The sequence below is a fragment of the Enhydra lutris genome, unplaced genomic scaffold (assembly GCF_002288905.1).
Source record: "Enhydra lutris kenyoni isolate GAN:26980312 unplaced genomic scaffold, ASM228890v2 scaffoldscaffold24, whole genome shotgun sequence".
NCBI classification, from domain to species: Eukaryota; Metazoa; Chordata; class Mammalia; order Carnivora; family Mustelidae; genus Enhydra; species Enhydra lutris.
In genome coordinates, this window is record NW_019154108.1 from 14,834,188 (window position 1) to 14,905,091 (window position 70,904).

The 70,904-nt window shown below is 47.4% G+C and overlaps 2 protein-coding genes across 4 annotated transcripts in view; one reads left to right on the forward strand and one right to left on the reverse strand.

The window, feature by feature from the left end:
- Window positions 1–9,700: 9,700 nt before the first annotated feature.
- LOC111150912 (SET and MYND domain containing 2) lies at window positions 9,701–57,063 on the forward strand. Its single transcript, XM_022508600.1, has 12 exons — window positions 9,701–9,974; window positions 28,098–28,161; window positions 36,734–36,844; window positions 39,324–39,384; window positions 40,118–40,242; window positions 45,494–45,561; window positions 48,153–48,255; window positions 50,573–50,683; window positions 51,100–51,220; window positions 52,209–52,383; window positions 54,389–54,497; window positions 56,619–57,063. Exons 1-12 carry the CDS (start codon window positions 9,802–9,804, stop codon window positions 56,697–56,699), a joined length of 1,302 nt encoding a protein of 433 aa, XP_022364308.1. The 5' UTR covers window positions 9,701–9,801; the 3' UTR covers window positions 56,700–57,063.
- Window positions 57,064–68,497: 11,434 nt separating this feature from the next.
- Window positions 68,498–70,904, reverse strand: part of LOC111150673 (protein tyrosine phosphatase, non-receptor type 14) — a 169,257-nt gene continuing 166,850 nt past the window's right edge. For all 3 annotated transcript variants that reach the window (XM_022508202.1, XM_022508203.1, XM_022508201.1), the window contains exon 19: window positions 68,498–68,639. In XM_022508202.1, coding sequence (XP_022363910.1) covers window positions 68,511–68,639 — 129 coding nt within the window. In that variant the 3' untranslated portion in view covers window positions 68,498–68,510. The remainder of the gene's footprint in view (window positions 68,640–70,904) is intronic.

Here is a 70,904-nt window from a genome sequence, read left to right on the forward strand (position 1 = left end):
CATTCATCCAACAGACAGACATGTATTGAGTATCTACCTTGTCCCAGGCACTGCCCGAGGCTACAGCAATGAGTAAAACAGACAAAACACCTTGCCCTTAGGAGGCTTCTATTCTAGTAAATTTTTGTGGCTTTTTAAATATAGGTCATGTTTCTTCTTCAAGATTCTAAACTTCTGGAGTTTAAGAAGTGGGTCTAATCTAACTTTGGCCCCTCCATACACCCAAGAGGGTGTTCTGCAGTGTAAATCAGTGACTGTACAATGAAAGCATGTACAAGCCCTTCAGTCTGATTGTCCTTTGATCCCAAGAGCAAAATCTAATAAATTCGCTTTATTTCACTTCATCTATCCTCCCCACCCCTAGTTTTCGGTTATTCGATTTCAAACTACAAAATCCTAAAGGTGGGAAAAGACAAAGATGTAGCCTGTGATGAAGGAAAACCAGGAAGCAATGCAAGCAAAAACTGAAAATTTCATCAGCTGCTTTCAAAGTGCTAGATTTCAAAAATATAAGTCACTCAAAGAAATGCCAGAATATTTAACATTTCTTTAAAAAGTAGATATTAGAGTATATACAGATAAAATATTTGTTTGCCCTGTGTGTACTTTCCAAAATAGTTCAGTGTATCATTGGGCTCTTTAAATTAGTTGTATTTAAAGATACTGTTGTGGGGGCGCCTGGGTGGTTCAGTGGGTTAAAGCCTCTGCCTTCGGCTCAGGTCATGATCCCAGGGTCCTGGGATCGAGCCCCACATTGGGCTCTCTGCTCAGCGGAGAGCCTGCTTCCCCCGAACCCCGCCTGCCTCTCTGCCTACTTGCGATCTCTCTGTCAAATAAATTATTAAAAAAAAAAAAAGATACTGTTGTGTAAATTCATTTGGTATCAAGCAAAGTAACAAACCTTCTTTTTCCAGCTTAAAAAAATATATTATGTTTACCTTAAATTTTCATGACCTCCCCAATAACAGATATTTAATGCTACATATGTTTAATCCTTATTAGAAAAGAAAATAAAGCCAAAGATTTCTTTTTAGGTGTTGGAATCATTTGAAGTTAGGATGATGACATTTGACCATTTTCAGCTTTTGCATGGCTTCTGCTTCAAATCACACTATTGACTTTTTTCCTTCTGTATTTTTCTCCCTCTTGCAAGAGAAATAAACTGTACTAATATATTCAAATTCTGCATAAAAATTAAACTTATAAAACAGGTAGACTAAGGCTTTAAGACTTTAAATAATCACATTGCATCTCTTCCTTTTGTGAAACTTCTCTGCCCTCATAAAATCTGTGGGTGAGTTGCTCAAGATCACCAGCCATTGGTAACAAAGTCAAATTCTGTACTCAGCACCGCCCCCCCGCCGCTAGATGACACTGCCTCCCCCAAAATAAGAAAGTTGTTAACAGTCTCAATAAAAATAGAATTGGATTTCTAAACTTCCTTACACTTAGTTCTTCTTCTTTCTTTTTTTTTTTAATGGGGGGAAAAAAGTGGTGAGACTTTCCAGAGGTAAAGAAAAAAGCTTATGAGTCTAGATGAGAACCAAATATGTCAGTCATGGGGACTTTCCTTGGACATTTGTTGTCTTTTTGTTTAATTTTTAGTATCTAGTTAGAACTATTGTATTTCCTGAATCACAAGGACAAAGCTTAAGCTCTTTTCCTTCCTTCCTGCGTTCCTGCCTTCCTGTCTTCCTTCAAGAACAAGAGAAGACAGATGGTAGTTTAAGAATTGGTGAGTCTTGGGGCATCTGGGTGGCTCAGTCGGTTAAGCCTCTGCCTCCAGCTCAGGTCATGATCTTGGGGTCCTGGGATCAAGCCCTGCATGGGGCTCCCTGCTCAGCAGGATGCCTGCTTCTCCCTCTCCTCCTCTCTTGTCCTCTCTTGTGCTCTCTGTCGCTATCTCTGTCTCTCTCTCTCACAAATAAATAAACACAATCTTAAAAAAAAAAAAAAATTGGTTACTCTTATTCTGAAATAGTTATTTATGTGCTTTTCTCTGACTTGGTTACTCCTCCCATTGACAGAAATAGTTTCTTATTCCAGAATAAACTCCGACTGGAGTAAAGATGCTGCAGCATAGCTGGGATGTTGGTGTTAGGACTGTAAGTTACGCTTCGGGAATGCTCTTACTGCCCTTCAGCCTGGAAGCAGGGGGTTATTTTTGAGTCCACCCCTTAGCTTGCCAGCAAGATGACAGAGCCCTGTCGCCCAACCATTGTTACAGCACGAATGCCTCTGGCCATCTGGATTCTTACTCATTCCATGCCAACCCTATGAGTCCATGATCGGGAAAATAACAACAGTATAACCTCCTCTAAACAACACCACCACCAAACTCTCAGCCCTTTTTAAATTGTTTGTAACAATTGAAAATTGAAATTTTGAAAATTGAAATCTTGAAAATTGTTTCAAGATTCCAATCTTGAAACTCTTCATAGATTCACTACCTAGAATTGTTTATTCATTCTTGGGATATGTTTGTAACAGAGCCTAGGAGTTAGGTCCAAAACACTACCAGCATAACATCCTCTAAAAATCAAAGTATCCCCACCCATCACAACTTTATCAGCCTTCTCTTCAGTCACTGGGAAAAGAGTTGAGAATCTAACACATAACAAATTCGGAGGCCTCCACAGAGAAAACCCCCAAATAAATATAATATAAAGTGTCTCCCTTTAAAGACTTTAATTTACACGGGGATATATATAATGTTGCTGATTGCCTGCCAAGAAAGCACAGATACATGAGATGGACCTTAGGGAACAGAAATAGTTATGGGCAAAAACGCTGGGAGAAGCCTTCTCAGAATAGATAGAACTCAAGGTGAGCAAGACAGGTAGAGAGGTTGGTTTTTTTTTTAAAGCCGGGAAGAAGAGCTTGACCTTGAGGAGATGTACAATAAAGAACAACTGGGAGCTCTTTGACAGAAAGTCTCATTATGAAAGCAGTTATTTGAAGACAACGTATTGGACGGCAGTAACTACGGCACACAGAACAGGGAGAGACCCCATTCTGTTTCCTGGGGCTTCCTCCTGTGTTTGGGTGGCATCATGGTGCTCAGCATTGAGCTCGGCAGGGGACCCATGATCCTTGATGATCCGCGGTCATCAGTCCCTTGCTCTCACCCACAGTGGTTCCTTTGGATACCTCACTCATCTACTTGAGGGAGCCTCTTAGGGATGTGGGAACCCACTCTCTGAGAGACCTCAGAGAGTCCTTCTCTCACACACCCATTTCTAATACAAAAGGAATTCTGGGGTCTACACGAGACTAGCACACAAGTTATTTCTGGTCTGAGTCCCCTGAGATACATTACCCCATTCCTCCAGTGTTTAGTCTGGAAGGAAACTAAGGTGATGCCCTTTTCTCAAATAAACACCCTGACTTCCCTCTTGCTTTCCTCTCAGTTCTCCCTCCTACCCTGGTCCTGGACATTCTTCTCTGGCCAGAGGGAGTCTTTGCTCTCCGTCGGCATGAATTTACCAAGATTGGAGCCTGAGTCTCCTGAGACCTTTGGCTCCTGTAGACCAAGAGCCCTTTTGCTCCTACTCGGCAATATCATCTCTTCTCTGAGTCAGGGGCACTGGCTGGATGGGAGGAATGGTAGGGTACAGAAGGAAATGCAGAGCTGGCTGTATGATCTTTGGCGATCTCAAAATATTACTGCTATTGCGGTAAACCAGGCGTGAAGGCATAAGGACAGAGTGGCCTAAAAATAGAAACAAAGGGACATTGACCAAGAAATATAGAGAAGGGAGAAATGAAAAAATCTTGTTTGTGAAATATGCACAGGACAGAAGGTGGGAAGAAACACAACTGAGGCATGATGGAAGGGATGTCAGGCATTGGCGGACATATTTTCCCATGGCTCATATACCCCCTTCTCCTTTGCCTTCACACACTCGAGTCACCAGGTCCTGGTAATTAAATTAAAAGATCTTCAAATCCATATCCTTCCTCTTTGTCACCACTGTCACCGTCCTTGTTCATGCCAGCAATCTCTCTCCTCTGGACTATTTACCGCATCAGCTCCTTACTTCTCTCTCTCTGACCTCAGGTCCCTGTAACCCATCCTGCATTTGGTCACGAGGATGACCTTTCCAAAGCAACAATCAGACCATGCCAGCCAAATTTCTCCTCTGGCTCTGCAGTGCCCATACAGTGCACAGAACTCCTATGCACACAGCCTTACAGAATCCTACAACATGGGGCTCACCTAGCTGGCCCAGCTTTACCCAAGACCCCCTACCTGGGGCTGTAGCTCAGACCAAAGAGTTAGGTAGTATTCTGAACTGGTCAAGGCCATGGACTCATCACCACATGAGCCCACTGTTCACTTGGACAAGTTATATAACTATAGTGATTTGGTGTTCTCATCTATAAAATGGCATTAGGATTGAGAATAGATTTTAAAAGTGGACCTGGTACACAGTAAGAGCTATCGAAGTGTTTGTTAAATAAAAGAAAAATTCCTGGGGCACCTGGCTGGCTCAGTCGGTGGAGCCTGCGACTCTTGATCTCCAGGTTGTGAGTTCGAACACTGCATTGGATGTAGAGATTACTTTTAAAAAATTAAAAAATAATATATATATATTTAATTTTTTTGGAGTGTGGCAGGATTGTAACCCTGTATGAGGAGCCTTCCAGGCTTGGCAGGGACCAGGAGCTTCTGGACCTGCCAGCTGGCCCAGGTCCGTGTAGCCCTGAAGAGGCTTCTGGCTGCTATGACATATGCCAGCTGCCTAAAAATAAATATTAAAAAAAAAAAAGGAAAAAAAGAAAAGAATAGAAAAGAAAGAGGAAAATACTTGCCTGCATCGTCAAGTCTCCTATCCCAGTGAATTTACACCTTCAGGTTCTTAAACCCATTTTGCGGGCCTTCCTTCTTCTGGTCAATCTTTAGTCTTCCTTCTAAAAGGAACTAAAATGTCAGGTCTTCTGTAAAGCCTTTCTACCATACTTTGTTCCTCTCTCTATTATTACTTTCATTGTATTATAAGTTTTTTTCTTAAGATTTATTTATTTATTTGAGAGACAGAGCATGCAGGGGTGGGGGAAAGAGGCAGAGGGAGAGAATCTCAAGTAGACTCCCCACTGAGCACAGGACCTCACATGGGGCTTGATCCCATGACCAATGAGATTACGACCTGAGCAGAAATCACAAGCCGGACACTTTTTAACTGACTGAGCCACCCAGGTGCCCCTGTATTATAACTTGTATTAATTTCGTAAGGCTGCTGTGACATATTACCACAAACTAAACTTAAAACAACATAAATTTATTTTTTCATGGTTCCTGAGGCTAGAATCCTGAAATCAGTATATCACTGGGCTACAGTCAAGGTGTTGGCAGGACCATGTTCCCTCTTGAGACTCAAAGGGAAAAGCTGTCCTTTGCTTCTTCTAGCTTCTGGTGGCTGTGTGCATCCCTGGGGTTGTGGCCCCATCACTGCCATCTCGGCCTCTATGATGACATAGCCGCGTCCTCTTGTCTGTGTCAACTCTCCTCTGTCTCTCTCTTGTCAGGTCTCCCATGATCGCATTGAAGTTCCCCCTGGATAATCCAGCATGATCATCTCAAGATCCTCGATTTAAATGTTCCCTCACGCAGGTGAAAAGGGTCTGGCAGACATGTCGAATTGACACATCTTTGGATGCCATCATTCAGCTACTACAGTAACTACGCCAGCGTCTTTGTTCTCACCTTCGTATGACCAGGGCCTCTCAGAGTGCAAGCACATATGATGGACTCAGTAAGTGAAATATGTGTATAATAAGTACAGCGGTTTAAGGTAAATGTCTGTTGTCCATGTTCCTCAGTATTTCTTCTCTGCTCATGCTTTATCTCCCCCCAGGCCAGAGCTATTTCCTTCATGTGCTAATCTGTGTCTGGAGCGATATTTCACTCCCAAATTGGATCAACTTCTAGGTTAGAGAAATTAAGCGAGGGGGCCTCTGAGACACAGGGAGGCAAAGTAATCAGAGAACTCCTTTCGAACCCCGTTCCCTCCCAGCCAAGGGGCCGAGGGGAGGCTAAAAGGTCAAGGGGCCCCAGAGGCTGGCAGGCGCCTTTCACGGAATTTGAGAATGCAGAGTGGCAGCCTGACAAGTATGAGCTGCATTAAGAGCGCTGGCATCAGTCCGCCTGCCTGGGTTGTTACCATTGCCGGGGTCTTTATTTTAAACACAGTTTTCTTTGTAATTTAAGCTCCTAAATTCAGGGCTATTGCCTAACTGACCATTTCCCCATCTCGAGTCACCAGAGTTCAGCAGAGGCATTTTTCTGAAATGAGGCTATTTCTTTTCTAGGGTTCTTCAATCACAGTCGCCTCCACCTGCAAGAATAAGGCTGTTCCTGCCACCCCTTACCTCGAGGGACAGCTTGTTAACCAGGTTATTGGCTTCTCTCAGCCCTTGGAAATCGTTCCCAGTGAGAGGGGAAAGAAACCCCGTACAAGAAAAAGAAGTAAACAAGTAGGTCACTTCACACAATTGATCCTTAAAACAGGGAATTATTTACTGTATTAGAATTGCTTATTTACTTTAATGCCAATCTTTTCACCTTTGTGCTGGTTAGAACCCCACAGTATCAGAATGTTAAAAACAACAACAACAACAAAAACTGTTGAGCCTAAAAGGTCTAAGATTTTGCCTAAGTAGGCATGTATTTAGCAACTTCTAGGGTTTGAAAAAAAATTTTTTTTCATTTACATATAACACACACCTGTAATACAACATAATTGTCAGAATTGATTTAAGTCGTACGACTGGCATAAAGCTCATTTAACATAGTAGCCTGGAAACTGCCAGGGTTTTTATTGATAAGAGTAGAGTCGGGGAACTTGGCCAATAAGACCAATTTACCTCCTAAAATCATCTCAAACAACACTCCCTCTCGCTCTGTTGCAGTCACTCTGACTTTCCTATAGGTCACATTTCTTCCTACCAATGGAAATGCTGTTCCCTCTGCTTCTAATGCCTGTCCCTCCTCCTCTCCTCTTGATGAAGTTCCATTCATCCTCTGGATTGTAGCTCAAGCAGTACTCTCTCTGAAAAGCTTTTCTGGATTATGTCAAATCCCCCAAGCACTGGCTTAGCACTTAAGACCACTGACTATATTTGTTTATCTGATTAATGTCTTCACTTTCTACCAGACTGTACAAAGCTCTGTGAGGGCGCACATTAAGTTAGTTTTTGTTATCATTAAGTTACAGTCCCTTCTCACTGTTGCTGGAACACAGTAAGCATGTAACAAATATTTAAAGGGCGCACATTAAGTTAGTTTTTGTTATCATTAAGTTACAGTCCCTTCTCACTGTTGCTGGAACACAGTAAGCATGTAACAAATATTTAAATGTTGAAAGAGTGTGTTACAGAATCTCACGCTAGCTCTGCCACTAGGTTTTTAGGCAAGCTATTTAACTTCACAGAGCCTTATCTTCTTCATTAGTAAGAAGATGCCTCTTTCATGTCCCCTGATTCTAGGCTATTTATGGTTCCTATCTTGAGCCTACAAGATTGATCAGGCTGGCGCTGGAAAGCCAACACACTGTTACCTGCCTGCCGTATGCCATATACCAAGCAAGAAACTGCAAGTACCCTTGGGACCTTTGCCCCTTTCCTTAATGCTACTGCCTTGCTTCCCACTCTCATTGCCATTCATTAAAAATACTGTAGACCCTCCTGAAGTGGTGGACCTGGGTTTAGTCCTCTCCTCTCATAGTTTACCTGCAAAGCTGCAAGTAGAACTTGGTCTAAATGCTGGACTGATCACGGCCCCCTCTGCTTACAGATTTTTCAGGGGTTCCCCTACCACATCTGCAACAAGTTCACTGCTTGAGAAGATATCCTTTCCCTGTTCCTGTCTCACCTCCTGCCTTCTCCTGGAGAACACGTGCTCCACTCAGAACGTCTACAGGGCCCCAACACACACTCAGTTCTTTCAAGTCCCTCTCTCTTTCTGTCCAGTTCGCTCTGCCCAGGAAACTGTTCTCTGCTCTTTTACTAGTCAAGTTTCACCCATCTTTTCAGGCTCAAGTGTTCCTTGAATGTGGCCCAGGCTCTGACCAAAACCCCACTCCTCGGGCTGAGTTTGTCACCCATTGCCTGTATTCTCAGACTATTTTGCACTTCTCAGTGTGCTGTGTTTACATGCAGAGGGACATTTGGGTTAAGAACATGGGTCTCCCAGACTGACTTGAGTTTGAAACCAAGTTCTGTAACTTACTATGTGGCCTTAGAAGTGATTCTGAGTCTTAGATTCCTAATTTTGGAAAAGGGGGAATTAGCGCCTAACTCATTGGGCTGTTGTAATTACAGAATAAATGAGACAATGTGTTCAATGTGCTTTGCACAGCTGTCCCGTTATACTAATAGTAATTATCACTGGCTTGTGAATGGGTCAAATGCAGACTCAGGCCTACATTTTATCCATCTTTCTATCCCAGTGGCGCACTCTGTGAATGCTTCTTCAAATGCATAAATGAAATAGCATCCATGATGTATATATTTTTCTTCACAGGAATAAGCTACAGGCTTATTCATTTTAGCAATTTTATTGAGGTGTCAAAAATTTTAACGATTTTAAGACATACTCCAAATCATACTCATCTTTCCCTTTGCTAAACGAGTCCTGAACTTACACGTGTAACATAATTGAAGATCAAACTTGAGTTTTTACTATTAGTGTTTTCTGCTAAATTCTCCCTTCACACTTTTAAGAGTTTTTACTGCACGCACATCAATTTCAGTCCTTACTCGGTCCTTCTTGGAACACAGACTACACCCTCCTTTCTCATATGTGTCCTGCCAACAGCTGCTTGCGTATAGGACTTACGTGCTAAGTACTGTTCTAGGAGCCATACAGATCTCAAGTCCTCTGTGTGATTCATAACCAAATGGACTTTCCTAAGATCACGGTGACCACTGTCCAAGTGATTAAAACGACTGCAAATTCCAGCCTAGCGTTCTGGCCGCAGCATGGCCTTTGGACCCCTGGAAGAGTGGAAGTTCCTTGAAGGCAAGCTCATCTCCTGCCTGCTGGGCGAAGAGAAGTCTCTTGGAAGCAGAGCTGACGGGACTTTTCATCTGCGGCCCGCGTAATTAACTTCCACGGGCAAACGTTCCCACCCAACACTCCGGAGACTCCCTGGAAGGTCTAAAGCCTCACGAGGTTTAAAAACCTTTAACCTCGTGAAAGAGCCCTTTAACCCTAGGCCCCGACCGCACACTCTTCTACTGCGGTTCCTCCGCGGGGTTCCGGTGACCCCTTCCAGGGGCTCTGACGAGGACAGGATACAGAAGGTTGGGGAACATCTTGGTCCCTTTGGATGTGCCGAGGATGGGTCACCGTGGGGGCCAGGCGGCCTGTGCGGGGAGGCCTTGGGTCCCGGCTACGCGCGGCGACTCCACCCGCCCACGGGAGTGGGGCCACCGTCCGCTCTCCCTGCGGAAACGCCGCCGAGGCGCAGCCGCTTCGCGCCCGGCCGCCAGGAGCCTCCGCCACACCGGAAGCGCCCCGAGCGCGTGCCGGGCGGGCCGCCGGGGGTCCCGTGGGCGGGGCGGGGCCGCGGGCCGCTCCCCCTCCCTCTCCCCTCCCCCCAGGGGCGCGCGAGGGCCGGGCGGGGCCGGCCTCCCTTCCGGGGAGCGGTGGCCGCCGCCGCGTCTCCGGCGGCTTCCCTGCCCGCCCTCCCCCCGCGCCGTGGCTCTGGGTGACGCTTCTCCAATTACAGCTCGCAGGGAGCCGCCGCTCCGGGCGCCCCTCCGCGCCGGGACCGCCAGCCCCGCCCCGCTGCCGGCATGAGGGCCGCGGGCGACGGCGGCCTGGAGCGCTTCTGCAGCCCGGGCAAGGGCCGGGGGCTGCGGGCCCTGCAGCCCTTCCACGTGGGGGACTTGCTCTTCTCCTGCCCGGCCTACGCCTACGTGCTCACGGTCAACGAGCGGGGCAACCACTGCGAGTACTGCTTCGCCAGGTAGGGCGGCGGCGCGGGCGGGCGGGGGCGCCGCGGCGGCGGCTCGGACCGCGGCGGGAGGAAGTGCGCGGCGCGCGCAGGGTCCTAGCGCCGGCGGTTGGGGCGGCGGCCGCGCGGGCGGGAGGGCGGCGCGCTCTCACCGCGCGCGGGCCGTGCCACGTGCGCTGGGACAGAGCCGCCGAGGGCCGGCCGCACGCCCTGCACGGCCCATTTGCCGAGTTGCTCACGCTGGATGGGCTCCCCCGGGAGTGCAGGGTCCTCGGCCCCGACAGGGGCGCGGAGCCAGGCTTGTTCCAACCCCAGGCACGCGCTGCTCACTTGGTGCATTGCAGGCTCGGCCCCAGGTTCGGGCAGCCACAGCCGCTCACCTTTAACCCGTGCTTCCTGCGGCATGTTCTGTGCTCCCCTCGCCACCCGCCCGCCCCGCCGTCGCAGACCTGCCGTTCCCTCCAGGGAACTTAATGACACTTAACATTTCGTGTGAAGTACGCGGCTCCTCCTCTTCCTTCTCACTGGGCACTTGTGTTTGGAGAGAAGCCAGAGGAGTACTGACTGCACAACCCCGGACTCTGACGGGCTGCGCTGATGGGACGCACCGAGCCTTGGCTTGGGATTTTGAAAACGGGGTCTCGGAGGGAATTAGGCAAAATGTGTGGTAGGAAATAGTATTTAATTGCCGCACGTCACGTGTACACATATACACACGTACATCTACGTTCGTTTCTATGCGTATATATTCATCCACGTCCACACATGTTTACACCCTTAAGCTTTATGACAGTTTCAGACCTGAGGGGCATTAGAAATCACCAGCCCAATACACGTTCTCCATTTTACAAGCGAGAAAACTAATGCTCAGATAGGAAGGGTGGTTGTGTATCTATAGTCACCCCAATAGGTGAGGGAATGAAATCTGACCTCTTCAGTTCTGCCCATTTCCTACTAGGTAGGTGCTCAGTAAAATTCCAGAGACGGGAAGCATGGCGTTGAATTACGTGTGTACCCCACCTTCCACCACTCTGAAGAATGGACCCTCCTTTATTTTGAATCTCAGTTTCTTCATCTTTGAAATGGAGCTTCTTGGATCAGACTGCACTGACCTGAGGTCCCGCAGGTACCTTTGGAGTACAGGGCTCAAGTCCAACATACACCAGAGTATCCAGTTTCCCAGACTTGTGTGCCTTATTCTATGATAAGACATAGCAAAAGAAGGGACAAAGGCTAAATATTATAGTAATCTTGCCCAGACTCCCTGCCAGAACTGTCTTCCGCTTGGGGGGACCCGGAAAGGCACTAGACGCAGAATCATGCCGTGGGCAGCTTAAGGGCTGTATGTGATGTGGCTCTTTGAATTGGTGAGTCAAGAGCTAAAGGGTCATGGCACCACTTTGCAACGTTTGAGTGAAGTGAGCATTGGGTTTTCCCAAAGTTAAAAAGGCTGCTGTGACTGGTCCCTTGATCTTCTGAGCCTCGCTGTGGCTCGGAGTCTGAAGCAGTGTGGGTGTCTGGAGTGGCAGGAGCAAAGCGGGGTCACCCAGCACGGAAGGTGCTTCCCTCCATCAGGGAATCCTGGTGATTCCTGAAGTCCGTCCTAGGAGAGAAGACCACAGTGCCGGGCACATAGTAGGTACTCAGATGGTATTACCAGTGCACACCTCCAACGAATTAGAGATCAAATCCCTCGGGTTCAGAGGGGGAGAAGTGGAGCTGAGAGATGTTTCTTTTTAGCTGTGAGTGTCCTGACTGTACCTACTGTATACGCCCCCAACCTTAGAACAGTAATGTAGGGCCAGATGTAGCTCCACAAAGCACCCGGCCCTATGTGACAGAGCCTGCTTTGTTTCTCCTTTTTTCTGAATAACATTTGGTAGGGCCGTTAACCCGTGTCTTAGACCTCTCCCCAGGGCTGCTGCTTGCACTGGGGCCCTACCACTGCCTCTGTCCCCACCCCCACCACGTCCCTCTGTTTGACTCAGGTGCATGGGCTGGTAACGCCCACAGTTCATTTCTTCTCTCTAACGAGTCATTTGAAATCAACTAGAATAACAAGACAGGATATCTATATCTAGTGATACCACAATATCTATGAAATTGGAAATATCCTTGTACACCATTCGATTAGTTTAAAATTAGTGGTTAGGTCATTCTCCTAGATTTTGCACCATTTTCTCTGTCAACTATTTGATCATGTCCAAGAACAAACGAGTCTGTCCAGCTGTACTAGAACACATATATGTCTCCTGGAGTTTCAAGTAGAGTAGGAATAGAATTGACAAATGTTGAAGTATACAAGCTAAAATCTGCTACTTCCCCACCCCACCCCCCCCCCCCCCCCCCCCCAAGAAAAAAAAAAAAAAACCAAACTACTTCTTATCCTTTCATGTGCTAGGAAAAAAAAAAACAAACAAACTACTACTTATCTTTTCATGTCTTTCATGTTTAGCATAAACGATACTGTTTAAGATAAGTGAGCCACTGGGAGTTCTCCTTGTCCTATTAATGATATTTGGGCTTAACTTATTTTGAAGGCAAATAGGTGATTTCTGCAGTAATAAGTTCTATAAATCGAAAAATGGAAGTTTCGCAGGTCCCAGTGGAATGGGATTCTTGTTGGCACAATTCAGACAGAGGTTTGTTTCTGGGAATTTTAAATTTGTCCACATTTACTCAGTTGGGTGGGTGATACTTGGGAGGGTGTTTATCTCACCTCAACTGCTAGAGGGCAACTCCTAAAAATATAAATGTTTTCCAGTTGGGAGCTATCCCTATCACACCTGCTAGATACATCTTGTACACACACACACACACACACACACACACACACGCACACACCTTTTTTCAGCCATTGGTCACCTTTCTATGGCAGATAATTTTATGTTCTATTTTAATATAACAGATAACAATATATAATTTTATGTTATATTTCATACTTAGTATTCAACATATTTTAACACTTTGTTATTTGTCTCAAAAGGAAAAATCTGCTGTAAACCAGTGTTCTATCTCAATATTCATTCTGTGTGCAATTCCTCAGGTGGGAAGATGTCTCTCTCTTAATCTTTTCTTTTCTTGGCTCATGGATCACTTAAAGGCAAGAACATTACCTTTTTTGTTAGCTCATTCTGAGTATGGGGTAAAAATAGGAAGGCCCACTTAGCCTCCTTGCAATAGAGCTGTTAGAACACAATTTCAGGAAATTTGTGTCATGCCTGGCTCACTCAAAGTGGTTTTAAAAATTAAAATGCTCGCATGAGCAAAACAGTATGATTGAGATGTCCTGTTTCAGAAGTAGTAAAGATGTGGCGTCTCACAGATTTATTCTGTAGGACTATTCATCCTATCTAACGCATTGTGTTACAAGACTGTCAAAGTAATACTTAGTCGATTTTAACTGGTGTTAAGAGGCATGAACTCTTGCTGCGGTTTTCTTAAGAAACCTTAAGGTTCTCTGATGAACCCTGGGGCTGACCAACTGAAGTCTCACCCCAGACGGGGGGAGGCATCCCCAGGGCTGCTATTTCCAGAACATTCTCTGAGAATTGTACAGTCTCTAAGGGGACAACTGACTTTGAATATTCTCAAATTATCTTGCTTTTTGAGTGAAAAATTAGACACATGCTCTAATAGAGAAGTCCCTCCTTTTCACAAGTATTTTTTTAAATGGGTAGTAAGATTGAAATATACAGAGAACAGATTTCTTCTTAAAATTTACATCGATAAAACAGAATTCAGCTATCTGTACATCAGGTAATGAGACATTATGTTGTCAACTTTCCATATTAGAGTATTTCAAGTTTTTCATTTATTTAGAGACAGAAAGGCAGAAACTTGGGTGCCAGATTGACTTGGTTTCAGTTCTGGCTTCCTCCCTTCCTGATGTTATGTCTTTGAACAACTAGGTTCCTTTATGTTTACTGTGCTCCCGTGAACGCCTGCCTCCAAAGCTACATGAGAATTACAGGACACAGAAGTCAAAGGCTTAGTATAGTCCTAGCACAGAGTAAGCTGTCACAGTCCGCCTGATGGTCTCACTTGTGCTAATTGTTACGGAGGATGATAAAATATTTTAAGGTCAGGGATGTTTTTATCATGGTGGGGTTGGTGGGCGGGGGCTACCAGGAAGGAAATACTGGAAATTGTTGGTCGGTAGAGTCATTCTTCAGATGGCGCATTCATCCCGGGCTAAGAGCAGCAGTTCTAAGCCTCCAAGTCCCCCAGAATATAATGGATTATCCTTTTTCCCCCCCAAAACCTAATGGAAATGATATGATGAACCTACTTAGGTAAACCTCTTTTTTTTTCTTTGAGAGCCTTTTGTAGCTCCAAAGTGCTGAGATGCTCTAATAGTCTTTGCCATGAGATTAAGCAAATATTTGAGAAGAGAAATGGAGACAAACAGAATTTTTTGCATAGCAAGCCTGTCATGGGTCCTCTCTGCTCTTTAATTTTTGTGTGATTCAGGTGTGGCCCAGAGCAGTCCTTTAAGACTTTAGTTGTGGCAAGCACCATGACACACGTATTTTTCATATGCAGGGATTATAATTCCTGTTAGGGGTTACAGGGGCTCTGGGACCAAGCTGTACGGTTGGAAATGATTTGACATGAAAGAGACAGAACAGCAGCAGGATATGCTGAAGTGAAGTTCAAACCCTGGTGAGTTAAAACCACCAGCTAATACCTTTCCTTCCCGAAAGCAATCGCACAAAATCTCTCAGTCAAAAATATCTGAAGATCCCATAAAATGACATTCCTTAAAATCATGTTGTTCTTTGCAGCTCATAAAGCATTTCCAGATACATTCTTCTTTTGATCCTCCCAAGGATGGCTTGTGTAGGGGACCCATCGCACAATGGAAAAAGCTGTGTGTCAGAGAGTTGAAGTGGTTCCTTTGAATTTCACATATTTTTGGTCAGATGTTTATTGAGTATCTTCTGAAGGGCCAGGCTTTGTGTCCTTCACGGACTGAGCCACGCCTTCCTATTCCGAGTATGGTTTTCCTTCCCCTACCCCTTTTGGCCTGAATCCACTATGTGCTTCAACCCTGGACACTGGGACGTATTCACTCTGATTTCTCCTGGAGTGAGTGCTGTTTTTATTACCTCTTTTCTTTTGCTTCCCCTTCCCTCAATAGGTAGTTCAACAAACTAACATTTCTAAACCTTGAACAAATAAATTGATCGAGTATCCTTCAATACATAGCTTAGGCTGCTGTGGGTTCAGAAATGTCTTTATTACAGTGTCTTGGAATTTGCATAAAGAGCTGTATGTGTTTTTTGTAGGTATCAGTTATTACATAAGAAAATGTAAAAAGAACACAAGGCTTTGGTCCTTTTGTGGGCTTAGAATATTTAAAAATATTCAGCTAGAACTAAGATGAGTTTGTTGCCCAAGTCTTTATACGTCCGTATAAAGCGTTTGTTTCTCTGGCTGGTAGGACAGTATCAGAGTAGATTTCTTTTTCTTCAACATATTCTTTCCCCAGAACTTGGTGCCAAGTTCATTTGTTTAGGTTTGGAAATAAAATACATGGTGCAGCTATGCTAGGAGGCCCCGGGTGGTATTCCTGTGGGACAAGCAGATTACCCACCATCAGTCAGCAGGTTCTTTAAGAAACACGAAGACCTGTTTTAAATTTCTTTCGAAGGATCCAGTACCCAGAGGTGTAGTTTGGTAGGTGCTGATGTTCAGGAGAACTCTGAATCAGTGAGAACGCAGGCTGCAAAGTTGCCTATTTTAGAACTTAAATGGCAAAGAAGGTTTCTACTTTATTTTGGTGGGTGCGTGTTTTTAAGATTTTATTGTTAATCTCTACACCCAGCGTGGGGCTCGAACCCACAACCCTGAGATCAAGAGTCACATGCTCGACCAACCCGGCCAGCCGTTGCACCTCATCTACTTTATTTGGGTGCTTTTGACTTACCTCTTTTGCCTTAGGTTAATATCCCTTTTTCTTTTTCTTGTCTATATAAGGAATTATGAACTAATTACAGTTTTATGCCACTTTGCTTCCTAAGGAGGCAATCAGTAATTATAAATATCCTTTATGTTCTTAGAGTCATTAATATCTAAAGTCATCTCCCATCCCCACACCTGTACCTCTTTTTTTTTTTTTTTTTTGGACCTCAGATGTAGAGTGAGGTCATCCTTTCTCAGTTCCAGGCAAGCTTCATCTGCTTGGTGTAAGGCCAGTTGGGTTTAGAGGAATTTCCCCTCTGTTACTGATTCCCCGTTCTCATGTCCTGCCCCTCTCACAGAGCCCCTCTCTGGGTTTACCATGGAATATGTACGTCTTGATCATCACCAGGGAACTAGACGTACAACCGGGCGTCCTGGTTGTACTTGACCACACTCAGACTTTGAGCCCTCTTCTGGTGAGCCTGGCAGCTCCGTGGTTTTCTGTAGCAGTTCCCTGGGTGAGGCCAGCCTGTGCTGGCCCCTTTCCCACCCACATCCCCAACTTCACATCTTTGGATTTCTAGCAAATCTGTGGTACTTTAGGGGTGCAGAGCTCTAGCAGAGAATTGATTGAAGTCACTGCCTTTTCAGGGATTGAACCTGTGACCTTGGCCTCATTAGCACGGGTGCTCTAACCAGTCACAAAGCCACACACCTCACTTTGTGCAACTTCTGCTGACTCTGTTCCTACCACCCTCAGAGGCCTCCTTTTCAATTGCAAAGGCGTTCACACCAACACAATAGAACAGAAGGAAATCTGATCTCTTCAAGACTACTCTGAAGGACAGAAATATGCAATTTCGCAGGAAAATAATACCAAAAAGTCTTGAGGGCTCAGGAAACAACTTATCTTTCTAGTCCGTACATTCGCTGAGAATCCAGCTGTGCCCCAGCTGCTTCTTCAATCAAAAGTTTAAAAATAGTACGGAGCTCCTTGTGCCAATATATTAACATAAAATCTGGTGACTCTTGCACACTAAGTGGAGGGTTTCAGATGACTAAGTGGAAATATTGCATACATATTATTAAAATAGATTCAAGTCACTTTTATAGGAAGAGGGGGTCTGAGACTTTGTAATTGCTGCTCTTTGGCAAGTTTCTAGTCCCTGGAATCCGAAATGAGCGCTTGGTAGGGTGAGAGCTAAGACAGTGGCATGTATCGGCAAGTGCATTCTGGTAATACGAGGTGTGTTGGTGCCCAGGGGATCCCGACTCACCATGCAGAAGAGGAGAAATAAAGGCAACTCACCAGAGAAGTGAATTTTACGCCAGGCCTTGAAGACAGAGGCATATCCTGGGGGAGAGAAGTGGTGAGAAAATCTGGCTGACCAACAGGATACAGGTTTTCATCAGAGCCAAATAAAAAAATCTTTTCTATCCTGGCACTTGAAGAGAGTTCTATCACAATTTGTGGCAAAATGAAAAGACCTTGGACAGGAGGCACCTTTTCTCTCCAGGCTTGGAGTACCAGGAAAGACCCTTCAGGGATGTGGGTTCTGGGCTCACACTTTGTCGGTTTCCCTCACCATGATGATGCTTGTATAGGAAACACTCGTCCCTGTGCCCCGAGAAAGCTCTTTCCCGTCAGTTGCACAAATCTGTTTGTAGTGATAGCCTCCCGTGGCCTTCAGACCTCAGCAGTAAGAGACATTTAATTAGGAGCAGATGGTAAACTCCTTGAGATTAGGGATTCGATTTTTAATGTATTCAACAAATATTTATATCTGTGGAACAGTCACTGGGTTCTCGGTCCCTAGAAACAATGTGAAGAAAAGGAATAAAAATCCCTACCACCACGGAGCTTCTCTTCTAGCAGGTTTTTCTCATCTTTACGTTAGCCACAGTGCCTTGAAGATTGTGAGGTTTCAGCATTGTTGTTGTTGTTGAAGACAGGTGTGGGGGTTGAGTATTTTCTTCTTCTCACTTCTCTCTGGTTGAAAACTGATAATCCATGTATGTCATAAAGGCCATTCAGGGAATCAAAATGTTTAACCGCACACCCTAGGTCATGACTTCAGCAAACTCAGGGTGAGGCTTGATCACATACCGAGGTCTAATGAAACGGTAACTTCCCCACATTGTGTCAAAACAGCTGCTGCTTTGGGTAGACTTTTTTTGGGGGGGGGGGAGTTAATGAAATTTAGTGTACTCATCATACACCTGAGTAAATATTTCTAACGATCACTTGAAGGAAAACTTTATATAAGATTTTTTTCACCTTAGAAACTTGCAGGTTTACAAATTTGGAATTTAGAAGCAATCTATTTATTCCATTCAGTATTTAACTCATTTCCACACATGTTCAGGCCTTCCAAAATACCCAGTTACTAAGTATTTTCTAGATTTAGAGCAGGGCAAGAAGCTCACCTCCATCTTCTCTATCTGTGTATCTTCAGAGAATGGCCCTGGTAGGACTGGGGGCGGGGGCTAGGAAGGAGGGGTGGGGGAGCCCCCCAGGGCGAGGCTTCAGGAGTGAGGCTTGCGTCCCACTTGCTCTGCAGGATTTGGTTCACTCCTGCAGTCACACACACACACACACACACACACACACACACAGGCGTACGCAAACGCACAGCATCATGCCGATTCTCTCCTGCTTGTCCCTCTTTGCCTGGCTAGTTCTCAGGTCAGAAGTCTGTCCTGATTTTGGCAGGCTGGAGTAGCTCCCTTTGTCTTCGCGCCCAGGACACCTTGTCAAATACTTCCTTGGGCACACTTGCTCCTGAGTGGGAACCAGATCTCATTCATCTGTGCCACCCCAGGCCTGTCTCTCTGTTACCTTAGTCAACAATAATGAAACGAACAGTCTCATATCTGTAGCTTATTTTCCTAGTGGCTCCTTGGACGAGGCCTCTTCACTGATCTAGATATATAACTGCTCATCCTCATCCTTAGGACTTACAGACACTCGCAGAACCCTTCCCGGATCCCTGTTTTCTTCGGGATAGAATCTTGACTGTCCTGCTCCTCTGTATTAAGTGCCCTTCCTACACTCACCGGCGTTATCCCTCCCCGCCCTCCAACTCACACCCTAAACACAATCTGGGTGGTCTTTCCAGTACCCCGCGACGCAGCGGTGCCCTGTCATTCTGCATTCTTCCTTTCGCCCATCTGTAACCACGAGTGCTTTTCTCCGCACGATTCCCTTCTCTAGCGTCGCCTCCCGAGTCTCCTCATTCTCAAGGGAGATCTAGCGGAAACTGCAGTTTTTATGAGGCTCCTCTTAAATACTTCAGCCCACAAATCCCTTCGTTTTATTTTTTTACTATTTTATATTTACGGTAGTTGACTATTTACATTTTTTGAGCACTCTTGCTATTCTAGGCATCGTGTTCTAACCCCGGGGCTTCAGAAATCAGTAAGACAGCTTTCTCCGTAGTACTCCAACTTCTGTGTCCTTACAGAGTTCAGTCCTAGGAGTGGCTTCCCGCTCTCAATTCTGTGTCGTTTAGGCCATTTGGATGCTGAGTCATTTTGCCTGAAATTTATACTTACCACCATTTGCATGAAGGTAGGGCCTCTGTCCTCTGTCCCCAAATTGCTCAACTATTATAAAAATATCATTCCTCAGAGTCTGGTACAATATTTTACACAGAGAAAATGATACTTTCTGAACAGAACTTACTTGGCTAAGTTGGATTAACCTATTTCCTGCTTCATGTACGAAGTTTTATAGTACATAAAAGGTTTTTACTTCAGAAATACAAACGGAATCAACAGAGATTGAAGGAAAAATGTCTGTTAAATCTGTTCAAACAGTAGCTGATAACCTTGAGTTCTCAAGGTATAGTCCACAGTGGAGTCGTTCACCCCAACAGACTGGCATTTCAGTTTTTTATTGTCTATAGGAAAATAGAGCCAAAGGGATGAGTGCGGGTCACCTATTAAAATTCTCCTGCAAGCAGTTTTAAAAGGTGTGTTTTCTTGTAGGTAGGATTGAGAGCAGGTCACCTGTTTGTTGGGTGCGGAGTTCATGCTCATGTTTGGCTGCAGAAGGCCTGACCTCTGTTCTGGAATTCACATTTAGCAATAGGTTATGAAGGTATTTTTACATTTCTTTTTTCCCTTACTTTGTGGCCAGAATGTTGACGTGAGCAGTATTGTTAGGAACAGCTTGAGTTTTTAAATAGTTAAATTGATATGCCTTTGGCTTTGTCCTTTTCCTTGATATTGACTCACCTTGGCGTTTTGGACAGGTCTCTTCACCTCCTCACAGAAGCGAGGGCAACCGCGGTCGCAGGGGAATCCAATATTCCTGGTATTGATTACAAAGAACCGAGGATAACATCTGTCACTTACTGAAGCCCCGTAGGAAATGGTGGATGTTATTTATTATCCGTTCCTTTATGAGAGAGGGAGTGAAAAAGAAAGGCATCCATTGTTTTCCTTCCTTTCGATGTCCCAGTCAGTGGGCGTCAGAAGTAAAAGATAGAACAGCAAAGAAGTGTCATTCAGAGCTGGCACAGAAGTTAAGGTAGAACATGTTTCTAAATGAAAATGCTAGGTTTTGAAAGTCCGTACTTTCGGCCTTCCTTGGGCAGGCTCAACTGCTGGGGGTCCGGCAGGGCCCGCACGCTGAGGTCGGCGTGCTGGCCTCACCCAGCGGCTGCCCAGAGTGACTTCGTGTTCCCCGTTCTTAGCCTGAGTATCTCCCGCCTCTGTCCATAAGCTTCGTGAATCTCTTTTTCTTTCTAAGACAAAGACAGATTTCATCTCCACCAGAGACCGCATTACAACAAATCCTAAATCAGTGTCATCCTTTTTTCTCTTTTCATTGCTGAGCTGACTTTTACGGAATCTGTGATGTGTGGAGTCATCTTACAAGATTCTGTTGGATTTTATTGAGGGATAATGGGCAAATATAATTGTATATATTTAAAGTATACAACATGATAACTCGATACACATTGTGGAGTGCCTACTAAGGTCGGGGTAATTAACGTATCACCTCGCACACCTACTTTTAGGTGTGTGTGGTGGGAATGCTTACGATCTCCTCTTAGCAACGTTCAGGTATACAGCGCTGTATTATTAACTGTACCCACTGGAGAGCCCCAGAACTTAGAGCTGAAAATGTCTGCCCTTCGAACCTCCATTATTCCACCTTGCCCTGTGACATGTTCTAGAAAGGCCAACCGTTTTTTGCCCTCCCGGTGTCCTCCTTGTAAATCATGGCTCCTGTGCCAATAGTTGGGAAAAGCTATTAGTTGCTACTTTCCTGCCCTAAATATCTCCTGCTCCCCCAAGAGGCCCCGGGCTCTAACTTTTAACAAGCCTCAGAACAAAGCCCAGTGCGAAGGGGAAGGTTCAGCACAGCTCTGGGAAGAAGCTCCCCGCTGCACGTGGGTCCGTTTCACTGTTACATTGTGGATTAAAGTGGTATGCGAAGCATCTTTCACTATTACACAAAAACCTATAGCCTTAGTATTATCCTTATCCCCTGACCAGGGTTATAATAGGGTTCCACCACAATTCCTCCAATTTTTATTTCTCTCAAATAAAAATTTGCTAGTGTAACCACTCTCTCTGGGTGGGAGGCTAACTTTGTTTCTGATTGTCTTATTTCAACCCATGGTGAAGTTATATTGCGCCGCTGGGCTTTTTTCCTTTTCTCTTTTTCATTTGGCTGGGGCTGCCTCTGTTCAACAGAGCATACTTGTCACTTCTTCTGTCACCGTTAGTTAAAAGTAATTGTTATTGCAAACCCCCTCCATGCCAGTCTCCTTTTCTTTCATGGTGAAACCCACTAAGCATTCGTTTCAGTAGCAGAAAGTGGGGAGCTTACAGGATCAAATCCTTTTTATCTAGACCAACAGCACCTGCGGCAAAGCATTAACTAGCCGGAGTTGTTAATTACATCTCTAAGTTGTTGATCTTCATGGCTTCCAAATTGAAAAGCAAGAAAATTAATCACTGCGTGTGTCTCCTCCAGCAGAAAATGACAGGAGCGTGTCTTTTGCGTTCTGTTCCAGTCGCTGATAATCAGATAGTTGCACTTTGCTGTAACATTTCTCTCCTCCCTTTGTGGATGGAATTGTTTCTTAAGTTCAAAGAGTTCTTCCGTTCACAGCAGGGTAGATAATTCGCCTGTAAAACAGAGACTTTAGAAACATAAATCTGCAAATAGGAGTCTGAATGAGTTTGGACTGAAGACAGTTCAGTAGTTGAGAACCACTTAAAACCAGAGTGGAGGCTAATGTAGAACGTGAAGGTAACACGCGTCTCTTGTATTTTCTCATGTGATTTTCATAACAAACCTATGGGGTTGGAACTGCGTCTTTATGGAGGAAAAGGTCCAGAGAGGATAAGTGCTTTGCCCAAGATCACATGGCACCTCAAACACAGGGAGGAGGATTTGAGCTCAAGAGATGGGGAAGTGACTCCTCACATTCACCCTAAATTGTGAACCAGGAATCAGGAGTAGATGGGGAAAGGGAAAAAAAAAAAAAGCCTCAGCTCTCTTTTTTAAAGCTTGCACCTGGCTTCTAAAATGCTTTCTTGTCATAGTTAGAAAATACGGTGTCAGCCTCTTTATTCTCACCTTAATATGCATCATCAAGGTCGCTCAACACCTAATACATCCAGAATGTGCTGCTAATTCTTAGGCTGAGTTACCTCGCAAAGAGTCTGCATTGCAGAGAATTACTTCAACACTAGTCAGCAGCTTCTGCCCCGGGAGAAACACTCAGCCCGAAAGGATTACCAGAGGCCTGGGCTGCTGATTCTGCCTCCTGGAAGCTGATTAGAATCTCCTGGAGAGCGTTTTCAAAAATCCCAGCACAGACCCAGGGACTGGGAGCTGCTGGGTCCTCCCCCAGGCACCGATTCACTCTTCTCTGTCTTGGAGTTCCATTCCTTTTGAGGGATTTCAGTTTATTCCTTCAAGTGACCTTTGTTAGTCTTTCTCTGAGAGGAGTTTTGTCGTCTTTGTTTTTGCAGTCTTTCCCCCAGACCTCCTGGACAATTCAGATCAGGGTTTATGGCTGTGTCTTCTGTAGGAAGACAGTTTATTCCGAACGCCTTGTGTGTTCCTACAGTGAAAATGGATCCCGTATGAAGTTTCTCTCTGGGACAGCGTCTGTGTCAGCAACAGTCAGACACTCAGAGAAGCTCTCTCTGTGCCTTCCTTCCTCTCTCAGGCACACACACACACACACACACACACAATGTAGGTACCAGTGCAGCAAATTCTTAATTTGAGTTTCAACGATCAGGCTTACTTTGAAATGTTTACCTGTCTCCCCAGCTGTGGAAGGGAGATAGAGTTCCCATAGGTGTCCGCGTATGGGAAACAGAGCGCCCTCTCCTGTCACCATCCCACCTCATCTGAACTTCCCTTGTACCCGGAGTAGATCAAAGTAGGTTTGGATGCTCTTCACAATCACGAAGTGCTTTAGCTTTTCTCCTTCTCTGCTCTGAAGGCGGGCGGGCTCAGGAAGATGTGAGCTAGAACATTCGCATGTGAGCAGGCAGTTGCTCGAATGAGCGCACACACAGGCCAGTCTGCCCCAGAGCCAGGCAAAGCTTTTTGGTAGTTTGTGAGAGCTGTACCATCCCGTCACCCAGCTCCCAGCAGACACGGCCCAGCTTGGACTGGCCCAGTATCTGTCTGCCTGAGAAACACTTTGATGCATTGTACTGAAGGACAGGGAAGGACTTTCTTCCCACAGACCAAATACACAATCAGTTATAATTGATTATAATTGATATGATTATCAGTTATTTCACGCCAGTGCATTTTAAGTGAAACCAATGACTGCGTCACACCGTTGGTTGAGACACCCTCTTTGTGGGGGTGCTCCCTCCCGAAATCTCATGTTGAGAAATGATCCTGGCTTCTCCCCATTGTGTTTTTGGAGCACAGTGGCATGAAACCGGTCTCGGTGGAACCGGGAGGCTGTGCCAACAGAGTAAAGACGGCCTTATGTTCTGTTACTACTGTTAGGTTATCCAAACACGTAGATGATTCCTGCTTCGTGTAGTAGATCCCCCTGAAGGACTGTCGCGGTAACTCAAGGAAGGCTGTTCTTGAGTGACAAAGGCGAAATCTGTACTTCAGCATGTGGATTCTGATTCTGCTACCTACTTGCTGAATGACCACGTTGAATCACATACTTCTCCTTTGGACCCTCATTATCTTCATTTGAAAAATAGGACCAAGGCCTTTTTCTCAGAGCTGACAGACTTATTAAGATAGATCCGTTTTCATATTGTTTGGTCTTAAGGATCCCTCTATACTTTTAAACACTGAGAACTGCAAAGAGCTTTTGTTCATATGGAGTATGTTTATTAATATTGACCATACTTGAAATTAAAACAGAAAATTATATTCAGTTTAAAAGGACACCAGCTATTACTGCTAGTAGCATAATTTTTTTTTTTTTTTAAGAACTATTTTACAGAACAAGAGAATTAGTGAGACTAGTGGTGGTGTTCCAGTTTTACAAGTCTCTTTAATGTTTGGATTTCTGGAAGACAGCTGGATTCTCAAATACGCTTCTGAATTCAGTCTGTGGTATTATGTAGTTTTGGTTGAAATATGTGGAGAGAATCCAGGCTCAAATAGATACGTAATCAGAGAGAGATCTATTTTAACAGCCTTTTCAATAAATTGTGAATATATTTTGATTCAACACTATAACTTGGTAAGTGAATTTGTCTTAAAGGGTAGACCCTTCAGTGTGCAATGAAGCTGTGTCAGTGAACTTTACGTGCTCTCTTACGTTGAAATCCCTTGGTCTGTCTTGCACTTTGAATGACTTTTTTAGCCATGCATAATTTTTAAAAATACCACGTCCCTCTCCTTTGAAAAACATTGGTTCACTGAATTATATAGACATTCTAAAAGTTGATAGTCTTCATAAACTATTTTTTAAATCTTTTTTTTTTTGAGATTTTGTTTATTTATTTGATAGACAGAGGTCACAGGTAGGCAGAGAGGCAGACAGAGAGAGAGGAGGAAGCAGGCTCCCTGCTGAGCAGAGAGCCCGATGCGGGACTTGATCCCAGGACCCTGGGATCATGACCTGAGCCCAAGGCAGAGGCTTTAACCTATTGAGCCACCCAGGCGCCCCCATAAACTATTAAAAAAAAAAAAAAAACCCACAATTGTTAATATCTCTGGCAATCTCACATGAGAGGCTGTCAAAATTCTCACATTTGCTTGAAAGCTGACATTTTATCATTAACCAAACCTATTTTCAGTTGTTTTCTTTGAAGTGACATTCATTTCCATCATGTATCTGCCAAATCCTCAAGTCTGAAAAATCACCGTTTGTTTAACGGGGAAGGGGGGGCTGGTTCACGGTAGGACTCGGGCGCTCACACAGGTGCTTTTCCCTGAGCCACCCGGTGTGCCTCGGGACCAGAAGAAATCCTTGATGCTTATCTAACTTACCACAGGATGTCAGAAGATACTGTCCTCCCAAGCATCAAGACTGAACACAACGACTACTTGTTACTGCTTCATCAGGGATCTTCTTAAGTAAAACTGGCCTTTCCCCCCCTTAACTCGGAGCCTGTGGAAGTCAAGAACACACGGGGACAGCTTGATTTGCTTTGATTTATACCAGGGCTCCCAATGTTTTACCCTCCAGGCTCCTTTACACCTTGCACCCCTGCAGTGCAATTGTCAAGACTGTAGTGTGACTTGGAAAGTAGTTTTGGTCCCACTGACTCCCAGAAAGGGTCCCTGGGATCCCAGAAGTCTCCAGACCACAGTTTGAGAACCCCTGGGACAGACTCTAGAAATTACCCAACAAATTGCCCACCCTTAAAACTTAGCTGTTTCTTTCTGCCTCTTGCTGATTGGGGCTTGTGGACTTGGTAGCAGGCTAGAGTGAACGAATCCTGGCCTTTGGGCAATTTATGGTTTTGATGAAATCCCACTAGAGTTCTTCCCGAGCTCTCGAGAGCCCAGTTTTGCCATTTCTCTCCCTTGGTATGTTACCGTGAGGCTAAAAACAAGCCTTGGTTTCATACTCACTTTACTGCTTGCCTCTGCAGGACAGGCCACCGAATCCTTGCTTTTTGGTATGATCTAGGGCTAATAAGGATGTTTTTGAGATAGTTTTCCCATCTTTTATACCAGGGGGTCTTAACTCCAGTTTCAGAGGCCGTTCAGTGTCTTTGGGCTTCAGCTGGCTCAGAGCCCTTGAGATCTCCCCAAATTTTCTGTTGCTTTGGGGGGTTGGGGAGAAGATGGGTTGTTGGGAGAATCAGTAGCTTCCATCAAATTCTCAAAGAGCTTCTGTGACCTCTCCCCCTGCAAAAACAAATGTTAACAAACAGCTGCTTCCGATGGACATCTTTATGGGGTGGCATCTAGGCATCCATTATCCATTTCCAAACGCACCTCTTTTGGGAAGGAATTTTCAAATCTCCCTCCCTGGCTTGGCCCCTCTTGACTTTCCATCCCCTTGGCATTCTTCTAGCTCTCTGTCTCTTGGCACTTGCTTCCAAGTCACTTCTCAGTAGTTTCTCTGTAACCTCTTTGGTCCTTCTTTCCTTCTTGTAAAATGCAGCAGAGCAGGGACCTTCCGACCGTCTCTGGTTTCTTTGTTACTGCGAAGTGCAAAGTCAGAGTCAGGATGCCTTCAGGAGCACCTTGGGTCCGGGCGGGGGTGGGGGAAGGTACTTTAGGCCAGAGAATATGCTCAGCCAAATCAGTGAGTTCCTTTTTAAACTACTGAGATGTGCAAACTCCGGATATTTATTTATGCCTCCGCCACAAGATGTGTTTTTCTCCCACACATTCTCCACAGTCTGCTTCTTGGAATCCAAGTGCTGTCATGAAAACTGCAAGGCAGTCTGTTTCGCTCCAACAGGAGCATTTGGGGAGCAGTCTCGATTCCGTGGGAGTAGTGTGGTGACTGTCGCTCGCTGACAAGGAGCAGAGGAGGACTCTGCAGCGTGATTCCCTGTGTTTTCTAGAGCTTCAGCTCCCCCCACCCCCGGCGCGCTGCAGGGGGGTGTGGGGGCGGGGGTGCACTGCAGTGCCCAGCCTGGCAGCCTCGACAGCGCCCCTCGTGGCCAGGCGTCGGCATTGCCTCAATTTGAAGGCCGGCTTCCGGGGTCGGGGCACAAGACGTGTGCTTTGAACTAAAGGTTACTTTCCCACCTAAAAAAAAAAATGTGTTTAAGGATTCTTTGGTGAGGTTTAATTCTGCGGCTTCACAGTTTTTGAAAAAGCTTTGACTTATCAAACCTGACAAACACACTAGAACCTGACAGTTGGGAAACAGCAGATTCTCTGTCCTTTAGCGGAAGCATGGAGGTGATATGGCAAGGAAGGGGACCGTTGACCTCATTACAAAGGCAGAAGAATCACTCAGTGCAGTACACCGATGAGGTGGTATGGGTACCGATCACATCCAGTAATGTTTTATATGAGTATGTCTGTGCTTGCTGGGTTGCATTACACACACGCACACACACATTTTGAGTGGGAAGAAGGAGAGAGAAAATCATAAGCAGACTCCATGCTAAGCGCAGAGCCTGATACGAGGCTTAATCTCACCACCCTGACATCATGGCTGGAGCAGAAACCAAGAGTCAGATGCTCAATGGGCTGAGCCGCCCAGGTGGGTTGCATTGTTTTTAAACTTGGCTTTCTGGGCAGCATAGGAATTACTGACATACACTGTTCCATCTTCTGCCTTACTTGCATTTCTAATTAATAGAGGTTGTCACTCACACTGCATTTTCACCAGTCCAGGTGGCCTGTAAGCCTCTGTCTGTATGAGGTCAAACCTCTAAGATGGTTTTGTTTATCTCTGTCCCTCTGTAGTAGGTGAGAGAATCAGGATCTAAGGCCCTTTGACTTGCCCCAAACTACCGAGTACTAGTGCAGGCAATGCAGAAGCTCTGGTGTCCAGGCCAGGCTCATGAGTCGTAGACACACTGCCTGTCAGTTGGGAAGCTGCCCTTCCCACCGCCAGGGCGGGGAGACGCTGGTGCACGTACTGCTTGACTCACTTACTCCTACCCAAGGACTGAATCTGGTCACAATTCTCCTTTGGGAAAAATGCCACTTTATCAGTGGGAGAGTAAGGTAAGGTGAATCCTGGCGCTGCTTCCCGACCAGATGGCTTTTATGATTGCATGATAAAATGTGCAGCTTCACGTTTCTGTGCCTCTCGCCACTACAGTGCCCTTTCTGTTTTCAAGGAAAGAAGGACTGTCCAAATGCGGAAGATGCAAGCAGACATTTTACTGCAATGTGGAGTGTCAGGTAGGTTCTGGGCCATCTGGTAGGGAGGGCCTTGCTTCCTCTGAAGAGCGGGACCCCGAGGTCCTTCCCTTTCCTCGTCACGCCATTCCCAGCACCCTTTGCAGCCAGAGCGGGGAAGCTTACTTCGGGCCTTGGATGCGGCTGGATGCCCTTGAGCGCTGGCCTAGGACTGAAGGCAGCCAGTGATAGACAGCGATGCTCTGGGGCCACAGGCAGGTGCAGGCGAAGGGGAAAGACCTAAGGAGGGCATGTTGGGTGCAGGCACGTGGATTGCCAAGGTTGACAGTTTGCTCCCCAAACCTGCCAACAACAGATGGAACACTGAGGGGGTGACAAACAAAAAATGCTAAAATGGTACCTTTAAAATATTTTAATTTTTACTGTCACAGGTCTGTATTTTTATAAATCCCCATAAGCAGGCCACACGTCTCCCTTGGCCTGTTCAAAGCCAGTCTGAGTCCAGCCAGACTTCGGTGAGCGCCTGGCACAGCCTTGCCCGGCCAGAGGGTGGCCGTGCTGAATCTGTGCTTGGAGCTGGTGCCTTGGAAGCAGCCGGGCTGGGACAGGCTCAGGAGGCGGGTTGCATAGAGACTGTGGGCCGTCTGGTCCGAGGGGTAAGTCACCAGGGAATCCTGTAATAACGTGACAGTGGGAAGCTTAGGGAGGAATTTGGGGGAACTCTTGGTAGCTCTTTGAGGGACAGAGTGCTGTTTTCCATTCTTGTCTGCTAGATTCTAGTTCTACTGAATGTTCATAGGTATTCTGCAGAAAATTCATTCCACGTTCTAACAATTTGAATTTAGGGAGAATATGGTCTTGGACAATCTGTGTACCCTCCTTAGTCTATTTTTTTTTTTTTAAATGGAAACCTTTTCATAGACTCTGGGAAATACTGATGCTATTAAATAGTGGCTCTAAGTGACAGGGAGGATTTTCTCGTTAGTCTTTACCTCTTTTTTTGGGTCATTGTTCTTGCCAGACTTGGTGTCATTTACCTCCCATACTTGCCCCCCCACCCGATCTACTTCTGATTACCCACTGTATCATTGTTTTCCTTCTCTTCTCCCTATGCAGTTGGCTCCTGAAAATCCCCAAAGAGCATTATTATTTATCAGTGGGAGAGGTTGCTAAGCTCTGATGTCCCATCTGACCATAGAGCTCCAGTCACAATGGCACCTTACTGGAATGAAGCACAGGTTGAGCCATTGGCCTGGAGACCTCAGCCTTGGGTCTGCGGGCCCTGTGCAGCCCACTCCCCTGTGTCTCCCCTGGCAGGCTTCCAGAGGTGGTCAGCCTGTGTGACAGTGGGAATATAAATGGTTTATCATTGAGTTTTCAGGGAGTGTGACTTCTTTCAAGGAGGAGAGATCATACTTTGCTCCTACCAGTTGTGGTTGGATCGCTTTGGTGCTGGGGAGATCAGAGAGCCCTGGGAATTCCATGATCTGATTCCAGGAATGATAAGTTAGCTCTTTCTAGATTTAAGTTAAATTCTTCTAGAAAAATTAACTCATTACATTCTGGTTTGTTAGGGAAGCAAGATAGGAAAATTGCATAGAGTTCGGACTGTATAGCACAGAATAGTAGAAGGAGAGGATCCTAACTCTGCAACCTGCTATCTCTATGAACTCAACGAGCCACAGGACATCTCTGCGCTCAGTGCCTTCACACATGAATGATGGCAGTAGTGCCCGTCCTGACAAACGGTAGCGACCTAGTGATATGAGAGCTATGAAAGTTCTCTATAAACCGTGATGCCGTGGACAGGTGTGAGGACATACGGGAAATACTGTGACGGTAATTTAGGCTGGACCCCAGCTCAGCTGTGCAAAGAATAAAGTGTATAGCATACTTTAGATTTGACAGACTTGGTTTGTTTTGGTTTTGTTTTTTGTTTCCTTTACCCCAAGAGAATGGATGGATTCTAAAACCCTGAGAACACTAACAGTGTACGTTGTGTGAGTCATGCTTATTACAAAATGAGTCTTACGTTCTCTGATGAGCTGTAAACACTGCGTTAATGCAAAGAATCAGACTACGTGAGACGCCCATTACCTCGGGGTCTTCTGAGCGTGTTGCTAACTCTTCTCCCATTATGCCTCCCTAGATGGCACTATTTTGATGAACCATTGCAGTCCAGGGGGCTTTTCAAGGTGGCCGGTGGGGCTCCCCTTCCCTTCAGGACCGAGTTTCCCAAAGCTGCAGACTTTGAGAGCTCATCTGTGAGCACACAGCGAGGGGCGCTCTCCCTACGGGGGTTCACGTGAACCAAATACACCGGCCTGTGTGCGCCAGGGTGCTGCATTTCACTCGACAGCAAGCAGTTTGGTGGTCTGTATGTTCTCCTGTGAACAGACTGTCCAGGTGGTCAGATCATAAGGAGCTTGCTTGGGTAGCCGGGAAGCCTGGAGCCGAGGGTCCTGCTCTGTGATGCTAAGTCAAGTTCAAGGTCTCAGGCCAAGACAGCTTGCTGTGACCAACCTCGTGATGGAGAGTCTTCCCTGCTCTTTACCCAGTGTTCGGGTAAAGTGGTGGGTTTCCCCCTCAGCCCTGGAGAGGACTTCTGCAATCCAAGTTTACTGTGCTTCTGGGAAGTATCTAGTGGCCAAAGTCCCTCCCTAAATGACAAGTGATACCCGGTTCCTGATGCCACTTGTTGCCAGAGGTGACAGACTGGTTTTCATCTGGAAGTTTTATTCTTGTTTCATCTGTCCCCTTTTGTTGAAGGAAGAGGTTAATGGCCATTAAGGCTTGTCATGCTTTCGTGCTGAAGAACTAAGTCAGAGCAAGGCAGTGGATTGTAAGACCTAGAATGGTCCTAAGGGTTTAACAAAAGCAAGTGCCTAGGAAGAAATGACAGTTCAGGAACTTCATACGTATAATCATTAGGGGAGGAATCTGGGGCATTAGCTCCAGATAAAAATGTATTCAGTTTTCCTCCTAAGGGGGTGCTTGGGTGGGATCAAAGGGGGAGCTGTGCTGTATAAAGCAAGGGCAGAGATGGGAAGAGGCAGGTAACTGAGCCATTCTCCACCTGAGAGACCAGAGCCCTTGGCTGCTCCTCACCACCGCGTAGAACACGCCCACCTGGAGCGCAGACCTGGACACCAAACAGCAGAGGTGGGAAGTGGGGTGTCAAGAGTGAAGGTTACCAGGTCCAGCATGTCAGCAGATAAGAAAACAGTGGCCACAAGTGGTTGGGTGACCTGCCCAAGGTCACAGGGGCAGGACTGAGGACTAGACTGTACAGATTGCTGGTGGGAGGCTGTCTCCGCTTTCCAACATGGTGCTTTTGGGGGTCTTGAGGGCCCTCTGAGAGAGGGGGCACTATAGGGACATGTCAAAGAGAAGTGACCTTCAGTGGACGTGAAAGGGGAGAGCCCCTTCTCATGTCATCTTTGCCAAAAATCTACCCCAAGAGTGCTAAGGCAGCACACTTCCCAAGGGTGTCATCTTCCCAGGGAGTACAGCATCTCAGGAGACCCTAGCCACTACGTGCACTCTCCCCAAGCCCTCTTCCCTGACCGCAGTGCTTTAGAATTTCACTTTATTTTATACAATTTGGTGATATCTTGTCCCATTTACTTTTCTCTTCATTCACTTGACTCAGTGTGATCTTGCCAGAGGAAAGATTTTAATTGATGATGCATGAAAGGATAATGGGAGGAAACATAAAAGAAATAGAAGTTCCTTTTTAGTTAGGCTTATTTTGTAACCTGTGTGTTTTAATGAACTATATTTATTTTTATAAATATGCCTGGAAAGCTAAGTATATTATTGCCTCACTTAGATTTCTTCATTAAATTGCACCATGACATGTTCAAGAGAATGGTTTTACAAAGTTATTTTATAGAGGAACCACTGTAGAGGAGAACTTTCTAGGGTGTTGTTTCTTAACATTAACAAATAGAAAAGAAACTGTTCATGATGCGTAAACAGAGGTGATGGGGTTACGAGAGTGTTTTTGAAAGTAAGAAGGGGCTTGCCCTGATGGGGATAAAAAAGCACATGTGAGGAGCATGTGACTAAGAACGTGAGAAAATTTGTGAATTTCCTCGTTGAAGAGAAAGTAACTGAAGCGTAGAAGATGCATAAGAAATACTCACCCGACCCTCTTGTTGTTATGGGTGAATTAGGGAATTGGGCCAGAGTCACAGGTTCAGTCCTGGTTAAATTCACTTTGGTCCCTTAACCCAGACTTTGGAAGCCTCTTGAACTTGATCACCCTTTTCTCTAAATGTTCCACATCACCGGTAGGAAAACGTGTGGATGAATGAATGAGCCCGTCCCCTGGCTCTTGAAGCGAAACATAAAACAAAGCCCATGTTCTTGTGATGGGGGCCCAGCAGCCTCAGTCACCTTCGTGTGAGGTGGTCGGTGTGCACCTGACTCCTTTGTACTCCTCCCCTTCATGATAATGGTAGTGGCAGCAGAAATCCCATGACGTTTTCTTACTGTTCCGTGTTTCAGGAAGTCACATGCATTTAGCCAAGTAGACTACATCTGTTTCGAAAGCTCCATTAAAGCCAAGAGAAATACCAGGTGCGAAAGTTAGGAAAGGGGACTTCACAATAAAAACTCACTCTCCTTGTCCAGGAAGACAGCATTATCATTCACTCAGCAGAAAACTGGACGAAATAATGGTCAGTTGTTTCTTCCAAGGTTGAAAATGCTGGTGCATCCTGAGACAATTTTCTAACTCTTTATGTGTCTTGAAGCATTTTTGTCCATGCACACACAGGAGTCATGCAGAACAGTTATTACATTGGCTGAAAATGACCTTGAGGTTTAAATAGGGTACCAAAATTTCTGTATTTTCCTTTTACATTGATTTGATTATTTAACTTCATTGGACAAATAATCTTTGTTCATTTTAGAAAAATCTGGAAAGTACAGTCTGAAAAGACAACAGAAAGGATCCATGATTTTGTCCTTCCAGAGAAAATCTCTACTAGCCCTTTGCTATCTGTCTTTCTCAGTCCTTCCTGTCTATTTGTATATTACTTTAATGGAAAAATAAGATCTGAATTCACATAAGATTGTAAAAAGATTGCAATCAGGGCAGAAGAAATAGCTTGACTTTTGAAGAAAGATACTCAAAGTTTTAGAAAGACTCACAAAAATGTTTTAAAAAGCTTAGATAAGCAGTTACAAAACCACTCTGTGTATGAAGAAACCACTGATACTGAAAAACAACAAAACAAAATGAACTGTTCGTTGATACTGCCTATTCCAATTCCTCAGGATAGCCAATTTTTTTCCAAGTTTTGTCCAGTCTGATTATTTACAGTTTTTCTAGTCAGAACCTGGGCAAATTGCCACTGTCAGGTTCTCTCCGGTGTGGGAACCTTCCCTGTGACAGAGGACGGCATGTCAGATGACGCTCAGGACCGAACTGGTGCTCCTGCCAGATGCGAGCCTCCCTCCCAGCTTTTTGTTGTTGTTGTTGTTGTTGTTTTAAAGAATTAAAACAGTGCCGTGGAGGTACCTGTCATTCCTCCCTTAGTCCACATCTCTCACCACCTTCCAGCAGAAGGTGAAAACTTATTTGGGGAAATTTCCCTTGATGAAACTTCTGTGATTCCACACTTTGAATTTATTGTGCTGTCTGCTTTCACGGGCTGTGTGTGGATCCATGTCACATACGTGTCTCCTGTCACGGTCACAAACTCCTTCAAGTTCAGGACTTCATCTCCCCTCCCTGCCTCTAGGGTCAGTTGCAGAGCTCGTTGCATGCACGAATGAATGCATGAATGAACGAACGAATGAACCAGTGAATGAACAGGTTCCCACATGTTTTGAGAGTGTGCCATGTGCCAGGCACTTTTCTAGGTGCTTCTCCAGGATGAGCTAATTGGATCCTGATGAGGACACTCTGTGTTTGCACCGATGCCTCATTGTCCCCACGTGAAGGTCCTACATGTCTCAGTCCTCTTCAGGCTTCGGATCTGATTATCACTCTTGGAAGGTGTCAAATCACTCTTGGAAGGTGGAACTGCTAAGTAACTCAGAGATTACGTTATTGACAGCCAAGGGTACAGCTGTGGAGGGATTATGAGGTCCGCCTGCTGTCACAGAGCTGAGGAGCACGGGGCTAAGAATGCAGGTTTCCTGAGCCCCAGACCCAGGGTCCGCTTCCTTGACAGCACTCTGCTCTCCTCCCAGAGGCTCCCTTCCCTTTGAGGACATTCCCATCTATAATTGTCAGCGTCGTGTGTTACTTGTATTAGCCTCGATTTTATGTGCTCTTAATGAATTGATTCTATTACTAAATAATACATAAATCATGGTAAGAAAGGTTGGGGTTAAACTTCCTTCTCCCAGGAGTCATTATTGTTGAACATGGAGGACAAGACCTGCTGTTCAGGAAACAGGCATCTCCAAGGCCCTGCAAAAGCCTTCTCTTAGAATTCCTGGTTTCACAGTGGACACGTGCTCGTGGTTGCTAATTATCTATCTGTCTCCTACTGGCCGTCCCCATTCCCCTCAGATGCCCCAAGGCCTAAAGCCTTCTCGGTGTTTGCCTCTTTGCCTCATCACCGTGCTCTCATTTCAGGCTTTGGCTAAAAACAGATCCCCTTCTCCCTCATGCATATCTTGTCATTTCTTTCTCTCCATGCACTTGGTTATATTCGGCACGGCGTTATTTAACTGTGTGGAACATCTCGGCGCTGAACTTGAGCCAGTGGCCTGCACCACGTAGTGGTGTCCTTCCTTCTTGGGGCGGGGGTAGGGAGCAGGGGTCAAGGAGACATCTTCATTCTTTCAGCAAACTTTATCGAGGACGTCGTAAATGTGAGGCCCTGTTCTAGCTTCTGGGTTATAAATGTGGGAAAAAACCCACACCAGACTGAGTTCCTTTATTTTAATAAGGGGAGACAGATACCACAAACTAATAAATACGTAGCATATCAGGTGGTGAGAAGAACCAGAGATGTATAGAGCAAGAGAACGTGCAGGGGTGGGCACATGCTAGTGGATATTCATGGCAGGAATCCTGAGAAGAGGTAGTCAGGGAGCAACATGGACATCTAGAGGAAGAGGGCACCAGCCAGGAATACAGCAAGTACAAGAGGTTTTAGGGCAGGAGTGCGCACGGTCTGTGTAAGGAGCAGCGGGGGTCTGAGGTGAGAGCGTGGCAGGAGGCGATGGGGTCAGAGGAGTGGGGGAGGGTCCCCAGCATGAGTGGCTTATCGGTCATCTTTAAGACTCTGCCTTTTGCTCTGAGATGAGAAGCCATTAGAAGGTTCTGAGCCGAGAACTGGCAAGATCTGAGTTCTGTGTAGCAGGATTGACTACCCTGCTGCTTTCCTGATCCTAGTTCGCCGGGGCAGGCGCAGTAGTGGGCATGTGGGTGGGAGGCATGGGCGGTACTGGGGTGGGGGAGGGTGTGGGAGCTGCAGCGGGCAGGAGGGTGGGGCAGTGAGGGGTGATCAGGTTCTAGATCTGTTCTGAAGGCAGGGAGAACGGGTGTGCTGGAGGTGACTGGGGAGCATGGGGCAGGCAACGAGGATGACCCCGGGCTCCAGCCTGAGCATCTGAAAGAACAGATTCGCTGTTTTCTGAGGTGGGGAAAGCTGAGGGAAGCCAGGATATGCCCGCTTCCGTCGAGAGGCGCTGTGTCTGCAGACTCCCGTCGCAAGTGCTGTGAGATTTCCCACCTCACAAGTCATCCTCCCTCCACCCTCCACCCCTTCCTCCCAGGTCCCAGCTCTGCTTTCCACCTCCTCCCCAGCTGCCCCTGACTCCGTCTCGCCAGCACCGCTGCTTCTTGGCAATCAGCGCATCCCTCCATGATGGCCCGTCCATTCTCTGTCACCCCCCCGCCCCTGTCACCAGTGATGGCATTGCCAGCTCCATCCCAGCCCTCACTCCTCTCCACGGCTACCACGGCACCACGGTGTCCTTCTCCCTCAGCCTCACCAGTCCCCATGCACAGCGTCCCTCCCCTGCCCGTAGTGAGCACCTACCCTTTGTGTCCCAACCTGGGGCATGAGAGCATCAAGACAGGACCGAAAGGACTACGGTGTTCCTTTGTCAGGGGACTCTTCAGGGAGTCTGTATTCCTAAATGTGGCCAGTGGTTGCCTCTGCCAGGCTCTTCAATGGCTCTTGCCAAAGCCTTCATTTGTGTTCTGTTTTTGTCACCTATGAAAGGAGACAAGTGGCTGAGTACAGCTCTCAGGGCTTTGCCCCGATGTGAGAACAGAAGCAGAACAGGACTGTGAGGGCGCGGCGCCAGATCAATGGCAAATACCCCAAATCACAGATAACGGAAGGCGGCATGCTCCGTTCGGGCGAATGAGGGGCTACAGGAAGATGAGATGTTGATGAAAAAACACAAAGTAGATTTTCTCATCCCAACGACCTTGGCCAGGCCTGAGTCAAGGCCATACAACCGTCTCTATCTTAAAGGATGTTTTTGTCTCTCGCTTTTGTGAGCTTCATTGTGTTTTCCAAAAGGAAACATATTTCACTTGACCTTCACTAGAAGGACTTACTGCATGCTCTCTTCTTGAACTTTATTCCTGTGTGTGAGTGTTTAATCATTTTCTTTTTTCTAACTTTCCCAGAAAGAAGATTGGCCCATGCACAAGCTGGAATGTTCTCCCATGGTTGTTTTTGGGGAAAACTGGAATCCCTCAGAGACTGTAAGGCTCACTGCAAGGATTCTGGCCAAACAGGTGAGGAAATGGGATGATGTTCAAGTGCACTTTCTTTCTTTCTTTCTTTTTTTTTCCTTAAAGGTCAGAAAGAGGAGTGGCCCGTGGTGACCATCTCTGGTTAAACATTCTCAGATTCTCATTTCCCCTCATGTCCCCACGGGCGGGCGTGGGAATAACACTGCAGGCAGAAACTATTTGTTGTTGGCCCCGTGCAATGAGGATGTCACTTACCCCAGGTTGGGAACATAGCCACAGCTGTTAAATTCTGAACTTTTTTTTTTTTTTTTTTTTTTTAATGAGACAGGTTTACCTAGAAAAATACGGCCTTTTCCAATGTGAAGACCTGAGTGAAAATGACTAGAGCTTCCTAGGGAACCGGACTGGCCTGAGAAGCTTTGCAGTTTTCCCCTTTCTTTTCGACACCTAGAGTGCTCCCTGTCCCTCCTCCCAGCAGCGTCCTGTTCCCCGCTGTCTCCGTCTCCTACTCGCTCTCATCTAGGCAGGCAGGGGACGGGGCTGGAACAGCCAGCATGACAGATGTAAAGGAGAAGAAAAGGGGAAGGAGAGGAAAAGATGAGAAATCGAGGCACAGTGAGAGAGGAAGGGCGTAAAGAAAGAAGAAGTAAAGTGAGAAATGCCCCAGGGGAACTGATGATGGTCCTGGACAGTGTCCTCCAAAGATGATGCCAGGACTGGAATCCTCCGCCTTTTTCAGTCGGTCCTTACAGACGGGGCTCATGAAGTGCCAGATCTCTCGGGACCAAACTAAAAGATGGGGGAGAAACACCACGGGACGTATCCTTGTGACACAGCCTAATAGGTTGCGCGGCACTTAGAAGGCCTAGATCTGCGGAGACCCTGCCTGTGTCAGGGAGGGGCTTACTGCTCCTGAGTTGGGGGCAGGGCCCCTGTACTTGTCTTGAAGCTGAAATTTCATCCACTTCTTTATACCTGCCCTTTACACCTTCTTTATAGCCCACCTTCCTTTAAAACTTTCTATTTTTTTTGTCTGAGCCAAAGGGGATTGTAATGACTGACACATATCTGTCCCCAGCCCAAGTTAGGATCCTGGGCCACATAAACAGAGGTAGAACATTTCCAAACTCTGAGGTCATTATTCCATTATGTGCGGCGTGGGTCAGGTGCTTGCTGGAGTGCCACATCGTCTGCTCTGGGGTGAGCAGAGGAGTCACTGGCTGCCTGTAGGGTGAGACCAAAAACATCCAAACTGTTTTCCGAGGAGGGTGTTAATTTTTGAGTCCTTAACTGACAATGATCCTGAAGCATGAGCCAAGTTCTTGGTCGGGGGACAGGGTGGGAGGAGGCAGTGTGACTGGGCACGGTGTCACAGTAAGATCTGTGAGCATTTTGGGGAGGACGGGGTGGTCCTCCCCTGCCCCCGCCTCACACTCTTTGGTGGCATTTATAATACTGTGGTTAAGAATTCCAAAGAAGCCCGCGTATTTTCCCTGAATGAAAAGCTTTCCCAGGCAAGAGGACTTAACTAATCTTACAGGCATGTATCCTGTGAATGGAAGATTTCTGCTCCAAAAAGAACAGTGGCAATGTTTTGGCACCGGGAGGGTGGTCTGAAGGCTCTGATGAGTTTATGCCGGTTCCATTCAGCTTGTATTATAATTACTTATTGCTGCCGATAGTCTGTTAAATGAAAAGTTACCTGGCCATCTTTTCATCTCAGTAGGACTTGATGATTAGTAGAGAAACCAGACCATTTGTATTCTAGTAGCTTGCAAAGGGTTAGGGGAGACAGGCTACCCAACCACCAAGGGTAAGCTTAACATGTTAACCAGGGAGGAGAGAGTGCCCTGTGAGAGCCCCTGTACCCCCAGATGGAATAGCCAGATTACAAAGACACGGCCTCAGGCCAGCTCTTGAGCTCTGCTTTTGAACTCTTGTCAACACCAAGTTTATTCATGTTCTCAAAGCCTAGCAGGTTTACTATTGTTAGCTCCTCTTGGGGTGTCTAGAACAAAGCCGGCAACACGTTTAAAGTGAATCTGGGCTCACAGATACCACCAAAAGTGTTCCTTTTGAAACACAGAATTTGAGATCATTTTAGCCTATGCTTAAAGAAAGTGTAAAATGGATGGGGGGTTTGATTTTTGTTCCTTTTTAGAAGGAGAAATAATAAATAGGATGGTTCCCCTGTAGACTCAGAGTCCTTTTAAGTCGGGGCCCTAAAAAAGTTGATGTCTCGCCACTCTCCTTTCCCATAGTGGGCATCTTTAAGCCTACTGTGCGCACAGCGCGCTACCGGCTGTCAGGAATGTGGCAGACGCTTAAGAAAGTTTTCCGAGAAAGTCCTTCCGATTTGGGCACCGGGCAGATACTCGCAGCGCCCAAAAGCAGGACTCCTGGGAGGGTTTTCTTCATTGAGAATCGTTGCTCTTCCCTGATTTCGATGTAACAGTGAAAGCACCACTTTTTGCCCTGGTGGTTAACATCTCCATCTGTGTGGTTTCTTCCCGATCACCAGAAGATCCACCCAGAGCGAACACCTTCCGAGAAGTTGTTAGCTGTGAAGGAGTTCGAATCACGTGAGTTTTCTGTGACCGGCTGAGGAGTCGTTGGAGGGACACGTGTCAGTGGACAAGGCAGGGCTGGAGAAAGGCACGGGAAGCTTGTGGTGCTGGGGATTTTAACAACTAGTTTTTATTTTGACTCGTGTGCCTGTTTTGAAAAAAATGACTGTAACTCTTTTTTTTTTTCCCCCTGAGTTGACATGATGACTAGGAAATAATTAAGGGGAAGTAGGAACTCGCAGATGAGTTGCTGCATCTCGAGCTATCTCCTGCCGGCTCTCCTGGCATGCTGAATATTTTTGTATCTTTGCTGAATTGCAGTCCTGTAAACAGCTGATGTCCTTACTGAAAGGCATTATTAAATCAGGGCTGTCTGGTGTCTTGACCATGACACAGATTCTGGGGCTAATGGTGGGGGGAGGGGCTGGACGGGACCGCGCCTGCTCGTCAGTGCTGGCCACTTGTCCCTGACCTCGTTCCTCATGGTCAGTTAAGACTTCCTGTTCTGAGTGACTTCCAGTTGACAGAGGAAGAGAAGAAAAGAAATGGCACACTTGTCTTTGCCTAGAATTGATCAGTTAACACCAAGTAATGGGGAAGAGTATTTTCTGGGGGCTCCGTGGGGTTTTCTTGGTTTTTTGTTTTGTTTTGTTTTTGTTTTTTTCTCCATGCCATTTACAGTAGGTCAGGGATGTAGCTAGAAAGCCAGAGTTTTCTACCCAGTGAATAATGGTTTGCTTGTCCCCAGATCTGGAGAAATTAGACAACGAGAAGAGGGACTTGATTCAGAGTGACATTGCCGCACTTCGTCACTTTTACTCCAAGCACCTTGAGTTCCCCAACAGTGACAGCCTGGTGCTCCTCTTTGCACAGGTGAGAACACCAGTCTCCGGCGGCCGTCTCTAGCCTTTCCCTGTCCATGTCCCTGTCCCCAGCACATACTTGGTAAAGATGATCGGAAATAGACTGATGGCTTCTATGATGACGAGGCTGTTGACCTGTTGGACCCTGTTTTCCATAGCCCTGCTGGGTGACCTTGAGAAGACCTTGAGCTGGCCCTCCTTGATGTGTGGTACATAGGAAATTTACCTGACCTCTCCCTTTGGCACAGAAAGAGTTTATGAAACCGGAGGGGTGCCAGCACCCCAATATTGTGGCATACTAGAAGCTCCTTGAAAGGAAAGACCATTTGAGGTTCCCACATTAAATTTTGCTTTTCTTCTCTTAAATCTTCTGTTCTGACCCTAGTGTCCTTTACTCCTACAAACACTGTGTCCCTAAAGCACAGGCAAATCCAGATGCCCCCAGGAGGGAGGCCTTCTCCAGTGGCCCTAGGGAAGGACAATCACCAAGACAGGAGCCCGAGTGGGTCTAGGTACAGCAAGTCTCTGCTGACGGTTTTTAAGACGTCTTTAGAGAAGTCTAGGTTTACGAAAATCAGATCTAATTAAAAAATCAGAGAGACTTCTAGACAAGAGCAACTTAGAAGCGACTGAGGCACTGGAAACTAGCTGTGTGGAAAGGTGAAGATGGAGGCATGGTTGGAACAGATGGAGGAAGTGCAGCGATCGCTGCGGCTGCGCGGTCTGACCGCAAAGACATTCCTCTTATGGCAAGGGTGGCACTTCCGGCATGACCTCCTGGATCAGATTGCTCTCCCTTAGGTAGCCAGCATCTCCCCTACAAGCCGAACATGTAGTTGAAGGTGACCTTCCCGGAGAGAGCAATACAGCAAGGCTGTTGCGTGGGTGCACACAGCTCTGTTCCCCTGCCAGAAACTTCCGTCTTGAGCTCCACAAAAGACCTTGGGTGGATGCTTACGCATCTTGATCTTAGAACAGAATCAGTGTCGCCTGTGTACCTTTTGACCCAGTAATTCCATTTCCAGGAATCTGTCCCAAAGAATCATCAGAGAATGTGGACAGTAATTCACACGCAGATTGTCTATGGTGGGGTTCTTTTTAAAACTGGGAGGAAAGAAGGAAAACAACAAATGTTTTTTGGCCAGCAGTACTTGGCATAGCCTTGTGACCGAAGGTTATATAGCCTGTATATTTTGTTTTAGCGGATATGTAAAGATGTGTAAAACGTGGATAGAGCTGTAGTGTAAAAGCAGGATAAAAATGTGTATGAGAACACACACACATATGTTAAAAAAAAGATTTGGTCGAAGGTCACAGGTGATTATCTCCTGACTTGTAGACTATTTTTGCTTTTTTTAGTTGGGTAATTTTCTGCATTTTCTACAATGAGTGTGTGTAACTTAAGAAAACACTCAAAAGGGGCTCAGTGGGTTAAGCCTCTGCCTTCTGCTCAGGTCATGATCCCAGGGTCCTGGGACCCCACCTCAGGCTCCCTGCTTAGCGAGGAGTCTGCTTGTCCCTCCCCCCGCCCCTTCCCCAGCCACATGTGCACACCCGCTCTCTCCCTCTCCCGCAAATAAATAAGTAAAATCTTAAAAGAAAAAAGAACACTAAAAAGAAGAAAAAGATTAAAAAGCATCCATAATTCTTCCACTTCAGAAATTCCACGTTTAATGAATGAAGTGAGTCTTCATCTCTTTTCTGACCCACTTGAACTGCCGTGAGCATGACTGCTACCAGTTGGATGAATTCCTTGATGGATGTAATATTATATCTGTTTTGTGACTGTCGTCCTCAGGAAAAAAAAAAAATGCCATTCTTGGTAAAAGAAAAAAGGATTCCAGTTATGAGTGTTGCAGTAGATTTTCCTAATTTTCACTTTACCCTGGATTTATAAAACATTTTCCTAAGGGTCCTAGGACAGTGGATTTGAGTGACAGTGGGCAGTTGAGGAATTGATTAATCTGCCATTAAAAAAAAAAAAAAAGTGAGAGAGAGTTACCGGACTCTTTTCTGGACTAGAGAGGGCATGGTTATATGAGAACCCAGGAGAGATGAAATAAATATAGTGTATTTTCCCTTCTAACTGTGAAAAAAGATCACTTTTCCTCCAGCACAGCAATGGATGCTGGTAGGACTTCTCAGTTTTGGTGTTGGAATTCTGGGACCCAATCTTCATAACCAGAAATCAAGGCACTTGGTCTCACAAGCAAAAGTATATTTGTGGTGAAAATGACTCAGAATCTTTAACATTTGGACTGACTCAAAATCCAGGAGATAAAGATACACACACACACACACACACACACACACGATAACTGAAATAATTCCTTTACAGACTTCATATTTATCAAATCATAATATCCATTCTCACATTGTGTGTGTATGCACTTACATGTGTATGTGTGTGTATAGACACACACATGTATTTTTTCACGTATGAATTTGAACAGGCACTTTTAGTATCCCCGGAGAAAACTCCAAAGCAAAGCTGAATAGTGCTGTTCCAGCCCCGGGCCACCCTCTGGCCCAGCCTCCAGCCCCAAGCTGCGTGTCCTCTTCTCCAGCCTCCAAGTCCTCTCCTCTGCTTCGTGGGAGGGCGTCGTGCGTTACCTTGTGGCCCAGCAGCAGCTGGCAGCAGAAGGTGACTGCACTCCTCCGACAGCGTCGAGGTGCATTCTAATCACTGGGAACATATGCAGGGTTGGGAAGTATATTTTTGGTGTGCAGCCTACTTCTGGTCTAAATGCTAATTATGAGAATAGATTTAGCAAGGCACTTAACGCCTGAGTTGACTTGAAAAAAAGGACGGCGGCCCATGCGTCCTTCTTAACAACATGCAAGTTCACTGTTCCTCTCTGGGGATATTTCAGAAGGGAGGGAAAACTGGCAGAGAAACTGCTCTGCGGTTTGGCTTGTCCCCCATCCCCACCTCCCAGGAAGGAACCGTGAGGACACTGTGCTTACAGGAGCCTTTGCTCCTGAAGAAACACACTCACTCTTCCTCAGGGAGAGGAGGACGGTGGAGGGAATCGAGCCACCAGGGCTTGTAGAACACTGAAGCCCCAAGGAATTTGGAGTCACAGACTGGTCCGGTTGAGCAGATGATGAGATTAAGAGGCAACGGAGTGAGTCTCCTACCCCTCAGAGTTAGTGAGGAGCTGTCTGTCCCTCGATCGGTTTTGAAAATTGTCGCTAGATTCTCATTCATTCTCCTTCTGCAGACACTGCTGAGACACGGTAGTGCTGCTCCGAGGTTGTCTGTAGATCACGCCGGACTCGCCTGGTGCAGGGCACAGAGCTCATGCTCTAGTATATTTCGTTGAATGAATGAGAATCCTCATTCGCTCTTACCCAATGTCGGTTGTGGCTCATTGGCTCCTGGTGGTTGGTTAATGTCCTGATGACAGAGCAGGTTGGGGTACTGGAAGATGGCACAAAAAATACGACATGAAGTCTACGTAGAAATGCCCAATACCTCCAGACTTCCAAGGCTGTCCGTTGTTCCAGCCTGCAGTAATCTCTTTTTATGTCGAAAGTTCTAACTACTGGTTGTAAATATGTTGAATTGCAAAAGCCGCAAATGAAACCCCTCACAGCCTTTACTTCTCTGTGCATCTAGATTTCTAAGCCTTTGACATTGGCCTTTTTAGTTTTATGGAAAATTGCCTTATTACTCTTCCTAGATCAGAACAATTTCAGAGGAAAATGGTATAGAGTAAAACTCTTTTGCGTTTCTGAGAACTTCGTGTCTGAATATCTGGTCCGAACTCTGACTCCTTGTCTGCCACTCACTATTTCTATGGCCTTGAGCAAGTTCTCAATCATTGACCTCTCCCTGAGCCTCAGTTTCCACATCCGTAAAATGGGTCATCAGAGCAGTTTTGCAGATTTATGAGAGGGTAAACATGTAGCACCTAGCATAGGGCCTGGCCTAGAGGACGTGCACAGGGGACGCTGTTTTAAAAAGCCCATCTGTGGGCCTGAAATGTCCCGGTGCACTGTCTCCAGTACGGAAGGGCGTGGCTCTGACCCATGGGGTAAAAACGTTCAGCGGGGGCACCTCCCAGGCAGCCTTCACAGCAGCTTGGCAGGAGTTGGGGCGGGTGTCTCAGCCTTTGCCACTGTCTCTGCGCCAGTCACTGCTCCTCTCTGACTTCAGATTCGTCATTTGAAAAGTACAAAGACTGGTTCCCTTCCAGTTCTGAAGTCTTAGATGTAAAGGAAAAATACCCACTGAGTTGTCTCCCAGTTAGAGCGGGTGTGCGTCAAGGGCACGGAGTTAGGCCTGTTCATCCTTCTGTGCCCAGTGCCCACCCTGTAGTGGCTCTCAGTGAACGTCAGTGGAAAGAATGAATGTATGGAACATAAAATCGGGGCATACAGTCCTCATGGCAGCCTGCTCGCTCTGCGTTAGACTTGCACAAGCGCGAGAGTTAACTCTTCTTCTTCTTAAGGCTGAGACAGTTGCCAGTGGTTGATTTGGGCCTAAATGTGAAAGGCGGGCGTCTGTTCCTTAACCTCTGGCCCTCGGCCCTGTGCCTCTCGGGGGGATGGGCAACAGTTAGGTGAGCTGTGGAAGCGTTTTCCCATTTATCACCTCACTGCATGGGGCAAGTTGTGGATTAAGTGACTTCTTTTTCTTAATGTGTCATTTATTGGGGTACAGTTGACAGGGTTACATTAGCTTCAGGTATGCCACATAGTGAGTCAGCACTGGTGTATATCGGGAAATGGTCCGTGCTCTAAGTCCACTTGTCCTGTCACCTTACACAGTCAACACAGTATTCCTGACTATCTTCCCCATCCTGTACATCACATCCTCATGGGTCATGGCTTTTTTACCCAGAGAAAATCAGGGACAGAGGGACCCTGTGATGGGTTCATGATCACACAGCCGATCTGTGGCATCACTGGGACTGGACTCCAGGTATCCTAACTCCAAACTTCAGTCCTTGGAGTCTTAGCGGCTGTGGTGGCCTCGGGCCACTGTGTGTGGGGCGGGGGGGGGGGGGGGGGGTAGGTTGGCCGCACTAAATGTTCTTCCTTCCTAACAATTCTGCCTTTGTTTGTTACACATGAGATGGCTGCGTCGGTTTTGTTTGAGCCAAGGGTACGTTGGCCAAAAGACAGGTTTTTACATCACTCAACTGGAATGTCGTCCTAGTTAATTTGTGAAAGGTCAGAATTAAAGAATGATTTCTATCCGAAGAGAAGCTTCCTCTCACCTGTTTCTTCTTTCTCCCCCTCTCTCACTGCAGGTTAACTGTAATGGCTTCACAATTGAAGATGAAGAGCTTTCTCATTTGGGATCAGCAATATTTCCTGAGTAGGCTGAGTTTGACTTCACTTCTTTTCCTTTCTACTTCACTTAACACTAATTATATATATTTTTTTGATTTTTAAATAACCTACCTAACTGCATGTGGCAGGCATGAAACTCCAAGTGAATTAAGACTCCTTTTTAATCCTGCCAGATTTCAAAATATTTCCCATCCATTTAAGGATCCAAAGGTAGTAGTTAAGAGAACAGTTGCTTGTTAAGTCCTGCGAGGTACGGAGCTATTATTAAAGAATATTTTATAGTGCGCATAGAAGGAACGGTCCGTGCCCTGCTGAGAAATTTGCTTTTTGCATGTCTTTGGTTCTGGAAATCTTTGGGTTTCTTATACTCAAAGCAAAACACTAATTGCCAACTAAGAATTGGCCGTAGGCTAATGCAGAGACGATATGAGCTGCTTCTACAGCTGTTTGTTCTTCTCGAAAAATACGAGTATAAAAACAGCACAGATGGGGTGGGACACTCTGCTCAAGTAGCAAACTAGGAGGATTTCAAAGAACGACAGGATTTTTCTTTACTTCAGGAAAACTCAAGTAATTCAAGAAAGGCTGGCCCGCTGACAAATGGAGATGTTTATAGCTCTGACTGTCATGGGTTTGCCAAAAATGGCTTTGCTGTGGTGTCTGCTGGAATGGGTGTTTTCAGATGCTTCAGTTCCCTGAAATCCAGTCCTCCCTGCAGAGATGGAGCGAAGGAGCCCTCCCTGCACCCCCCGTCTGAATCCACAGTGTAGATCAGCGAGGCTCTTAACACACACCCTGAGCCTCTAGCTTTGGGCTAAAGCAGAGAAAAGGGGACACCCATGTGTTTGCTGTGGATGATGCGTGAGCTCCCAGGGCATGAGTGTGCATGTGCATGTGCATGTGTGTGTGTGTGTGTATGGCTGCCTGGATCTGGGCGTCACATGGGTCTGAAAAATAGAGAAGCACGTGTACAGGCCTGTGTCTCAGCAGCACCTGCCACGGGCTTTCCCAGCCACCGCAGCCAGGAGTTTCTTCACGTGATATTGTCCCCGTGGCCAGAATGGTGGCCTCGGCCGTTCGAATTCTGATAGGAAAGAAGTGTCTTGGGGAGAAGGCCTTGAGAAAAGGAAGGAGAAACCGGGAAAGCCCATCAGACCCTCTTTAGAAGGCTCTTCCTGACAACTTCAGACCTGAAAGAACGTAGCTGCTCTCAGTGTTTTCCAGATGGAGAGCAAGGGTCAGTGGTGGTGTCTGGCGTTTTACCGAGCCCAGTGATCCTGGGAGAATGATGATACCAAGGGCATGAACTATTCTGGGTTCTTTGCCCTGGTGAATTTCTCCCACCGTTATTGAAAAGATACCCAGGGGTCTGTCTTGAAATGAATTAATAGTTCTTCAATGAAAGATCTAGAAAGCGGCTTTTCCCTGAGTGACAACTTTCAGTGCATTTGTTTATCAGGTTCCCTGGGGCCTAATGACCTGTCGATAAGCCACGTGGGCTGTGCTGCATGGCAGAGGCGACCCTTCCAAAGGACAAGACAGGGGACTTGCTCCGTGTTCTCCCAGGCTCATGCCCAGCCGCATAGCTCACTCACTGTGGCCTTAGCACCTGGGAGCTGGGAGACTGCCGCTCCCTGTTGTGTTCGGCAGAGCAAGGGCAGCCTGTCCTCATCAGGCCCCAGTGCTCTCTGCTCTTTTGGGCTGGGGCAGACAGGACCAGGGTTCTGGTAGCTGAGGGCTCAGGCGAGTGACACTGGCCTCCAGAGCCATGTTCCATATGGATGTGAGTGCCCATATGAGCCCCAGTTTCCAGGCAGTTTTAATTGGGGGAAAAATCCCTTTGGGCAGAAATCATATCGGCATTGTGATTTCAAAGGCAGCATTTTCAGAGATCAAGCACTGTTTCCCTGTAGTTTAGAAATTTCTGTTCTCAGAACTTTGACCTTGATATAATCAGAAAGCTCAAAGCCCCTCGCATAGGCGAGTCTCTCTGTCCTCTCCGTCCCTGAAAAGCAGACAGTGAGCAGCAGGAGCAGTAATGTCCCAATTTTCCAGATGAGGAAATCAAGGTGTGGAGAGAGAGGCAGCTGGGCTCCTCAGGGCCTCTCCGGGTACCCCAAGCCCTGCCCAAGGAAGCTGGCCTCTCCCTTGGTGGCAGTTTCCCAACAGCTGAAGAAAAGACGCGAGAAATGAACCACAAACAGAAAAAGCTGCTTGGAGCCGGCACCCCGTCTGTCCCGCGCGGTGTCCAGTGGAGGAGCCGTCTGCCGCGGCCGCTGGGCTTTGAGTCCTTCATCTCGTGGGAAGGAGCGTTGGTGGGATTCATTCTCGCCACGATTTTTATTGTTGTGTGTATGTGTGTTTTTGTTTGTTTGTTTGTTGGGCCCAATGTCACCATTTTGAATTGTGAATTTCACTTTTCCGTATTGCTAGAGGCATTAGATATGATACAGACACAGGCAGGATGATCTCTTAGACTATGATGGCCAACTGTTAGATTGCTTTTTTAAACGTCCTACCAAGATCCCAGTCTTGCAGCCTAGTAAGTACATAGCCCAGGATCGCCTGATCAGTCTGCCTTCTGGAGAAAACTGGGTTTTCTTTTCTGATTGACAGTGTTGCACTTATGAATCACAGCTGCTGCCCCAATGTCATTGTGACCTACAAGGGGACCCTGGCAGAAGTAAGAGCTGTACAGGAGATCAGCCCGGGAGAGGAGGTGAGTGTGAGGCCAGCAGCGGCTGTGGCCATGGGTTTCCAGCCGCGGTTTTACAGGGCGATCTGGAAGATTCTGTGTGGCCGCACTGGGTAAGACGGGCTGGGAGTGATCCCAGCAGCTGACCGGTTTCTGGTCTCAGGCCCTGCAAGTCAGTGATCAGGTTCATGGCTCATGACTTCGAGCCCTGCGCTTTTGCCTTCCATTCAGTGCTCCCCATTTCTGTCTATGGCCTAGAAAAAACAGGAAAGAATAAATTTGAGCTCAATCCTTTACAAAGATTGATAGAGATTTGCAGAGAAAGGACACTGCCCAAATGAGCTCAGCGAGATTTTGGAAGCTCTTGAGCATCTCTGTATTTCTCCTGCCGAACAATTGAGTTTGAGCTTTTGCTTTTTCTTAGTGAATTTTGGCCTGTCCCGCCCCCCCCCCCCGGCCAAAAGAAGGTCAATCCCACTGTTATATGAAAGAGAGAAAAGCAACCCAGTGGTAGCTAACGCGTTGGACTCCAGATGCCCACACGACCCTCGCACATGCTGTCTCTCCACATCTGAGCTCCCGAGAGATCGTTGTTTAGGAACGCAGTTCAGGTGGTGGCTGAACACACCAACGGGGCAAGGGGAGGCCGTCTGTGGCCAGGAGGCACTGTCCTAAACTTAGGGACGTGGAGAAAACCAGGTGTTCTCTCCCCTGCTCAGTGATTCCCTGTCCTTTCCCATGTGCTGGCTCCAAGCGGCTGCTTGGCGAATTGTGAGAGGAATGCTGTGTGCTCTTAAGTAAGTAAGAGAGCCCCTAGCAAGGACACATGGATTGGTTAGGAACGTAACCACACACTTCAGAGTCCATTTCAGTTTAATCGTCTTCAGTGCTTTTTTAAGGTCTTTGGATATTTTAAATTTTAGACACAGTGATTGGTATGCTAAGCGATAAAGGCCTTGGCTTCTTCAGAAGCTGTTGACCAACCCACAGCCAAACTGGGGTGGGAAGTCCATGGCACAGATGAGACTTTCTGCCCTTTGCTTAATTCATCATGACAAGGGTACCCTGTTTTCATTTGGGGCATCTTGCGACTACGCTGATGCCTCCGTAGGAGGCACAGCCTCAGTGGTTCAGAATGTAAGTCACCAGGCTCCAGTGCTCCCCTGGGGCTGCGTGTGGAGACTCCACAGTCTGTCACCTGGCCGGACTCTGCCTGGGCCTGCACAGCGACACAGAGCGGCCTCTGTCGCCATCTTCTGGGCCCTTGTGTTTGTTGCGCGATGTCTCAGTCCGTCCTGTCAAGGGAACGCGGCAGCTCTTAGGGCGCGAGGGAGGCCTGCAGAGCTAGCTCCTGTGCCTTTGCCCTCCAGCGATCGAAAGTGCGGTGACCTCACTTTGGGGATCAGTGCTTTGGGGCGACTTGCCCTTTAAAGCGGGTGTCAGATGAGCCACGAGGTCTCCCTGACTGCCCTTTGGATTGGGAAGAGCCTGGCTTGGCGGTGCCTGCAAGCACTCAGCCCGGTGCAGGTCCCCCCGCCTGCCGGCCTGAGGTTACTGGCACGCTGACGGCTTTGTGACATCCATCTGTTCGGTCAGACATTTGCCTGATGGTGTGGGATGAGCAGCGAGTGCCGTCCCAGTGAGTAGATAATGGGCAGTTAAATGCCGGGCTCCTCCATATGCTCCAAGTCCCAGTTATAGACCCCGTTAGAAAACAGCAAGGACGGGAGGACCTGATGAGCTCAAAAGCAAGACTTCTCCAAGTTCCCTGGCCCAGTGGGGTAAGGCAGCAGCCTGCTGCTGTTCTAGAGGCTGTGTCCTCCCTCTGCCCGGCCCAGCCTCTTGCTCCCTTGCCAGCAGATCGCAGATGTGTTCCTGCTTCCCCTCCATCCGGCCAGGCATCCAAGCTGGCCCAATCTGGGAAAGAAAGGGGCCGAACAAAGGCCGGGCAGACACGAACCCGGGCCAGTCTCAAGCATGAGTAGGGTCTGTGCGTCTCCACATGTGACGGGGCCCTGTCCTTGCTGGGACACATCCACCGTTGGCTGTCTTTGGGGAGGCAGGGGGTGGGCATTCTTTCAGCGCTCCCCATCGACTGTTCTGGGGACTCCTTGTTTCTCTAGAAGGCGGAAAGAAAGGCTCTTTCTTTCCATTGCAAGGAGGTGGACAAAGCTAGGGGATTGCTGACTTTAGAGAATTCGGGGTTTTTAAAGGGAAGAGCATCCCCCCAGCTGTGGCCCTCCTTGGGGCCTCCCCCGTGAGTGTTTGTAGAGCCGCAGGAAGGGGAAGGAGCGAGCGCACCTGCGGCAGACAGCCGTGTCCACTCTGTTTACCCCCTTAGGTGTTCACCAGCTACATTGACCTCCTGTACCCAACAGAAGATAGGAATGACCGGTTAAGAGATTCTTACTTCTTTACCTGCCAGTGCCAGGAGTGCACCACCAAAGACAAGGTAGGGCCCCGATCAGGTAAAGGTGCTGACCCCCCCCCGCAGCTCAGGACCTCAGGTGCCAGGCACTGCCCTGTCTGCCTTGGGGTATGCATTGCCCATGTTCTTTCGTCCATGCTCCCCCTTCCTCATTCTGTTCTCTTGATTCATAGATGTGTGAGCCCGCAGATCTGCCCATAGCAGACATGTTCTAAGTGTCCTGCCTTGATAAGGATTGTCTAGAAAATTCGTATTTTTATTTGTTTGTTGTAAAAAGGTATTAGAGTACTGAATTTCTTAGATTCAGTGCCCAGTTTCCTTGCAAATTTAGAATGGGCGAACCCCCATCTCTGCATGGAAAAATAGACTATTTGAGAGGTTTCCCCTTGGTGCAGTTTCTGTATGAGGTAATGTCTTGCACGTGTGGACATTTCCCACAGGATAAGGCCAAGGTGGAAATCCGGAAGCTCAGTGATCCCCCAAAGGCAGAAACCATCCGTGAGATGGTCCGATATGCACGCAACGTCATCGAGGAGTTCCGGAGGGCCAAGCACTACAAATATATCCTTTACAACTGTCCAGAAGTTTACTGCCCCTCACCTGCCAGAGGTGCTTGGTGAGCTGGGAGGAGGGATTGGAAGAAGGGTGAGTGTAAGATTCTGAACGTGGAAGGAGGAGTGTCTCCTGGCAGATGTGGGCAGAATAACGGACCGCCTGTGACTTGGTGTCACCCGCACCCGGTTGTATGGTGTTGTCATCTTCTCTTCGCTTCACTAGTGTGGGCAGGCGCTGGATGTGGTAGAAGAGTTTATGGTCAAAGCTGTGAAGGAGAGTTCCTTGAAGGCCCTCATTGCTTGGGTGTTATACTCCAGGCAAGCACAGTACCAAGGGCTTTGCTTATTACAGCATTATACCTAATCCACACAGGGACACACAGTTTTGCCATCCCCATGTAGCAGATGGGACTCCTAGATTGGAAGTAATTTACTCAAGGGACAGAGCTCGCCAGGATTTTTGCTCCAGGTCTGCTGACTACCATAATCCATATTCTTAACCCCTACATTATAGCATTTTCTTAGGTTAAAAAGGCATCACATTTACACATGGGGGGAAGAGCTAAAAGCAGTGGAGGAAGTTAGAGAGAGGCACAATTTTTTTTTTTTTCTCAGTCTAAAAAAAAACTTTCCTATAGTGGGGACTTCTTCCTTAAAAATGCTTCTACTAAGGTGCTGATGTTGGGTGATGGAGGTTGAAGGTTTGTGATCTTAAAGGTTGTTTATAGCTGAACCGAGGGTCTGTTCCCCATGGCTAAAATTTTTCAATTGTGTTTAATAGTTGAGGTCGTTAGTTTTTCCCAAAGTTTCTTTCTTTAAAAAAATATGTTATTTGCAGAAAAAATATTTTCCTTTCCCTTTTGCTTGGCTTTCCATAATTTACTTTTTCAGAGGGTGAGGGTAGGGGTGGGGTGGATGGAATAACTCCTTGAACCCAGCCTTGGGCAGTGTCCAAGCAAAGGCCCGAGCCAATGGTTTCCTTGACTCCAGAGCACCCCCTAGTGAGCTGCTGGAGATCTGCAAGCTCAGCCAGGAGAAGATGGGCTCCGTGTTTGAGGACAGCAATGTGTACATGCTGCACATGATGTACCAGGCCATGGGCGTCTGCCTGTACATGCAGGATTGGGAAGGAGCCCTGCGATACGGACAGAAAATCATTAAGCCCTACAGGTGATCGCAATGGCTGTCCTCATCCTCTCAGCAGGGACTGCAGTTGGGTGATTGGAACGCTGCGTTTGTTTTCTGGCTGTCCTGTGTCGGAACGCGCCTCGAGCAGCCTTCTCCTTCTGCACCCACACCCGGAGGCCCAGGTGCAGGCAGCTGGCTTGTTGGGTCGGCCGCCTGCAAGAGATGCCTGTGGAGACAGGTTGAGGTTCGGAAGGGGGCGCCGGGCAGGAGCCCTGCCGGGACCTGTCCAGGGTGCTGTGTCCAAAGTAGTTAATTCCTATCAGTATTAAGAAGCCACCAGCTTGTTTCTTTTCCCTCCCACGCCTTCCAAGGTAAACAAACGTGTTCATTGGTAAGCGGGGGTCTCACATCCCTGCTTTTCCCTCGTTAGTCACACCACCCTCTTCTTGTGCTTTTTGAAATTGTAGCCCAGTTTGCAAGTGGGGACATGCTAGGACCATTGTGTTGGCTTTGGTTATCCATTCCCCCCTGCCAAAGCCCCCCACCCCCACCCCTCGTTCTGAATAAGGCAAGCTGGATTTTAGCTTCCAGGAATAGTGGATATCAGCCCCAGGGAGGTTTCCTATTGAGAGGGTTTTTAAACCTCAAAGTGTGTGACTGATGGAGGTTTGAGGCAGTGTCCTCCAGCTCTGATTAGCCGTTTCAGGGCTGGGATGGCCTAGATCTTATCAGCGGGGCCCTTGTTAAACGCATTCACATTGTACATTTATTTACAGGGTCTCCCCGAGACCCAAGTGGCTCAGCATCCCTGGGCACTAGACCTGAGATCCCTGTGCCCCAGAGGCACCCCCGGTGTCTCTCACAGATTTGAGAAGCCCTCAGCACTCCCTCCGGTTCTGAGGTTGGGGACTATAAAGTTTGTGTCCAGTCTGGATTTCCAGGGCCTTCCACTTACCCTGCCTTGTCCAGATAAGCCATCAGGGGGAGCTCAAGGGAAGCCAGCTCCTAAAATCTGCTCTTAGAAACTATTTGCTACACCACAGAGGCTCTCAAAACCTGTCATCTTCCTAGGCTCGGTGAGAAAGGCCTCTGGTCTTATGCCCACTGCCCTCTGTGAGATCTGGAGGGAGGGGATGAGGGAGAGAGAAAGATACGAGATCATCTTCGCCTTGTGGTCCGTCTCCCAGCAGGGCCTTGCTCCCCTGGACCCTTCCTTAGCTTAGTGAGCCCCTCCTGGAGGCAGGCTCTGGCGCCACAGCTTCCCCTGGGCAGATGATGCCGCCTGCCCAGGAATACAGCTAGGATGTGCTTCTTTTGGGTGGCTCTTGAGGGTAGCGCCATATAGACCGGTTACTAAATCAACACCTGCACACACACACACGCTTTCTCTCTCCCCCTATCCGCTCTCACCCATGAGCGGCCTCTTGGTCTCTTTCCGTGGCAGGCCCTACCCGTCAGCCTTGTAAAATGCGGAGAGGGAATGCCGGCTGTATACAAGGCCCCTACTGGACCACAGAGAACGCTTACCTAGAAGTAGGTGTCCTAACTGCGGAGTGCTGGCCACTTTGCTAAACCAACTGATGCCGTAGAGTGTGACAGAACGCTGGGGTCCTGAGACACACGGGGGTGTGTGTGTGTTTAGGTGTACTGTCTTTTTAATATGAGGGGATAGGCCTAGTGTCTTCATAAATAGGGGATTCACTTTAAAAGATGTTTTTCCCTGTGCCCTGCTCTGGGTGCACCCAAAACAAAAATCTGGGATTAGGATTGAATGTTGTGTTTATCAATGTTTTTGTGTAGGATTTCCCCTGTGGTTTTTCTGTAGCTTTTCAGAAACACACGAATTGCGTGAAAGGAAGCGCCTCTGGAGTGCTTAGACAGGATCGAGCCGTCCACACTGTCCCCCAGCACCTGCCAGGGCTTGGAGGAGCCTAGCCGCCATGGGGAGCGGGCCGCGGGCTGGGCAGCCGCGGGCTCACTCTTCCTGGTCTACGGGCTGCTCCTGGGCCTTTGACAAGTGGCCTTTTACCTTCTCCTCTTCCTGCAGCAAGCACTACCCTCTGTACTCGCTCAACGTGGCCTCCATGTGGCTGAAGCTGGGGAGGCTGTACATGGGCCTGGAAGACAGAGCTGCTGGGGAGAAAGCCCTGAAGAAGGTACGTCGACAGCATGGGGCTGGGGGTCCCGGTGCCCCATGGCCCCTTCGTCCCCTGCTCTCCTGCCTGATAGGGCTGAGTGACTCAAGTCCTAGAGATTTGACCCACTCTTGAGCCACCTCCGGCCAGAGAGGTGGGGGAGGCGGGCTAGGTAGGTCAGAGTAGGGTAAGTGATTGAGCCTTTGCCTGGTCTGCACCCGGGCCCTCCCGTAGGAGAGGGGTGCGCCCACCGAGAGGGGCTGGCTGCCGTTCTGGGCACAGCCTGTGACTGGAGAGAAGGGGGGACCGTCTCCATCCTGCGGGAAGCCCTGGAAGTGGACAGAGGCCACAGGGTGGGTCGGGAGACCGTGCTGAGGGAATCTTCCATTTGTCCTTCGGTTTATAATTATGCACTTACAGTTTCTAAAATGTACTTAACTGTTCATCTAATACCAGCTACATGGGAGGACCCTCCTGTGGTTTTTTTTTTTTTCTTTTAATTCTCACAAAAATGAGACTTTCCTGATGGAAAAATTGAGATCCAAACAGGCTGAGGCCTTCCTTCAGACTGGGGTCTTTCTGAGTTGGAAGTGTCCACTCCACTTACTGAGGCTGTGACCCACACCTGGGCAGACCAGGCCCGTGGGCAGTATTTGCTCCCTCAGGGTCCACAGCTGCCCTGTGTGATCGACAGGGCAGGGCCCTGACCTGTTACCTGACCGGAGCTCACAATCACCATCCGATTTGATTCTTGTTCTTTATGTAGAAGTTAACAGGTGATGAAATGTAATCTTTGAGACAGTCTTTTGAGTCCTGTAAGAAAATGTCTGTGAATGTTGGGGCCAAATTCCCTGTATCTCCCCAGTAGACTACTTGGGAAGGTGGTGTAAGGTCCCACATCCCAAACGGAAGGGTCTGGGCCCAACTAGGCTAGAAGTGTGAGCTAAGTGTAAACTTTTCCTTTTTTTTTTTTTTTTCTTTTTTTTAAACTTTTCCCTTTTTAAACCATAGAATTTACCTCCTAAGGTAACAGATTTATTGTCTTGGTGAATTGAGGGAAAATTGACTAGTTGGGTCACAGGGGCAAGGTGCTGGTAGGTAATGAGGTACGACATCAGTGAAGGACCCAGGAGATCTGAGCAAGAAGCGTGAGTCCTGAACTGAGCACAGAAGAGAGGGAGCAGAAGAGGCATTTGATACAGGACATTCCTGAAGGCTCACACTGTTCTTGGCCTGCCTCCTGTTGGTTTGAGATCTATGAAGTGAATGGTATAAATGAGAGGTTTGTCCATTAGAGTCATAGGCCATCAGAAATTCTGTCTGGAGAGTGGAATTTCTATATATGAGTAATAGAGTTGAATACAAAAAAGCAAAATAAATTCGTAGAGATAACATTTGGGCTCTGCTTCCTATATGCCAGACCCTATTCTAAGCACTTCACTTGTACTAACAACTCTGAGAAGTAGGCATCATTCCTATTTTGCAGATGAGGAAAACGAGGCACAGAGTAGTTAAGCAAATTGCCCAAGGTCACAGAGCAAGGACGTGATGGAGCCCCCCGGCGACTCTCCCACTTTCTGTCGCCCCACTATGAAGAAGCCTTGTCATAAATATGTTCTCTCCAGCTTCCTCAAATGAGACCCGCAATTACTTTTAAGGTTTTTTTTAAGAATATGTATTATAAGGAAATGTGCCGTTTGAAAGGGAAGGACCGTCGCCTCATGTCTTATGGATTTGCCGTGTCAACTAAAACCGGGATAGGTTCGATGTGAGGTTCACTGTGGACTTCTCTGTTCCAGCCCGTTTACTTGGTTGAGGACAGTCAAGTAATTCTGTCCCTAAAGCATTGCTCACTGCAGTATCTAGAATGTCACGAAATGGGTTTCTCTGTATCCTTTCTTCAGCTAGTGGTACAGACTGGGTGACTAGTTGGTCATCAGATAATCTCGTCTATTTAAAAAGAAAGGAAGAAAAGAAGGAGGCCAGGCTCTGGAGGAGAAGGGGGCTCTAGGAGCCCGTGTGTGTCCTGTGCCTTGATGCAGAGCAGTCTGGCTGGGGTTACGGGGGCCCACGGGGCAGGGTGTGGGCAAGAGGGGGCTGCCTCCAGGCTCTCAGCCGGTCACTTGTCTCTGCCTCTCCTAGGCCATCGCCATCATGGAAGTGGCCCACGGCAAAGATCATCCGTACATTTCCGAGATCAAACAGGAAATTGAAAGCCACTGAAAACACACCAACTTGGTCATTTTTATTTAAATGCTAATGCAGAAGCCTTCCAAGATTTGAATATTTCCAGTCCTATACACGACTCCTGCATTTCCGCAAAATCGCTGGAATGAAAACGCTGCTCGCACTTAAGCCTCACACATGGCTTACCTGGAAGTTGGTCTTCACCTTTACTCTTAGTACCAAAATAATCTCGGAATGCTTTCGTTGCCCTAAGAGATAATGGCATGGTTTCGTATGTTATCATAGATTCTGGACAGATTGAGTTTAAAAAATATATGATTATTTTTCCCTTCATGCCTATTATGATGTTCTGAACACACCGGAATGATGAGGGAGAATAAAAAAGGTAACGGTATTTGAAGTTTGTCTTGTCTTCTGTCTGCGGGGAGGAGCTCACGGCGGCGGTGGGAGCTGGGGCGGGAGGGGCAGTCACCGCCGTTCTGCCTCGGGGTTCAGCCTGCACTGGCTCTCAGGGCTCGGTGACCTTGGAGGAAGAAAGAAGGTGCAATGAAGTCACCCAAGCGCCCCACTGGCGGGGGACGGCATCTGGAATCCCTGTAACGCATAAAGGTGCCTTGCTTCACTTTCTTGGCGGTTTTGTTCCCCCTCCTCTATCCGAAAGCAGACTTCCCATTCCTCATTCTGATTGTTCTCCTGCAGGACTCTCCTTGTTTGGAAGCCCTCCAGGGTAAGCTGGAGAAGGAAAAAAAATTTTTTTCCTTACCAACTCTGTGTTATCGAGCAAACACTGATCTGTCCCTGCGTGGCCAGCAGGAATCCAGCTTCCCACAGCCCGGAGGGCAGCAACCTGGGCGCTGTTTGCTAGGAACGCCTCCGATGGCCCGGCCCGACCGCCCGCACCCCCCAGGCCGCGCTGTTTCCTGGAGGGGGCGCCTGCAGTCCAAAGAGTGGCACTTCCCCACTGGTAATAATTAAAGCCTGATGGAGTCCGCACTTGAGTTTTCCTCCATATTCATGAGCCACAAGCAGCTGGACCGGCCGCATCGGTACCCACGTGCACACATCTCACACGTGCACGTGTGTCACACGCACGGGGCTGACTGCACACAGTGGGGATTCAGCAGGCAGGATGCATTCTCTTGTTCCGTGAAGTGCAGTCAGGTGCTTACTGAACACCTACTGTATGCAGAACACTCCAAGTGCAGAGAGAGAGGAGTGAGGCCCGGGGCCTGGCTCCAGGGAGCTTAGTGCTTGGAGAATGCTTACTGACTCTGGGGGAAGCCCAAAGTAAGTTTAGCCGCCACCCCCCCCATAGGTTTTGTAAATGTTAGGAAAGTAATACTTTCTCAAAAAATGGAAATACTGGAGAAAATAAGCTGTTCTTTCTTTCTTTCTTCTCCAGTCCGACTCTCAGAGGTGACCCCTGGAAACCATGCGCTGATGCGGTCCCAGTTCTCCCCGCGCCCACGTAAGGTGTGTATGCAAAGAGATTCGAAAAAGGCAGAATGGTGCTGACCTGTTGTTTTGTGATCTCTGCCTCCGACTTAACAAGATGGACCTCTTTCTCACTCCAGCATTTGCAGATTAGCCAGAGTCAGAACATGGCACTGACGGGGTCATGATTTACTCCTTCTGTTTACGGACACGTGGTTTTTCCAGGTTGTTGTTATTAGGAACAGTGCCACAGGGCACAGTCGTCAACGCAGAACTTTGCTCTCAGGTGGTAGCGTTTGGGGGCTAGATTCCTAGCCCCAAACTTCAGGATCCGGTTGTGAAAACTATTAAAATCTGATTAATTTTGGCCACATTTCCTCTTTAAAAAACTGCTTCGGGTACCAAGAAGATACAATGTTTGCAGTATTTGTTTTCCTCTACTGTCATAACAATGCAGTTTGAAATGGTTTTGCCAGTCCACCGTGTGAATTACCGTTTGCTACGCATGTACTGATGAGATGGGACACTGTCTCCTATACTTAGGAATTCCTGTTTTTCTTCCGCAAGTCGATATTCACAGTCGTTGCCTATCTTGCTAATCATGTCTCTCATAATATTTTATTCTTTAAAGATTTTTCTTAGCGGGGGGAGGGGCAGAGGGAGACTCTGAAGCAGACTCCCCACTGAGCACAGGGCTGGCCGCAGGACTTGATCTCACGACCCTGAGATCAAAATCAAGAGTCTGGTGCTTAACCGACTGAGCCACCCAGGCACCCGTCATACTAATTTATAAGCGCTCAGTGTATTTTGGGATATTAGCTCTTTGCCGTGTCCTGAAAATGTTTTTTCCCTGGTTGGCCATTCACTTTATTTTTCATGACACTTGCTGTAGAAAGTTTTCATCGTAAGGTGAAGAAAAGAAAATGTTTTCATCTTTAAATGAAGAAAGGAAATAACACAATTTTTAAAGTCTTTGCTTTGCCTGGGAATTTAATAGGAAGAGATCCAGTCGTACTCTTTTAAAATTTTTCATTTTCAGAATTGCTAGCCGCTTACGGCAGCAGCATTGACGGATTGATTTTCCTCTGCTGATCTGAAACAGTCCCATTATCGGCCCTCAAGATTTAGGTTTGTTTCTGTAGTCTCAATTATTGTGGCACTGAGAAACTTTTAGTATCTAGTAGGGCTTGTCTTCTGTGTTCTCTTAATTTGTTCTGACCGTTCTCCCATGTGTAGCCCTCCGCAGTCCTTGAGCATCATTTGACCAAGCCGCCCTTGGCCTTTCTCTCCTTCCCCGAGAAAGTGCTGTTCGGTATTTAGAACTGCACTGAGAGTGAGTAATACGCAGGCGCGGACTTCTCCCGAACGGGAGTCTTTCTATTCAAGAATGTGGTGAGTTTATCAGTTTGTCTGTTTTGCCTCAAAATGGTCAGGCTTTGATTATATAGGTCCTACCCACGGATCTTCATTCCTAGATTTCGTGTTTTCCACAGCTGTTATGAATGAGCTCTTTTCTTCCATCATGCTTAACTGGCAAGTCAGATAACGTTTTCCCATTTGTTTTTATCAAGATGTAAAATCACAAAATCGACATATTTGACCCTGCTTTTGTCATTTCATTGCATGTCTGTGAATATTTTCCTTACACTTCTCTTTTGCTCTCTGGGTTTTCTTCTTTCTTAAAAAATTTCCTTCCTCAGCTCCGCTAACAGTCTGGAGATAAAAGAGGAACCACCAGTAGACCTGCTTATCTCAAAATTACATGATAAGACTCTTTCTGTTGTTATCCAAAGAAAAGAAACTGAGTCCGTGTACTCAGTCCATGAAAGAGAAAACAAACTAGTGTATGTACCTCTTTTCATTCTGCTTCTCTCCATTTCCACCAGCACCGTCTGTTATTTTTTTTTTTTAACGTCATGGAGTTTTTCTTTCAAGAACTGGTAATTGCTTTGTTGCCTCCGTCAACATACACACAGAACTATTGACGACACCCAGAGTGGCTCACGGTATTCTCACTTACGTGGCCTGAAATACGCTGGGGCCTCAGTGAGTGAGCTCCTTGTGGAGTGATGAGGGAAAAATGGGTTAACACAGAAGTGAGTGTATTGTCCTGTTTCTCCTCAAAGGACACCTAGTGGCCACCATCCTCACCAGGGCTTCACTGTGGATTTCTCCGGCAGTTGACGGGGTAAAAATATGGGCAGGGCAGCCTTTTTAAAACCTAGACAGGAGCTATTGAAGGACAAACTAAGAATATGGGTGTCCCAGAGCAGCTGGGGGCCTGTTTCCATGTGGACAGTCTGGGGTCTGAGGAGGTGACAGCTGGGGGAGGGGACTTGGTGCTTGATCAGGGTTATCGTGGCACTGGGGGGAAAGATCCCTTTCTGTGTATTTGCCATTCCAAGTGATCACCCTGGGCAGGTATTGTTTTTTTTTTTAAGTAACTGTGACAACTTTGGAATCTCAAACGAATTCTTCAGTGTGATTGAGTTATACAGGAATGAAAAGTGGGTAGAGATAAATAGGTTTTAAAACAATGAAAAAGCAGATTTTACCAGGTACTTTTGCCTATGAAAACAATCCAAAATGTGAAGGATGTAGGTGCTTTCATCTAATGCAAACATGTATGACACAGAAGAGAGAAGATTCAACTATTTTCTCTGGAGAAAAAAAAAAAGTTTATTGCATATGGAAGTCAATAGATATCTTTTACAAAAAAAAGTTAGAATAAAGATCTCACATTTGTAAAGGCACATATGAAACATTTTACAGCAATGACAAGGGTCGTAAGAACAAACAATATCCAACTAGGACCACTATCGAAAGACTTTATAAAAACAGATAACAGTGCAAAAAATACTGTCAAAAGTCAGTTTTACACACTTCATAATTGTGTACAAAACTGGCAAGCATAAGCTTATTTACTGATATAAAAAAGCACATAGAATAGCATGCATAGTTTAAGGCTTTTAATATTATTAAATTGAGAGAGACTATACCAAATTAAAGTCACGAATATTAATAAGTCACTCCCTGACTTAGGGAATGTCCTATAACTTTCTCACGCCCCGTCTCCCCTTACAGCCCGTTTGTCATAGAGAGACCGGACTGGTATCTTGCAAGGTAGCCAGTGGCCACCGAGGGGAGGACAGGTGGTGTGGGGATCCCCAGTCCCAGCCTGGAATGTGCGCTCCCAGCAACAGCCATCCTCGACAGCGACATTTCCAGGTCAGCTCACAGCAGCCAGCCCCGCTGGGCTGACCCACCCCTAGAAGTCCCGAAGGCTTCTAGGCCTTCAGAAAAAACTGATGTCTAAGCTGGGGAGGTGTCCGCACATGGTTTCAAAAGGAAACCTATGAAATGCCAATTGTTTTGAATGATACAACGATTCACAACATCTTATAAAACACAGACAAGGAAAGCGTCAAAATACTGAGTTAAGTAACAGAACAAGAAGCCCAGTGGCACAAACTACATTGGCCTGGTGGTTGATGTAACGCGAGTAATACAAGGTTATATGTTTAAATAGTCATCTGCATATGTAAACTGTTTTCGTTTTTCCCATTTAAGAATCCTCGAGCGTGGCAGCGGACGATATGAAGGAATCCAGGACAGACAGGAAATCATCTCTGATGAAGAGTAACCTTACTTTTGAAAGGGTATGTGGTTAATAGATTTTTAAGATTCCAAACTGGCAAGAAAGTTTAGTTAAGGGAAGTGGCAGTAACGTTTTGCAGTGTTCACGCTGGAAAAAAAAACAAAGGCTCTGAATGCCAGCTGCCGGGCCCTGCTGCAGGGCGTTAGTAGCCAACACTGTAGTTGTTGGGGGGGGGGGCTGAGGAACGCGGAGGGTGCCAGGCTCCCCTGCGCTGAGAGCTACCCTGACTCCAAAGAGGATTCCTGAGATTTTAGCAAAATGGTTCTACCCCCCCAAAGGCACAAAAAGCCCCCCACCCCCTCTTTTCAGCTTTCTCCTGGAAACCTGCGGTCCGGTGAGAAGGCATCTGGGTTTCCGGGGAGGAGGAGGCTGGGGAGAGACAACAGGACAGGGCACAGAGTGGCCCCTCCGCGGACAGCAGAGAACTGGTCACCAAACAACGGGTCCGGCTCCTGGTGCGCGCCCCCCCTCCCTTTCCCGGCTGTGCCACATGGGCTCCTCCCGGTGAAGAGGCCATGCCCCACGGAGCGGGGGTCAGGGAGGAAGCCGGACACAAATGAATCTGACCACACACGTCACTGCCAAAGGCAGCCCCTGGGAATGCACGGAAGTTCACCTCGAAAGACACAGAAAGCACCACTGCTACAATCCTTGCTCCAGACAGGACAGATGATCGAATCTATCCTCCCCCGGCCCCGGTACCGAGGAGTGACAGCGTCTACCACCAAAGCACCTTGGTTGATGACAATTTTCTAAAGATTTTATTTGAGAAAGAGCCAGAGGGAGAGCACGAGTGGGGTGAGGGGCGGAGGGAGAAGCAGGCTCCCCGCTGAGCAGGAAACCTAACTTGGGGCTCAATCCCAGGTCCCTGGGATCATGATCTGAGCCAAAGGCAGACAGTTTTAACCGACTGAGCCACCCGGGTGCCCATTTTTCATTCGTTCTGGTTCTTTCCATTTGCCAGATATTGTTCCTTCAAACTTAGTAAGCTTTTAAAACTTAAATTTAGATTTCCTAATTATGTAATTTAGAGCAGCTTAAGAGAGTGATTCTCTACAAGACTGAACTATTTTGTAGGGTTTGTGCCAAAAGGGTAGGGAAAGGAAAGCCAAGGGAGAGTGGACCCATCAAGCAAAAGGAGAGGTCAGCAGAGCCCTAAGCAAGCGAGGTGCCCTTGGAGTGAAGGCGAGGTCACAAACCAGCCCTGCCCATGCCCCCCAGGGAGACAAGGAGCCACTGCGGTTGCTGTACCGACCTCCTCCCCATTTTTCTGCCCTGATCATAAACACGATATGCTACCAATGGGAACAAGGTTGGCGACTGTCCCCCGGAGGGCAGGAGATGATGGCGACACCGGGGGCTGGGGAAGCAAGACCCTCTGCTAAGAAGGCCACACACAAAGGCAAAGCTGCCAGCGGGTGAGGGGCGATGGCAACCCCCAGGCACACGCCCGAACCCCTGACCCTCAGCGAGCTCCACCACCGTGGCAAGGGCTGTTTGAAACGGCAAGCAAGGGTGAAACAGGCCCCAAACCCGCAGCCTGTCTCTCCTCGGGCCTCCGCCACGCGCCTCCCATCCCTCCGGCCACACAGAGAGGGAAGCAGAAAGCAGGAGACATTCCAGAGTTCAGAAAATTATTTGTGAACCGGTACCGTTTTGGGGGGATAGCAACTTCCGGGCTGCTCAGAGATGCCCTCCCTCTTCCTCTTCCCGCGTATAACTTCCCTGGGCAAGCTTATGGCATCTCTGGGAAAAAATGATCCTGACGGCCCGAGCACCACAGAAGAAACAGGGACTTTCGACGCAGATGCTCGTCATGGCCAGGCCGCACATCAGCTCTCGTCCTCCTGCCTTGTCACAAAAGACCCCTGGACTTATGTTTAAACTCTGCACAGTAGGAACGGATGCACGCCCTCCCACGTCACCGCCCCCAACAACCAGCTGTCTAGTCTCATGCAGTCGATGGAGGCCAGACACTCCATATGCCAGGCTCAAGGACATATCCATAGGGAACACTTTTCATCTGACCTTGCAGAAGATGCAGTCCTATTCCGCTAAGAGATAAGAAAGGTAGCAGAACACAAACGCTCAGCCACCTGAGTTTATCACCCAAACGCAGAACATCAGCATAGGCAGGAAAAGGGTTACATATTAGACAAGCTGGCTGTGGAGTTTTAAGGAATTCCATGAGTAACAGTGACTTTTGGGGCAACACCTTTGGATGGGCAGGTTTGGTTGTCTGTACCCTCACATCTCTCCCAGGCACATTGTTGTTACTTTAAAAGGAGGCATCACTAAGGTCTTTTGCCCCCAGACGTCTGAGCAGCTGAGGCAGAGACAAGAACTGTTCTGTTTTCTTGCACAGCATCCAAGAGAAGTTTCAAATGTAATTTAACATCTTAGAGATTTCCACCCTATAGGGCCAACTAAGATTATTTCCATCCTTTAGGGCCAAGTAATTTGTCATCCAGAATGCTGTAGGCCACTGGGAAACTTGTGCAGTGTCCACGGAAAACCCGAATTTCTCCTGGAAGCAGTAGAAAAAGTAGCTGAGTGGCTAATTTGTTCACAAAAAGAAATCACTAAAAGCCTGAAAAATCATAGGAATAGAGCTGATAAAATAACAGGAATAAAGCAAAACAGGGCAGCAGAAGAGTCTTTGGTAAAACATGAGGAAGCAGATTTGCCCACACAGGGCCACCTAAGGACCCCAACCGTGATTACTTGGTACTTCTGGAAATTTCCTCCTCTAGGACCCCCAAGAGCTTTTGCCAAAATGGAGGAAGGAGGAGGAACAGAGTAACAGTCACGTGGGTCTGACCCAGTCCTGGCCCTTGTGTCTCAGCTCCCTGGCACTCCCCGCATCTCAAAATGGTGGACACATCTCCCCAGAAAGAAAGTCAATAGTTACACCCGCTTTTACCACCGGACACATCACGAGATGTGGAGGAATGAGATTAGAAAGCACATTCTACTTTCTGGCTGTGGACACCTTCAGGCCTACACACCATGTGCTGTGGCCACTGGGCTAACACAAATTGTATGTCAAAAGAGGGCAGCTGAACCCCACAGTGATGTGCCTGATGGCCAACGCTGCCTATGAGAACATTCTAACATCTAGGTGTACTAATATCTCTGCAAAGAGCGACCTCCCAGCCCCAGGAGGTGACCTGTGCACTGAGGGCAAAGCTCACCACGGCAAGGCCAAGCTGCCCATTTCACATGCTTTCCTGTTCATTTGCACTTGTGCAGAGAAATGACATATGGTGTGCTGGGACCTTACTATATCGGGGAAGAAAAATGTTGTAGAGATTAGGTTGATTCATGTGAGTTTTCGGTCACTGTAACAAAAAATGGCCCAGCTACTGTCAATTTCCTATGGTCAACCTGTAATTAAGCTGAAAAGATGAGAGAAGTAGGCAGCTGGTAAGAACGCTGACCTCCTGCATGCCCTAGGGTCCAAAACTGAACCTCAAAAGCTAAGAGTAGACAAGATAAAGGATAAGAGAGTATTGAGAAAGCTGGTGGTCAGGTCCCACAGGAACCCTTTCGGCGGGGCCCACAGAGCCCCTCCGACCAGGCTGGGGGAAGAAGGGGCCGGAGACAGCCACGTGAGTCTCCAAGACAAGCAATGAGACGTAAATCACAGGAAAAATCAAATCATAGATAAATCGTGGTTCCTCTTCTTAATCTAAATCTAGGATCATAAAGTTTGTAAAAGTAAAATTCTCTCCATTTAAGCTCCTTGGAAGCACAGTGCTCAAAATATTCCCTCTTGAGAGGTTTTCCCCTTTCCCAATCTTGCTGTTGCCCACTCACTGAGAAGAGGAGCTCATTCCTCTTTCCTCTCCTGTAAAGAAATCAACATTTGGCGCTGCTCTCGCATACAGCCAAATCCTCTTTTACCTCCTAGCCAAGGAAAGAGGTGTGTTAAACATAAATCCTATGAGAGGTGGTGTCTCCTTAGAGCCCAAGAGAACCAGTAGGCTCAGCTAAGCTCCGCTCAAGGATGAAGACATCAGACTCAGCCCCCGCCATCCAGGGACCACGGCAAACAAGGACAAATGCTGGCTCCCTGTGCCCGAATGAGTGTGGGTCACAGAAACGAAACATTTCAACTGGAAAACTTAAAAACCAGAGGCCCCAAAGTGGTGAATGGCTTTGCTGCAAGATGGTATCTCCCCTCCCCCCCCCTTTTTCATTTTCTCTCTTCAAATCCAAACAGAAAAAAATAGACCCCGACAGCTCCAGCTTCAGACTTGATCCATCATCAGGAACTCAGTCCAAAAGCTCTAACTAGATAACTAATTTAATACACTTCGCTTCAAGGTTTGTTCCTTGGCTTGCTTCCCAGATGTAAAGCATCTCTCTGCAATTATTATGCAGATGCCACTAGAAGGACTTTCGCCGCCTGCTGCTAATTTCACAGGCGCTGTGCTGGCATTCGCTGGAGATGGGGAAAATGAATGCAGAATGCGTGACAGAACCAAAAACATTTGTTTTTAAAAATGAAATATGTGGAGTAACTTTTAAGTGGTTTCCTTTGGGTTTCGACAGAAACTTCGGTGAGGCGACTGGACAGCAAACCTACCCCTTCCCTGCGCTGTGTGCATGAACGGCGACTCCCGCAGCACAAAGTGACGGCGGCGGGCAGGTTGAAAGGAAGAGCAGGTGCGACGAGCTCAAAGAGACAGCGGCTCTACGTGCTGCCCACACGAGACTCGACCTCACAGTGCCCGCGCTGGGGCCGGAGAGATGGAACAGGAATACGGACGATCATCAGAGAAGCCAAGAGCTGCAGACCAACTGTGAAAACATCCCAAACGGCAGACTATCCTGAGGATGGAAAAGTGTCCAAGGAAAGGAAACAGATACCTCTTTGCCTGTTGATGATCCAAGCTCCAGGTGTCTCCTGGTGAGGGTGAGGAGCTCTGTGCCGTTGAAAGCGTAGGGCATACTCATGGTTTCCTTTTCTAGAACGCACACGTAAATTTTACCATCTCGAGAGCTTAGTTGAAGTTACCCTCCTTGTCTGATGCTTCAGACTTTGTAGTAGAAGAGAGGAGGCCCTTCATCACCAGGTACTCTGAGTCTAAGTGAGAGACCCGCCGCCACAGCCCCTGGCCCAGTGTGAAACGGAGCGGACTTCTGCTCCAAAGCAGTTCATCGGGAACCCCCTTCCACGCCCTCAGGGGCCACGGGTAACCGGTGGTCACACAGGCTCGCTCTTCCTGGCTGACCTGATGCCATTCTTTCTGAACATGTTCAGCTCAGGAAAAACAACACAAAACGGCAGCAGCAGAGGAAAGCTTATGTAAGGGGACACCCACAAATGCCAATTCTAAGAACAAAGCCACGGTTTGAAAGTTGCATTCAAGAAAGAACTAAGACAGGAGAGAAGCGAAGTCCTAAAATCCAGCTAGAGGGAAAAGGTGTGGCACGATTTGCCGTGTACTGACCTAAGAAATTCAGGACAAAGACCAGCGTAGGCTCAGGAGGCGACACACAGAGGCGAGCCGTGAAGTGTCCGGAGAGGGGGATGCACGGAGAACAGGGAAGCAGTAAAGGGCTTTGTGTGAGACAGATCCCCGAATCTTGTATCCAATGGCCAAAAGGTGGAGGACAGGGTCCCGAGTGGGCTTAGCGTTGCTCCTGCAGGCCAAAGCCTGCAGCGAGAGCCGCACAGCTGGGAGGGGCCTCCCAGTGCACTTCTTGGCCGGGGCCCCACCACCTGAGTGCCAAAGAGCCCCCATCAATCAGCTTTTCCAGCTGTTCCCTTTACAGCATTTCCAATGACTTGGTGACTGATGGAAAGACAGAATGTACCCAGCACCTCGACCTTCACGCCTCTGTCCAGCACACAAAGACTATTTAAATAAAAAATGATATCAAGAGCCTACCCGTCTCCTTTCTCTTCCCACTCGGGTCCATTATCTTCTCTCAATCAGGCAGGAGGCCTAGCTGCACAGATGGCCTGGCCCAGAGCCTCAAAGACCACCGGACTGGGGCCCGCCGAGCAAACAGGGAGCAGTAGTGGAGACGGGTGCTTCCCTGGCAGGGAACACAGGCTCCAGACTCCAGCAGAAGGGAGTGCTGAGAAAGGTACAGTGCAGAGCTCCTCGCTCAGCCTGGGCGAGGGCTGATCCTGTCTTTAACTTCAGCTGCTGAGCATGAGGGCAGAAAGGAAGAAGGGAGGCCACTGGCCATCAAGGCTCATGAGCCCCGAAATATAAGAGAATAGAGGGGTTTTCTTTGTTGTTATTGTTTTTTCCCTTCAGGGAAGGGCCTTGGCCCCTATCTTTTAATTTTAGAACAAATTAATTTTCTTGCCATGTTGGATTTGGATGTGACGATGAGGCTGATGAATTTCAGGGTCAGTTACTAATCTGGCCACAACTTCACTAGAGATGTCTTCCCTTTATGCCTCTGTCCGCCAGATGATCTACCAGACAGCCCTTCCTACTGACATATTTACAATGCAGATCAGTCAAAATATGGTTCAAATGAAAGGTACTATATTATTGTGAAAACTGAATTACAATGATTCACAAAAGTTATCCCAAAGGGGAAAAAAATAAATTATCTCATATAAAATAATCTATGATGTTTGTGAATGCTCTCGGCTCCTGTCCTCAGGGAGCCCATGACCTGCCTGCTCTGGCCATCCACGCCCCTCGGGGGGAGATGCTGTCTGGGGGTGCCTCCCCGTCTGCACGACGGAGCTGGGTCCTCTTGCAAGAGCTGGGTCGGGGGGGTTAAATGAGTCTGGAGTTTTGGAGGAACTGGACGAGCACTTGGTAGACAAACTTGTACTGGGCGATGGTCTGGATCATGAACATCCTCTGCTCCCTGAGCAGCCGCAGCATCACAGGCACGTCCACCTTCTGCAAGAAAAGAGAACAAGCACCACATCCTGAGATGAGAAGCCGCCCTTGGGTCCCTCCTCATTCCCTCCTCCGGGAAGCTTTGGCTCACTGCCCATCTCTAGGTACATGAGAAAGCTAAGGGCCTGGCCCCTCTAGGGTTGCCCATTCAAAGACCTTCTACTGGAGAATCTGGTTGTCACATGCCACTGGCACTGGTTTAAGATGTGAAACATGCACCAGATGGTTCGAGAAAACCCAGAGGCTGCAGTCACTCATACCGACTGGTACTCCCCACTCCGGCTGGACTCAGTGGCAGGATTCAAGACCTCTCTGGGTCTTAGTTTCTTATTTGTACAAGAAAAAAAACGATGCTTTCCTCTGACAACAGCGTGGCTTTGCCCAGGTTAGCAACACTTCCTCAGCCAGTACAGTGGGTGACCGGACGCGCCCGCCTGATGGGATCCAGCAGTGACATGCACGTACGGCGTTTGGCGCAGTGTCTGGCACACACTGAGTTCTTAATAAAGACTACCCATTATTATTAATATCAATGAACTGAGAAAAATCATACTGATCCTGCCACCTCACAGAATCGTGGTCATTATCAAGTGAGATAATTTATGGGTAAACCTTGAAAACGTCAAGTTACAATCTCTGAACACAGTCATGTTGATTGGTTGGTTGGTTGATTTTTTTTTTTTTTTCAGTTGGTCCTTCTCTTTTTGTCTCTACGCCTCACACCCATTTTCAGAAATTCTATCAGTTCCGTGTTTGGGGTCTTCTCCAGAATAACTAGGCTGCTTCTCAGCTTTTGCCTTTTGTTTTTTTTTTTTTAAGTTTTTATTTAAATTCCAGTTAGTCAACATATAGTGTAATGTTAGTTTCAGGTGTACAATACAGAAATTCAACACTTCCCATCCAACACCCGGTGCTCATCACAATAGCCATAATTAGAGTGAAAACCTTTCACTAAAAATATTGAGATTGCCCGTGTGTCAATTCTTTGGGAATACAGAACCAGCTTCAACAGAAGGGAATTAACACAGACCAGAGGCTCAGTCGAGTCCTTTCCATCCTCCTGGACCAGCCAGGACAGAAGTCTCACGGAGTCCGCAAAGCCAGCGTGGCCGCAGCACACGGCCCCTGCTCTGGGAGCTCCTCCCCGGGGCAACACCAGCCCCATGAGGTCTGCAAGCGCAGAGCAACCGCAGGAGGCAAGGCAACGCACCCCCAGCTGTAGGTCTTTTCTTACTTGACTTTTACAAGCCACTCCAGCCTCTTCCGAACTTCATTTAGCTAAGATACAGCACATGCCAGCCTTCTTGGTCTCTCTTCTCCAGAAACACGTAATGCGCACCACAGATTTTAAAAGGGATAGAGGCAAGTCCTCAGTAAGAAGGAAAGAGAAAAAGGCATGTGAATCCTCAAACTGTTAGTCAAACCCTACAGCCTACACCGTAAGCTTTGAACTAGTGGGTCTTTGCCCACGCGATACTCCAAAGTAACCGACAGCGCGATGTACAACCCACGGGCGCCCAACGATGAACTTACACCAGCACACACTGCTTGGTGAGCGTTACTGAGCTGGGCGTTGAAGACGTAAGGAGAGATCAAAGCTGCCGCTCCCCCATTCCCATCAAGGTTTTGACGGGGAGGCAGGGTCACACACCAGTTAAGAGCACAGGATCGGGTCAGGCTTCATCTGCCAAACCCCAGCCTTCACACTTCCTGGCTGTGGGACAGGGACACATCCCCTCATCTACTTGTGCCTCGGAATCTCTGTCACACAGGGCATTACCAGGACCTCTCTTGCAGGGTTACTGTAAAGGCTACTTGAGTTGTGAGGCTCGCAGAATGGCGGGAGCACGTTCAATGGAGGTTGGTGGTTGTTACTCTGATACTGTCACGGCTGTTATCACCCCTTCCACCTCCATCACTGTCACTCCTGCACCACCGCCGTCGCGCCTTCGTCCCCTACCTCGGCCACCTCCACCTTCTCGAGCTCCATCCACCATCATGGTCATTACCATCTCAATGCCTGTAAGACTCAGCTCTAAAGACAGCATGTTGATAAGGGACAGCTGCCAGACAAGACAAAGAAAGTTCCCCATAATCAACAAGAGTCCTAGTTGCCCTGAAGATTCACTCCCAGAGTCTCTGCTGTCCACTGCCCCTAACTCCCAAGGAATCATGCTGCAGTGGCTGTGCGCTCAGAAGGCAGTTTCTCCTCTCTACTCCATGAGGAAGGGAGAACTTATTCAGAAAAGCAGCCAGAGAAGACAT

Excerpts from the sequence above, each read along its gene's own strand:
- LOC111150912 (XM_022508600.1), top strand. The coding sequence starts at position 9,802 with ATGAGGGCCGCGGGCGACGGCGGCCTGGAGCGCTTCTGCAGCCCGGGC. Across the intron at positions 48,256-50,572 it reads AGATCAGCCCGGGAGAGGAG|GTGTTCACCAGCTACATTGA; the intron begins GTGAGTGTGAGG and ends TTACCCCCTTAG. Across the intron at positions 54,498-56,618 it reads GGGAGAAAGCCCTGAAGAAG|GCCATCGCCATCATGGAAGT; the intron begins GTACGTCGACAG and ends TGCCTCTCCTAG.